The following is a 72089-nucleotide window of genomic DNA, read 5'->3' on the forward strand; positions in this document are numbered from 1 at the left end:
TGTGCGATTAATGAAAATGTACTACTGTAGGTTTACTCACTGAGATTAGAAAGCCTCTCACTAAGAATTTTTTTCTCAGTCTGTAGCTGGTCTCTCTCTTTAGTCAGGTTGTTGTAACGGGTCTGTAGTTGGTCTCTCTCTTTAGTCAGGGTGTTGTAACGGGTCTGTAGTTGGTCTCTCTCTTTAGTCAGGGTGTTGTAACTGGTCTGTAGCTGGTCTCTCTCTTTAGTCAGGTTGTTGTAACGGGTCTGTAGTTGGTCTCTCTCTTTAGTCAGGGTGTTGTAACTGTTCTGTAGCTGGTCTCTCTCTTTAGTCAGGGTGTTGTAACTGGTCTTTGGCTGGTCTCTCTCTTTAGTCAGGTTTTTGTAACGGGTCTGTAGTTGGTCTCTCTCTTTAGTCAGGGTGTTGTAACTGTTCTGTAGCTGGTCTCTCTTTTTAGTCAGAAGGCTGTTGCTGTCCTGTAGCTGGTCTATCTCTGTTGAGTCGTGATGATCAGTGACTCCATCTGTAAAAGGGAAAGTTCATCAAACATGTAACTAAAACACCATTAATGAGTAAGTATAATTTAGTAGGCTACTTAAGTCTCAGTAAAAACATACTAAACTTACAGTTGACAGACAGGCCTATGATCCCTGCCAGTAGGAAAACACACAGCAGCCCCAGACAAACTGCAGCAACTCCAGAGGGTCTCTCCCACCACTGAAAATGTACTGAATCACAAATGATTAAATATCTTTGGTAATGTGTATTACTGTTTCATCCAGGATTGAGACAAATAAAGCTATTGCACTACAGGGAAATCTCACCTGTTTAATGTGTGTTTTTTATGTGTTTTTTTTTTTTATGTGTTTGTAACTTATTTTGTACATAATGGTTCTGCAACCATATCTTACGGCAAAGAAGAGCTTCTCGATATCAGGACAGCGATTACACACCTCGGATTAGACAATGACTTTTTCTACAACAAAGATGACGCACAAGACATTCTCCAAACACCCCACAAGACCATCATCCTCGTTATTTGCAAGAGGAGGCAACGCAGGTACGGAGGGCAAAGAGCCGGATACCTGGTCAAGACCCGGCAAAGACGACTGGGAAAGCTGCCGTTACCGTCAATACTACTCGCCAACGTGCAATCATTGGACAATAAATTATACGAGGTACGATCACAAATATCCTACCAACGGGACATCAGAAACTGTTTCACAGAATCGTGGCTGAATGACGACATGGATATTCAGCTAACGGGATATACGCTGCACCGGCAAGATAGAACAGCACACACGGTAAGACGAGGGACGGGGGACGGTCTGTGCATGTTTGTAAACAACAGGCTGGTGTACGAAATCTTAGGAAGTCTCTAGATTTTGCTCGCCTGAAGTAGAGTATTTTGTGATAAATTGCAGGCCACACTACTTGCCTAGAGTGTTTTCAGCTATACTTTTCATGGCTGTTTATTTACCACCACAGACAGATGCTGACATTAAGACAGCACTTAGTCAGCTGTATTAAGGAAATAAGCAAACAGGAAACCACTCACCAAGAGGCGGCGCTCCTAGTGGCTGGAAACTTTAATGCAGGGAAACTTAAATCAGTTATACCAAATTTCTATCAACATGTTAAATGTGCAACCAGAGGGAAAAACATTCTAGATCACCTGTACTCCACACACAGAGATGCATACAAAGCTCTCCCTCGCCCTCCATTTGGTAAATCCGACACAACTCTATTCTCCTGATTCCTGCTTACAAGCAAAAATTAAAGGAGGAAGCACCAGTGACTCAGATGAAGCAGATGCTAAATTACAGGACTGTTTTGCTATCACAGACTGGAACATGTTCCGGGATTCTTCCGATAGCATTGAGAAGTACACCACATCAGTCACTGGCTTTATCAATAAGTGCATCGAGGACGTCGTCCCCACAGTGACTGTACGTACATACCCCAACCAGAAGCCATGGATGTGCTTCTGCTTTCAAGGTGCGGGACTCTAACCGGGAAGCTTTCAAGAAATCCTGCTATGCCCTGCAAAGAACCATCAAACAGGTAAAGCGCAAATGCAGGGCTAAGATTGAATCATACTACACCAGCTCCGACGCTCGTCTTATGTGGCAGGGCTTGCAAACTATTACAGACTACAAAGGGAAGCACAGCTGCGAGCTGCCCAGTGACACAAGCCTACCAGATGAGCTAAATCAGTTCTATGCTCGCTTCGAGGCAAACAACACTGAGGCATGCATGAGAGCATCAGCTGTTCCGGACGACTGTGTGATCATGTTGTGCTGACCAACTGGCAGGTGTCCTCACTGACATTTTCAACATGTCCCTGATTGAGTCTGTAATAACAACATGTTTCAAGCAGACCACCATAGTCCCTGTGCCCAAGAACACAAAGGCAACCTGCGTAAATGACTACAGTCCCGTAGCACTCACGTCCGTAGCCATGAAGTGCTTTGAAAGGTTGGTAATGGCTCACATCAACACCATTATCCCAGAAACCCTAGACCCACTCCAATTTGCATACCGCCCAAACAGATCCACAGATGATACAATCTCTATTGCACTCCACACTGCCCTTTCCCACCTGGACAAAATATACACTTATGTGAGAATGCTATTCATTGACTACAGCTCAGCATTCAACACCATAGTATACTAAAAGCTCATCACTAAGCTAAGGATCCTGGGACTAAACACCTCCCTCTTCAACTGGATCCTGGACTTCCTGACGGGCCGCCCCCAGGTGGTGATGGTAGGTAGCAACACATCTGCCACGCTGATCCTCAACACTGGAGCGCCACAGGTGTGCGTGCTCAGTCACCTCCTGTACTCCCTGTTCACCCACGACTGCATTGCAAAGCACGACTAAAACACCATCATTAAGTTTGCAGACGACACAACAGTGGTAGGCCTGATCACAGACAACAACGAGACAGCCTATAGAGAGGAGGTCAGAGACCTGGCCGTGTGGTGCCAGAATAACAACCTATCCATCAATGTTGCCGAGACTAAGGAGATGATTGTGGACTACAGGAAAAGGAGCACCGAGCACACCTCCATTCTCATCGACGTGGCTGTAGTGTAACAACAAACTAGAATGGTACAAACACACCAAAACAGTCGTGAAGAGGGCACGACAAAGCCTATTCCCCCTCAGGAAACTTAAAAGATTTGGCATGGGTCCTCAGATCCTCAAAAGGTTCTGCAGCTGCATCATCGAGAGCATCCTGACTGGTTGCATCACTGCCTGGTACAGCAATTACTCGGCCTCTGAGCGCAAGGCACTACAGAGGGTAGTGCGTACAGCGCTGTACATCACTGGAGCTAGCTACCTGCCATCCAGGACCTCTACCTGCCATCCAGGACCTCTACACCAGGCGGTGTCAGAGGAAGGCCCTAAAAATGGTCAAAGACCCCAGCCACCCCAGTCATAGACTGTTCTCTCTACTACCGCATGCAAGCAGTACCGGAGTGCCAAGTCTAGGACAAAAAGGCTTCTCAACAGTTTTTAGCCCCAAACCATAAGACTCCTGAACAGGTAATCATATGGCTACCCGGACTATTTGCTTTGTGTGCCCCCCCAACCCCCCCAAACCCTCTTTTTACGCTGCTGCTACACTCTGTTTATCATATATGCATAGTCACTTGAACTATACATTCATGTATACACTACCTCAATTGGGCCAACCAACCAGTGCCCACGCACATTGGCTAACCGGGCTATCTGCGTTGTGTCCCTCCACCCACCACATGCTAAACCCTCTTTTACGCTACTGCTACTCTCTGTTCATCATATATGCATAGTCAATTTAACCATATCTACATGTACATACTACCTCAACCAGCCTGACTATCCGGTGTCTGTATGTAGCCTCGCTACTTTTATAGCATTGCTACTGTATATAGCCTGTCTTTTTACTGTTGTTTTATTTCTTTACTTACCTATTGTTCACCTAACACCTTTTTTGCACTATTGGTTAGATCCTGTCTGTAAGCATTTCACTGTAAGGTCTACACGTGTTGTATTCGGCGCACGTGACAAATAAACTTTGATTTGATTTGTGTAAAGTATGTGTCTGTGTGTGTGTGTGTGTTCGTGCAATCTTACCAGATGCAACAACTCCATTTCTTGTACTGGACTTGAAGGCTCTTACGTTGGCATATAATTGGCCATCAATGTCTGTGTTCTTCATTGCATCAGGCTCATCGTCTTCAAATCCATCTGAGTTTTGATAGACTCCCTCTGACATTCTAACACACTGGTGATCAAGTACAGCAACTTCTACTTCTTACATCAGCTCTAATATGCATCTGTGGCTGTGTCTTCTCCATGCAATGTCCTGTCTCTGTGTGAACTATAGTAGTGAAACTCTTTATCAGTCAACATCAGTCAGCCACCACGTGACTCCCACCAGTCTTAGTTTGATAATATACTACATGATATGACTCCCACCAGCCTTAGTTTAATAATATAATGCGTGATATGACTCCCACCAGTCTTAGTTTGATAATACCATACATTATGACTCCAATCAGCCTTAGTTTGATAATATATTATATGATATGACTCCCACCAGTCTTAGTTTGATAATACAATACATTATGACTCCCATCAGCCTTAGTTTGATAATATACAACATGATATGACTCCCACCAGCCTTAGTTTGATAATATACAACATGACATGTCTCCGGCAAGTCTTAGTTTGATAATATACTACATGATATGACTCCACCAGCCTTAGTTTGATAATATAATACATGATATGACTCATGCAAGTCTTAGTTTGATAATACAATACATGATATGACTCCCATCAGCCTTAGTCTGATAATATACAACATGATATGACTCCCACCAGTCTTAGTTTGATAATATAACACATGTTATGACTCCCACAAACCTTAGTTTGATAATATATTACATGAAATGACTCCCACCAACCTTTCATTTGATAATATAATACATTATATGACTCCCACCAGTCTTAGTTTGATATTTTAATACATGATATGACTCCCACAAACCTTAGTTTGATAATATAATACATGATATGACTCGAACCAGTCTTAGTGGGAAAATACACCACATGACATGACTCCCACCAGTCTTAGTTTGATAATAAACTACACATGACTCCCACCAGCCTTAGTTTTATAATACAATACATGATATGACTCCCACCAGCCATAGTTTGATAATATAACACATGATATGACTCCCACCAGCCTTAGTTTGATAATATACTACATGATATGCCTCTCACCAATCTGTTTGTCTCTGTCTGTGTGACTGCTGTCGGTGTTAACTCTAGGGAATTATCAACAATATGACACGGGTAGTTGTGGCTATGCTAATACAAAAATAGAACAAGTTTGCATACTAGTGTGCGTACTTGTGTGCATACTTTTGTCCGTGCGTGTGTATGTGTGTGTGTGTGTGTGTGTGTGTGTGTGTGTATGTGTGTGTGTGTGAGAGATTGTTACAGTGGTTATTGTTAAACCATTTTCTGCAGAACAATATAAATCATTCCATGTCTCTACATGTTCATCTTGTCCAGAGTATATCTCAAATCAAATCAAATCAAATCAAATCAAATCAAATCAAATCAAATTTTATTTGTCACATACACATGGTTAGCAGATGTTAATGCGAGTGTAGCGAAATGCTTGTGCTTCTAGTTCCGACAATGCAGTAATAACAAGTAATCTAACTAACAATTCCAAAACTACTGTCTTGTACACAGTGTAAGGGGAAAAAGAATATGTACATAAGGATATATGAATGAGTGATGGTACAGAGCAGCATAGGCAAGATACAGTAGATGGTATCGGGTACAGTATGTACAAATGAGATGAGTATGTAAACAAAGTGGCATAGTATAGTATAAAGTGGCTAGTGATACATGTATTACATAAGGATACCGTCGATGATATAGAGTACAGTATATACGTATGCATATGAGATGAATAATGTAGGGTAAGTAACATTTATATAAGGTAGCATTGTTTAAAGTGGCTAGTGATATATTTACATCATTTCCCATCAATTCCCATTATTAAAGTGGCTGGAGTTGGATATCTGGCTGGAGCTGGATATCTCAACACATATCTCAACACAGTCCTCCTGCCCAGGGAATGGGACTTGTTATTTGTGATGATGGACAGGACACTATCATACCAGGAAGATATAGATCATAGAGGGGAAGTGGAGAACAAAGACTAGCTGTTAACATATATTAAATATCATATGTAACAGCCCCAAGATAATTCAGGGAGTTTCCAGAACTCCTCCTTCCTTTTACCTTTCTGCTGATTTGGACCCTCTGTTTACTCCCAAATATACATCAACATGTTCAGGAGGTCCAGAACTACAAACATGGGTCATTATAATGTCCAGACAATAGATTTTACACCACAAGATTGCACCATGCGGATATTGAGGGTGGGTATGCTTAACCAGTGAGTTTGAGTGATAGCTGGTTGAACCACTGAAAATATCCACTACACTTCCCTCTTTTGGGACCCATATAGGAGAACAACAGTCAAATATGAGCATTTGATATTGTGCTTATTTGTAACTTGACAACAAAGACTGACTGTTAAATATTATTAAGTAACATTCTTTGATATCTCTACTACACTCATTGATTGGTGATACAGTCAACTCCTCCTATACAGTGTATGTAATGGTGGTTTGGTACTGTTGAGAATGTCATCACCAGGCCTCAATTGGAGCATGTAAATATCTGTAGAATATATTTTAATTGGAAGTTATGTAAATGCACAAAGTCAAATGTACTGAATTCATGTTGAACCTGATGATGTGTGAAACATAACTACTGGTACACAGGAAGTTACAAACAGGAAATAAGTAGGACTTTTATTAATATGATACTACAAACAAATGCAACAATAGATGTGTTTGCATGCATGTGTGCACGCAGTGTGTGTGCATGTGTGTGTGAGGTTGTGTGTGTGGGTTTGAGACAGAGAGAGAATGTCTGTGAGAGAAAGTGAGAGAGAGAGAGACAGAGAGAGACAGAGAGAGAGACACACAGAGTTAGCGAGAGAATGAAGGAGGAAGTTTCGTGCACTGTGTGCTGCTGTATGTGTTACAGTATGTTGTCATGGTGATGTTAAACAGCTTTCTCACAAACCCAGTAGATTTTCCTGTCACATGACAAGTCATTCCATGCCTCCAGAGGACGCTGATCTGTACGTATCTCAACACAGTCCTCCTCACCATATCTGCCAGCACCATTATCAGACTGTGGTTTATGCCAGTACCTACAGGGTTAACAACAGTCAGATATCATGGTTAATACCAGTACCTACAGGGTTAACAACAGACAGATATCATGGTTAATACCAGTACCTACAGGGTTAATAACAGTCAGATATCATGGTTAATACCATTACCTACAGGGTTAACAACAGTCAGATATCATGGTTAATACCAGTACCTACAGGGTTAAAAACAGTCAGATATCATGGTTAATACCAGTACCTACATGGTTAATAACAGTCAGATAGCATGGTTAATACCAGTACCTACAGGGTTAACAACAGTCAGATATCATGATTAATACCAGTACCTACAGGGTTAAACACAGTCAGATATCATGGTTAATATCAGTACCTACAGGGTTAAAAACAGTCAGACATCATGGTTAATACCATTACCTACAGGGTTAACAACAGTCAGATATCATGGTTAATACCAGTACCTACAGGGTTAAAAACAGTCAGATAGCATGGTTAATACCAGTACCTACAGGGTTAAAAACAGTCAGATATCATGGTTAATACCAGTACCTACAGGGTTAAAAACAGTCAGATATCATGGTTAATACCAGTACCTACAGGGTTAACAACAGTCAGATATCATTGTTAATACCAGTACCTACAGGGTTAAAAACAGTCAGATATCATGGTTAATACCAGTACCTACATGGTTAATAACAGTCAGATAGCATGGTTAATACCAGTACCTACAGGGTTAACAACAGTCAGATATCATGATTAATACCAGTACCTACAGGATTAAAAACAGTCAGATATCATGGTTAATACCAGTATCTACAGGGTTAACAACAGTCAGATATCATGGTTAATACCAGTACCTACAGGGTTAACAACAGTCAGATATCATGGTTAATACCAGTACCTACAGGGTTAAAACAGTGAGATATCATGGTTAATACCAGTATCTACAGGGTTAAAAACAGTCAGACATCACAGTTAGAACATCACAATCCTAAATAATATACAGACATGTTTCACCTTAAATTCAACTTTGTTGACTGCTGCCATCAATGACAATATTCTGTATAAATAAAGGCTGAATAAACTGAAGATTGGAGCCTTATTGTCAGAGTAGTTATCATCTCTTAGTCTGTGGTCTGTGTTGGTCCATCAGTTGAGTGTGGAGGACATAGAGTATGAACAACACAGAGAAACAGTCCTTCTCCTTACACTGTGGTCAGTGTAGTCCTGCTCACTATACCTTATCCAACCTATTAGTTCTACCACCCACACATGCAATGACATCTCCTGGTTTCAATGATGTTTCTAGAGACAATATCTCTCTCTTCATCACTCAATACCTAGGTTTACCTCCACTGTATTCACATCCTACCTTACCTTTGTCTGTACATTATACCTTGATGCTATTTTATCGCCCCCAGAAACCTCCTTTTACTCTCTGTTCCAGACGTTCTAGACGACCAATTCTTATTGCTTTTAGTCGCACCCTTATTCTACTCCTCCTATGTTCCTCTGGCGATGTAGAGGTGAATCCAGGCCCTGCAGTGCCTAGCTCCACTCCTATTCCCCAGGCGCTCTCTTTTGACGACTTCTGTAACCGTAATAGCCTTGGTTTCATGCATGTTAACATTAGAAGCCTCCTCCCTAAGTTTGTTCTATTCACTGCTTTAGCACACTCTGCCAACCCGGATGTTCTAGCTGTGTCTGAATCCTGGCTTAGGAAGACCACCAAAAATTCAGACATTTTAATTCCAAACTACAACATTTTCAGACAAGATAGAACTGCCAAAGGGGGCGGTGTTGCAATTTACTGCAAAGATAGCCTGCAGAGTTCTGTCCTACTATCCAGGTCTGTACCCAAACAATTTGAACTTCTACTTTTAAAAATCCACCTTTCTAAAAACAAGTCTCTCACCGTTGCCGCCTGCTATAGACCACCCTCTGCCCCCAGCTGTGCTCTGGACACCATATGTGAACTGATTGCCCCCCATCTATCTTCAGAGCTCGTGCTGCTAGGCGACCTAAACTGGAACATGCTTAACACCCCAGCCATCCTACAATCTAAACTTGATGCCCTCAATCTCACACAAATTATCAATGAACCTACCAGGTACCTCCCCAAAGCCTTAAACACGGGCACCCTCATAGATATCATCCTAACCAACTTCCCCTCTAAATACACCTCTGCTGTCTTCAACCAAGATCTCAGCGATCACTGCCTCATTGCCTGCATCCGTAATGGGTCAGCGGTCAAACGACCTCCTCTCATCACTGTAAAACGCTCCCTGAAACACTTCAGCGAGCAGGCCTTTCTAATCGACCTGGCCGGGGTATCCTGGAAGGATATTGACCTCATCCCGTCAGTAGAGGATGCCTGGATATTTTTTAAAAATGCCTTCCTAACCATCTTAAATAAACATGCCCCATTCAAGAAATTTAGAACCAGGAACAGATATAGCCCTTGGTTCTCCCCAGACCTGACTGCCCTTAATCAACACAAAAACGTCCTATGGCGTTCTGCATTAGCATCGAACAGCCCCCGTGATATGCAGCTGTTCAGGGAAGCTAGAAACCATTATACACAGGCAGTTAGAAAAGCCAAGGCTAGCTTTTTCAAGCAGAAATTTGCTTCTTGCAACACTAACTCAAAAAAGTTCTGGGACACTGTAAAGTCCATGGAGAATAAGAACACCTCCTCCCAGCTGCCCACTGCACTGAAGATAGGAAACACTGTCACCACTGATAAATCCACCATAATTGAAAATTTCAATAAGCATTTTTCTACTGCTGGCCATGCTTTCCACCTGGCTACTCCTACCCCTGTCAACAGCACTGCACCCCCAACAGCAACTCGCCCAAGCCTTCCCCATTTCTCCTTCTCCCAAATCCATTCAGCTGATGTTCTGAAAGAGCTGCAAAATCTGGACCCCTACAAATCAGCCGGGCTAGACAATCTGGACCCTTTCTTTCTAAAATTATCTGCCGAAATTGTTGCCACCCCTATTACTAGCCTGTTCAACCTCTCTTTCGTGTCGTCTGAGATTCCCAAAGATTGGAAAGCAGCTGCGGTCATCCCCCTCTTCAAAGGGGGGGACACTCTTGACCCAAACTGCTACAGACCTATATCTATCCTACCATGCCTTTCTAAGGTCTTCGAAAGCCAAGTCAACAAACAGATTACCGACCATTTTGAATCTCACCATACCTTCTCTGCTATGCAATCTGGTTTCAGAGCTGGTCATGGGTGCACCTCAGCCACGCTCAAGGTCCTAAACGATATCTTAACCGCCATCGATAAGAAACATTACTGTGCAGCCGTATTCATTGATCTGGCCAAGGCTTTCGACTCTGTCAATCACCACATCCTCATCGGCAGACTCAACAGCCTTGGTTTCTCAAATGATTGCCTCGCCTGGTTCACCAACTACTTCTCTGATAGAGTTCAGTGTGTCAAATCTGAGGGTCTGTTGTCCGGACCTCTGGCAGTCTCTATGGGGGTGCCACAGGGTTCAATTCTTGGACCGACTCTCTTCTCTGTATACATCAATGAGGTCGCTCTTGCTGCTGGTGAGTCTCTGATCCACCTCTACGCAGACGACACCATTCTGTATACTTCCGGCCCTTCTTTGGACACTGTGTTAACAACCCTCCAGGCAAGCTTCAATGCCATACAACTCTCCTTCCGTGGCCTCCAACTGCTCTTAAACAAGTAAAACTAAATGCATGCTCTTCAACCGATCACTACCTGCACCTACCCGCCTGTCCAACATCACTACTCTGGACGGCTCTGACTTAGAATACGTGGACAACTACAAATACTTAGGTGTCTGGTTAGACTGTAAACTCTCCTTCCAGACCCATATCAAACATCTCCAATCCAAAGTTAAATCTAGAATTGGCTTCCTATTTCGCAACAAAGCATCCTTCACTCATGCTGCCAAACATACCCTTGTAAAACTGACCATCCTACCAATCCTCGACTTTGGCGATGTAATTTACAAAATAGCCTCCAATACCCTACTCAACAAACTGGATGCAGTCTATCACAGTGCAATCCGTTTTGTCACCAAAGCCCCATACACTACCCACCATTGCGACCTGTACGCTCTCGTTGGCTGGCCCTCGCTTCATACTCGTCGCCAAACCCACTGGCTCCATGTCATCTACAAGACCCTGCTAGGTAAAGTCCCCCCTTATCTCAGCTCGCTGGTCACCATAGCATCTCCCACCTGTAGCACACGCTCCAGCAGGTATATCTCTCTAGTCACCCCCAAAACCAATTCTTTCTTTGGCCGCCTCTCTTTCCAGTTCTCTGCTGCCAATGACTGGAACGAACTACAAAAATCTCTGAAACTGGAAACACTTATCTCCCTCACTAGCTTTAAGCACCAACTGTCAGAGCAGCTCACAGATTACTGCACCTGTACATAGCCCACATATAATTTAGCCCTATCAACTACCTCTTTCCCAACTGTATTTAATTTATTTATTTATTTTGCTCCTTTGCACCCCATTATTTTTATTTCTACTTTGCACATTCTTCCATTGCAAAACTACCATTCCAGTGTTTTACTTGCTATATTGTATTTACCTTGCCACCAAGGCCTTTTTTTGCCTTTACCTCCCTTCTCACCTCATTTGCTCACATTGTATATAGACTTGTTTATACTTTATTATTGACTGTATGTTTGTTTTACTCCATGTGTAACTCTGTGTTGTTGTATCTGTCGAACTGCTTTGCTTTATCTTGGCCAGGTCGCAATTGTAAATGAGAACTTGTTCTCAACTTGCCTACCTGGTTAAATAAAGGTAAAATAAATAAAATAAATAAAGTGTTATTACAGCAGTAGTATATTACCTTGGGGTGGTCAGTGTTATTACAGCAGTAGTATATTACCTTGGGGTGGTAAGTGTTATTATAACAGTAGTATATTACCTTGGGGTGGTCAGTGTTATTATAACAGTAATATATTACCTTGGGGTGGTCAGTGTTATTATAACAGTAGTATATTACCTTGGGGTGGTCAGTGTTATTATAACAGTAATATATTACCTTGGGGTGGTCAGTGTTATTATAGCAGTAGTATATTACCTTGGGGTGGTCAGTGTTATTATAACAGTAGTATATTACCTTGGGGTGGTCAGTGTTATTATAGCAGTAATATATTACCTTGGGGTGGTCAGTGTTATTATAACAGTAGTATATTACCTTGGGTTGGTCAGTGTTATTATAACAGTAATATATTACCTTGGGGTGGTCAGTGTTATTATAACAGTAGTGTATTACCTTGGGGTGGTCAGTGTTATTAGAGCAGTAATATATTACCTTGGGGTGGTCAGTGTTATTATAACAGTAATATATTACCTTGGGGTGGTCAGTGTTATTATAACAGTAGTGTATTACCTTGGGGTGGTCAGTGTTATTAGAGCAGTAATATATTACCTTGGGGTGGTCAGTGTTATTATAACAGTAATATATTACCTTGGGGTGGTCAGTGTTATTATAACAGTAGTATATTACCTTGGGGTGGTCAGTGTTATTATAACAGTAATATATTACCTTGGGGTGGTCAGTGTTATTATAGCAGTAATATATTACCTTGGGGTGGTCAGTGGGGTGCCGTCCACCCATATCAAGTTCCCCTCAGTAACAGAGTCAGTCAGACCAATCCAGACTCCCTTGTTGAGGTTGAAGAGAAACTCCTGTTGTTGAAAAAGATAAATAAATATTCTCTCTCTCTCTCTCTCTCTCTCTCTCTCTCTCTCTCTCTCTCTCTCTCTCTCTCTCTCTCTCTCTCTCACCTGTTCCATATCACTGTTTACGATCACCAGGTCTGCTCCTCTCTCCAGACAGTCCTCTCTGCTCTCCTTCCAGGTTTTAGTATCATCAGACAGGAAGTACCAACTGGATTCAAAATTCTGCCAGCATTTGACACAGGTTTGTTCTACAAGATGAAAACATGAATTTCTTTCAATTTACCACACAGGATACTTAAGTAAAAAAATTCAGCACACAATAAAGTGTGTGGGATTAATGAAAATGTACTATTGTATGTTTACTCACCGAGATTGGTAAGCCTCCCACTGAGAAAATCTCTCTCAGTCTGTAGCTGGTCTCTCTCTTTAATCAGAAGGCTATAACTGGCCTGTAGCTGGTCTCTCTCTTTAGTCAGGTTGTTGTAACTGGTCTGTAGCTGGTCTCCCTCTTTAGTCAGGTTGTTGTAACTGGACTGTAGCTGGTCTTTCTCTTCAGTCAGATTGCTGTAACTGGCCAGCAGCTGGTTTCTCTCTGAGTTGTGATGATCAATCACTCCATTTTTTAAAAGGGAAAAGTTTATCAAACATGTAACTAAAACACCATTGATGATTAAGTATAATTAAGTAGGCTCCTTAATTCTCAGTGACAACATACTAAACTTACAGTAGACAGACAGGTCTATGATCCCAGCCAGTAGGAGAACACACAGCAGCCCCAGACACACTGCAGCAACTCCAGAGGGTCTCTTCCACCACTGAACATGTACTGAATCACAAATGATTAAACATATTTGGTAATGTGTTTTACTGTATCATCCAGGATTGGGACAAATAAAGGTATGATACTACAGGTTACTCAAGACAACTTAATAAACATGTACATTTTTAAAAAGTAATTCAAAAATATATTTATATTGTACCACTGTAGATGTTGCAGGCAGTCAGAGATGAGTCCTATTGTAAAGTGTAGCCTAAAGGCCAAAATGGGCAAACTTCCATGTATTCAATGCTTAAGTACTATAAAACCAGATTTGCCCAACCCCTACAAATATATGAATGTATTATTATCCCTGCATTATCATTGTATAAAAGCCCATTAGATATTAATTTAGAATCCTCTAAATGTAATTAGATCTACTATTGTCATTTGTTGATCTGAATTGATCTGCAAGTATTTTCATTTTGAGTTTCCGGTAAACTCTTTGTTTCCTTTCATGTGTCCAACCAATTATTATTGGGTTATTCACCATGGCAACCAGTGAAATGTATTTCTGAGTTAGGTTGGCTTGTTTTCAGAATTCACAACGAAATGCCTCCAGCTGTCCATCACCACTGTAAATATAAAGAGTGGTTATAGAGGGTGAGCGTGTATGTGTGTGTTTGTGCGAGAGAGAATCGAAACACACACAGTAACGTGTGTAAATGAGTTCCGAGAGCAGATCTGTTATCCAACGATTAGTTTCATATTAAAAACGGTCAAATGCTTCTCAAATATGCTCTCTGGTGGTCAAACTAGCTCTAACGAGCGTTAATGGCAACAATGTCTGACACTTAAATAATAAATAATGTGCCATAGAATTCTGCGGCAGCCCGCAAGTTTTTAAGAAAGAACCACTGGAGGAGTTGGCAAGACAGCACTAAACAGACCTGGGACTCTAGCTAGTAGGAGTTGGCAAGACAGCACTAAACAGACCTGGGACTCTAGCTAGTAGGAGTTGACAAGACGGCACTAAACAGACCTGGGACTCTAGCTAGTAGGAGTTGGCAAGACAGCACTAAACAGACCTGGGACTCTAGCTAGTAGGAGTTGGCAAGACAGCACTAAACAGACTTGGGACTCTAGCTAGGGTTGGGTTAAGTTTAGGTAAGAAGAATTGTTTAGGGGTTGGAGTGAGGTTAGAAAACAAAATTCATGCCAGCAACCATTCAACACCAATTTATCACCTAGCAAGTGTATTTAACACGCACTGGGCACTGTAAGCTCTGCCCACTGACCATTGAGCTATAATTGAACCAATCACATTCATTATGTCCGTGAGACAGAGCTGCCCTCAGGGCAAGATTGAATACGGAAAACTGTCCCTAACCAATCTGTATTGTTGTTTGAGGTTTAGGCTAAATCTCTACCACCTGTTCACATTCTTTTAAACCAACCCTTTGTCCATCTGCTGGTGAATAAGAGAAAAAGCATTTAGCATTTAAATAAACCGATAACCAAACCAAAAACAACATGGACGCTATCAAAAAACTATGAAGATGAAGATGAAGGCACTTAAAATGCCTTTATTGTGGTCGTACATATAATGAAACAACATACAAAAAATGAATGTAAAAAGAAACAAGAATACAATGGAGCATATTATCTACAATATTGTATGTATACTGCATAACTTTGCTCTTCAATAAAAAATATTTGTTCATTGTTCAATATATTTTAAAATGTTATAGATTGGGTTGCCAGGTGGTGGTGTCATACATGACCGATGACATCACAATGGTCTTAAAGCCAATTTGAACAATGGGTTAATGTGGAAATGTATCAGTCTTCATTGGTTATCGACATGGCTTGTTTCTGCTGGTGCAAAAAGGTATGAAATCAGGTCATTTAATCAATTAACAACTACTATAATTCTGGAGTAGTATTTTTCTCTTAAACCTAGTGGGAAGAATAAAAGTAGAATTACATTCTGATTGACAAATACGTAAAAAGTGTACATGAAATGTACATGAAGTTCGGCTATTGCAAATGTCACTCAATGTAACCTGTCTATACTGTGTTATTTGAGGTTTAGGATAGATACCTATGATTCTCCATTTAGGCCTACCTCTTCCTACTCTTATGACCCCCCTCTTCCATTGGCTGGGGATCTGGGAAAAAAGTATTTAGCACTATCACATTTTCTTGTCAACAGAAAAAACGTCAGAAAGCAAATTCAGTTGATGTGGAGCAGAAGACAAGAAAGAAGAAGGAGAGGGGCACTTCATCCCCCTCTCCAATTCCATCTGACCGTTCTGAACGGAATGGCTCCGCTACCTCTGACCCCTCACCCTCTGACCAACTCTCCTCCCTCCATCCACCTCCCTCTCCTGTTAAATGTTCCTCTCAGCCTTGCTCTCCTGCTAAACAACCCTCTGTACCCCGGTCACCTGCCAAAAACCCTTCCCCAGTGAAATCCTCTCCAGTGGTGTCCCAGCCTAGTTCTCCCTCTCCTACCAACCCTCTGGACCGTCATGGAGACACCAGTCAGGAGGGCACAACAGTCAGGTAATCCAAACATAAAGTACAGTGCCATCCTAGAGTCTCTTTGGAGAGTTGGGTTTAGTGCTACCAGACCAGGGCCAGTGTTAATCAACAGTATGAGTGCTAATCTAGGATCAGGTCCTCTCTGTCCATAATAATCTGATTCATTGATCTATGATCTAAAATGCAAAACTGGTCCTAGATCAGACTCCTACTCTGAGACACTTGATAAACACAGTCCCAGAAAGTTATTTTCCTGAAACTGTAGTTTTAGCCTCTTCTGTCAACATCTAGTGGATAAAGAGAGTACTAACCTATTGGCCTGGTCTACTTGGTACACTGCATTTATATGGACAGCAGTACATGCATAACTACTCAGACTGTGTTTATAGTACAATAAAGTATTTAATAGAGAGACTGTGTAGAGTGATAATATCTCTGTGTTGGAGGCATTAGACCTGTTTCTCTCCTTCCTCCAGACCTCTGTCTCTTCAGGAACACTCTAGTCCAATGCCCCAGAGACCAGTCTCAGCCACCAGAAGCATGACTCTTCCCAGGGCCAGCTCAGCCACCAGAAGCATGACTCTTCCCAGGGCCAGCTCAGCCACCAGAGGGTCAGAAGAGACCCAGGGGGCCAGAGGAGAACGGGGGGAACTGGTCAACATGGAACTTCTTGGGTAAACCACAACACACTGCAAATGCATTGAATATAAGTTATTTATTGTTTAGAGATCAGTGTCTGATATACTATGGGGATAAGGCTTACTATCTAGCATGTCCTTTTATTAGATATTTATAAACCCATGAATTATGTCAATCTTGGTCTAAAGGACATCCACTTCTTTGTGTTAAATATAATGTGTGAAGGTTATGATTAATCTCTATGTGTGTACTGATGGCTGCTTCTTCTTCACAGGTTGCCTAACATTGGCAACACTTGCTTCCTTAACGCCACCCTGCAGTGCCTCCTGGTCCTGCCTTCCTTCTCAAAGGAAATCCTGCACCAGGAACAACTCTGGAGCTCCTCCCCCTTCTCCAACCTGCTCAGGTAAGGGAAGGCTCAAAAGCAGACACTCACCCCACACACCCATTAATTGTGGTCATAAATTAAAGAAGGGACACTCTTTTCACGCCACAGAAAGGGATTGAAAGGGATTGGGATTGAAAGGGATTGTCGTAGCAGGTTAGGAGAGCACTTTCACTAATCCTAACCCTTTTCCTAACCTTAACCACTTCATATTTTGCTGTGTATTGTATTTATGGTTTATTTTCCAGTTTTTTTTTGTTTTTGGAATCTTCATAACCAAGAGGAACAACAATGACACACTGATTATGATGTAGGCATTTTGTAGGCCAATTTGGAAAGTGTAGAATGACTACATGACCCATAATGCTCATTGACTGAACATTCCACCTTACCGTGGGAAATTTGGTAGTTTTTTTAAATGCTCTGGAATTGAGAGCAGTATCCAAACCAAATATCTTAGGAGAATAAACAATACATTTTTGTTGTTTGGCTTCATTGTCCGTCTTCAAAGGTGAAATTGCATCAAATCGAATGAAACATTTCTAATGATGGGGTGCCACTAGATAAAACATATTTGTATTTACTCACCTGCCTCTTCAGGCGTAAGCCAGTAGGTTGACACCATCCAGTCGGCTGCTAACTTACTCTCTGTCTCCCCTACAGGTGTCTGTCTGATGTGCACCGTTCGGGTCTACCTGACAGTGTGGCAAACCAGGCCTCAAAAGCAGACCTCATGTGGAAGGTCAAGTACTCCTTGTCGGGATACGATTTGAAGTATCTGGGGGACACGCAACAGGTAACTGAGGCACTACTCTCTTGTGTACGAGTGCTCTTCTTGCAAGGGTTCATTTTCTCTTTTTAATTTGCTTTTAATCTTGGTGTGTTTCTTTCTCTTCCTCATCATAGGACGCACACGAGTTACTTGTCAATATGCTGTGCCAGCTGAAGGAGGAGGGCATGATTCTGAAGACATTCGGGATGAACTATACCTGCCCTGTTTCCCAGCTGGAGTTCCAGCTTGTGTCGGTGCGCAAATGTACCAGGTAAGAGATCCCATTGGTTGTAGTGTATGTACTGAGAACATGATCTTTCTATATATATATATATATATATATATATATATATATACAGTATATATTAATATTACAAAACACATGGCATAACAGAAACATTGTAGAGACCTGAAACAGAAACAGACTTGATGCATTTTTCTTCTCTTTGTCCTGCTTCTGAAGCTGTGGGCGCGAGTCGTCCACCAGAGAGGACTACAACCACCTCTCATTGGACATCAGCCCTGAGCGCACCTTGCTGAACAGCCTAGCACTCACTTTCAAAGTCAGCACTTAGGGCTCAGCCCTGCATGTAGAGACTAACACCCAGGGCAAGCTGCCCACTGCCTCAGAATACGCTATCTTATTATTGTAGTGGTATCATTCATTATGTAATGCTTTTGTTTCTAACCAGAGTGAACAGGTTGAATTCACATGTGAGGGCTGTAAAGGCCTCCACGCCTCAAAGGTGGAGCAGTTCCACACACTGCCTCTGTGAGTTGTCCCTTTATAACCTCTCATAGTACTAGCAGTGTTTAATGTCCTGAGCCTTTAGGAGTAGTTACTTTCCTGAGCAGGTTGTAGGGACTTAGAGGTGAGCACCACCAAACAAATTTCACTCATCTGTTATTTTGTTGACTGGTTTCATTGTCTGTCTGTTCATCTCTCTTCCTCTCTGTTTCTGGGCAGTGTGCTGGTTCTGCATCTGAAGAGGTTTGGAGGACCTGGGGGGTTGGAGAAGCTGGAGGCTCCTCTTTTGTTTCCTTCGGAGCTGAGGCTCTCCACCCTCTGTGGGGACATGGTGCCACACCTGCACAGTGCCAGCCCACAGGCCCTCACCAACCAGGCCCCCAGCATCCAGGGGTCCATCCCCCAGACCCTCGCCAGCCAAGTCTCCAGCCCACCTGGAGAGGCCAAAGACAGCGCCCTCTGCTGTTCAGGTAGGTCATGGCACCATAACAATATTCTTGCTCCAACACCACACAAACCACCCACTCCCAAAACGGTCCTGCTGACAGAGAATCTGGAAGCTGCAATTTAAAATGCTTCTCAGACGTCTTTAGTGATGTATGGGAGCTGTTTTAGTCCAGAGCATTTCAGACAAGTGACCACGTTTTCACAGCTCCTTATATGTGTATTTGACCCCTCAGATTCAAATGAGCAGGAACCAGGGAAAGTGCTGCTGACAGCCTCAGTGGTGAGAAGAGAGAGAGAGATAGAGAGAGAGAGAGAGAGAGAGAGAGAGAGGGAGAGATAGAGAGAGTGAAACCAGTGAAAAATAAGTTATGACAGGACACTGAGATAGTTATGAGGAGTACACGATGTAGTAGACCTGTAGTAGACTAGTACTGTAGTAGACTGTAGACAGTGTGGTGGACTGTAGAGGAAATGAGAATCCTATGATCACATGTGTTTTCTTACAGAAGCAGAAGCCAGTACAGTCAGTGAATGGTTACTACCAGCTGACTGGCGTAGTCTCTCATTTGGGAGGCTCCGCAAACTCCGGTAAGTAAATACCATCAAACACACACATGCAGATGCACAATACATATGACATCAGCTGAATTCCAAATCACTCCCTTCTCCTTGGATCTCAATTTGCATGTTCACGTGTGCCTCTGCTGTATACACAAGCATCCCAAAGCTGAGGGAGTGAAAATTATCGAGGGTGAGGGCCAGGGATCATCAACTAGATTCAGCCTCGGGTCCATTTTTTTTCTTAGCCAGATGGGAAGGGGTGTGGAACAAAATTACTAAAATTTGTAGACTGCAAATATACCGTAGGAAGGCCAAACAGATATAATATTTGACTGATTTCAAACCTTGCTTACATTTGTGTACAACCACATATATCTCTTTATTATACGTGGGAATACTTTGAAACAGATTTCCAAAATGAAAATCACTTGGAGCTGATTTGCTGGTGTTTTTACAGTCTTTTAACAATTACGTTTTATTTGGACAGAAAACATAGGGGGCCAAATAAAATCACCCTTGGGCCAAATTTGTCCCGCGGGCCGCCATTTGGGGAACCCTGGTGTAGGGGATAATTAGACCCTCCAACAGCCATTTCGGCCAAGCTAGCAAGGCTGCAGGCTTCAGAGTGAAGTGTCATCCCAACAAGCACTGCAATATGTTTAGAGTTTGCTCAATTTAATTCAAAAGAATGGAGAGGCATGCCTAATTATATGCCACGTGTATCTGTTTATCTCTGATTTCAAAACTTGACACATGTAACAGATAAAATTACCTCCCAAATGAACTGTTTAACTGTTACAAAACACTATTACCCACAATAGCCTGACCATTGACCTCTAGTCTGTCTTCCTTGTTTCACAGGGCACTACATTAGTGACATATTGCATGCCAGTGGAAATTGGTTCTGCTGTAATGACAGCCAGGTGTCAATGTCCAATGTAGCCACTGTGCTGAGGACCAGAGCCCGGAGTGCCTACATGCTCTTCTATATGTTCAGGTAATGTTTACTCTCGCCATCTATATTCTTGTGTTGCTATTTATGTGTACGGTTCCTTTCACCCTACAGGGCAATAGAGCGGGAGGCCCCAGCACACAGGGCCTAACAGGGCCACCAGCATCAGCCCCAGCCTAAACAGGGGCAGCACCTGGACCAGCCTCCAAACACTCAGACCTGTCTCAACAGGGGTAGTACCAGGCCCAGTCTCAAAACCCCCAGCCCAGCCTCAACACTCACACACCTGCCTCGAAAGGGGTAGCACTTGGCCCAACATCAACAACCCCGAGCCCAGCCACATCAGGGGCAGCACTGGGCCCAACATCAACACACCCAGCCCAGCCTCAACATGGGAAGAACCAGGCCCAGTCTCAACATGGGCAGAACAAGACCCAGCCCCAACACCCTCAGACCTGCCTCAACAGGTGCAGCATTCGGCCCAACTTCAATCATGCTGCTCTTCAACACTAGCATGAACATTCTTTCAGTAGCTTATGTCATAAATACCTGCCCTTGATTTGACTACTTCACCTAATGTATAAACGTATAAAGTATACACACTAAATGTAGTACACATGTAGATGTGGTGGATAGAGAGTGTGATTATTTAGAGGATATAACATCCCTTCTATTTGGTTTGGTTTGAAATCCTCCTGTTGTGAAATACACTGTGGTGTCTAACCTCTTATTCAGCATGGTCACACCGGAAGACCTGCAATATTAATAAAGAACAGCAAATGTAAGAAAATCCCATTTAAGATGATTCTGTTGACCGTTGTAACTCTTTAACTCAGGAAGATTTATGGTCTGGGATTCAGGCCGGTCCTAACAGGAAACGTGACAAAGGGAAGCAGCTGTAATGGAGCCTTCTAACACCCAATCAGGTCTGGAGGAGGAATGTCACATAAAGATTCAGAGATGCTATGAGTATCTTTTGAAGTTACTCTCCAGTTGTATCCATTTGAATAAATACAGACATGAAAATGCTGGGCTACGGATGTGACCTTGGTTCTGTGAGTAGAGTAACGGGTCACCAAACAAGCTATGGGAACTCCTTCCCTTTATCGTGATGTGATTGAGATGCTTAATTAAACGATGTTTACAATGACGCCACACCCTTACTGTACCATTGTGACCTGTCACTATTAAAGGCTGTGTGACGTGACATACTGTCTTTTCTTATCTCACGTACACTCCCTTACGTATTTATTTGGACAGTGAAGCTACAACTTTTCATTTGGCTCTATACGCCAGCGTTTTGGATTGGAGATCAAATGTTTCATATGTGGTGACTGTACAATAATAGTGGAGGTTAGCATTTTATATCATACCCCTAAGACATGCTAACCTCTCACCATTACCAATAATAGTGGAGGCTAGCATTTTATATCATACCCCCAAGACATGCTAACCTCTCACCATTACCAATAATAGGGGAGGTTAGCATTTTATATCATACCCCTAAGACATGCTAACCTCTCACCATTAGCAATAATAGTGGAGGTTAGCATTTTATATCATACCCCTAAGACATGCTAACCTCTCACCATTACCAATAATAGTGGAGGTTAGCATTTTATATCATACCCCCAAGACATGCTAACCTCTCACCATTACCAATAATAGTGGAGGTTAGCATTTTATATCATACCCCCAAGACATGATAACCTCTCACCATTACCAATAATAGTGGAGGTTAGCATTTTATATCATACCCCCAAGACATGCTAGCCTCTCACCATTACTAATAATAGGGGAGGTTAGCATTTTATATCATACCCCCAAGACATGCTAACCTCTCACCATTACCAATAATAGTGGAGGTTAGCATTTTATATCATACCCCCAAGACATGCTAACCTCTCACCATTACCAATAATAGGGGAGGTTAGCATTTGGGGGGGTATAATATTTATACCTCTGTAAATTTCTCACTCATCATTATTCACAATTCATTCATGATTATCTTTAATCATGGAATTCTATTCGTATTTACAATAAAAATGACTCCAAAGTTACACAATACATTATTTACTATTACGCTTACATTTTAGTAATTTAGCAGACACAATTAGAGCATTCATGTTTAACATACAGTGCCTTGACACCCCTAGACCTCTTACACATGTTGTTGTGTTACAGACTGAATTTAAAATGCAGTAAATATATTTTTTCTCTCACTCAACTACACAAAGTACTCCATAACGACAAAGTTAAAACATGTTTTTAGAAATGTTTGCAAATGTATTTAAAATTAAATATACTATAGATTTTACATAAGTATTCACATCCCTAAGTCAATACTTTGTAGAAGCACATTTGGCAGCGATAACAGCTGTGAGTATTTCCTGGTAAATCTCTAGGAGCTTTCCACACCTGGATTGTGGAACGTGACCATTATTCTTTTCAAAATTCTTTAAGTTTGTCAAATTGGTTTTTGATCATTGCTAGACAACAGTTTTCAGGTCTTGCCATAGATTTTCAAGTAGATTTAAGTCAAAACTGTAACTTGGCCACTCAGGAACATTGACTGTCTTCTTGGAAAGCAACTCCAGTGTATATTTGGTCTTCTGTTTTAGGTTATTGTCCTGTTGAAAGGTTTATTAAACTCCCAGAGTCTGGTGGAAAGCAGACTGAACCAGGTTTTCCTGTTTTGCTCCACTCAGGTTTTCCTGTTTAGCTCCACTCAGTTTATTTTTCTTCTGAAAAACTCTCCAGTCCTTAACGATTATAAACACACCTTGGCATACTGTATGATAGTGAAACTCTTTATCAGTCAACCACAGTGGATTAGAAACACTGGCCACCACGTGACTCCCACCAGCCTTAGTTAGATAATATACTACATGGTATGACTCCCACCAGCCTTAGTTAGATAATATAATACATGGTATGACTCCCACCAGCCTAAGTTTGAATATTTACTACATGATATGACTCACACCAGTCTTAGTTTAATAATATACTACATGATAATACTCCCACCAGCCTAAGTCTGTTAAAATAATACATGACATGACTCATACCAGTCTTAGTTTAATAATATACTACATGATATGACTCCCACCAGCCTTAGTTTGATAATTTAATACATTATATGACTCTATATCATATTACATACATACATACCTACATGAACTATTATACAACTCTACAGCTCTACTCTATTCCACAGGAGGAGAGAAAGCATCACACAAATCATTAGATACAGGGACAGAGTCAAAGGTGGCCCTCTGGTGGACGTAGTACTAACTACAGGTACAACTGTAGTGTTGGTGACAGAGACCAGGGTGGATGTAGTACTAACTACAGGTACAGCTGTAGTGTTGGTGACAGAGACCTGGGTGGATGTAGTACTAACTACAGGTACAGCTGTAGTGTTGGTGACAGAGACCTGGGTGGATGTAGTACTAACTACAGGTACAGCTGTAGTTTTGGTGACAGAAACCTGGGTGGATGTAGTACTAACTACAGTTACAGCTGTAGTGTTGGTGACAGTGACCTGGGCCCGGTTACCCAAAATAATATTAAGGGTAAATTCATCTGAGAACAATAGGATCCTATTGTTGAAACGATGGACTTAGACAAAAAATGCTTTTGAGAAACCAAGGCCTTGGGCTGTAGAGCTCACAACCACCCCCACAGAGTCCTTCACTGAGCCCAGACACACACCCACGTTGCCTGCCCTGTCCACTACCAACAGCTCTACCTTCTTTGAACAGCAGGTGAAGCTGTAGTCCAACTTGGTCACATTCTTGGACCTGGGGCCCACTGCCCTAGAAGTGTTGAGGGTCCCATTGCCCTGGTATAGGCTGATGCAGATGATTCCTGTTCCTTTGACACAGTCGGGGAGGTTGGCAGAGAGCTGCCAGTTTTAGGAGCTGCATGTTTTTTTATTTTTTTATTTATTTAAATTTTTAGCCCTTTTTCTTTTTTCTCCCCAATTTTTTTCGTGGTATCCAATTGTTGTAGTAGCTACTATCTTGTCTCATCGCTACAACTCCCGTACGGGCTCGGGAGAGACGAAGGTTGAATGTCATGCGTCCTCCGATACACAACCCAACCAGCCGCACTGCTTCTTAACACAGCGCGCATCCAACCCGGAAGCCAGCCGCACCAATGTGTCGGAGGCTACACCATGCACCTGGCAACCTTGGTTAGCGTGCACTGCATCCGGTTTACACAGCCCAACATCACATGCTCACTAGCGCTCAGTGGGTACAGGGAGCAGCACGAGGCTCTCCAGAGGGTGGTACGGTCTGCCCAACATCACATGCTCACTAGCACTCAGTGGGTACAGGGAGCAGAGCGAGGCTCTCCAGAGGGTGGCACGGTCTGCCCAACATCACATGCTCACTAGCACTCAGTGGGTACAGGGAGCAGAGCGAGGCTCTCCAGAGGGTGGTACGGTCTGCCCAACATCACATGCTCACTAGCACTCAGTGGGTACAGGGAGCAGAGCGAGGCTCTCCAGAGGGTTGTACGGTCTGCCCAACATCACATGCTCACTAGCACTCAGTGGGTACAGGGAGCAGCACGAGGCTCTCCAGAGGGTGGTACGGTCTGCCCAACGCATTTATCGGGGGAGCACTGCACAGCATTTGACATCTGGTGAATATGTGTATGTGACCAATACAATTTGATTTGATTTGAGCAGCAACGAGATCATTACGTCATCCAAAAACATGGCAGTCATTGAGTGACTATAAAAAGTACAAAAATCGGCCTCAGCGACAACTATTTGAGATTACAATATTGTTTTGTGCACAAAGGTTCTGACTAAAGTGTCTTATTAGGAATTTTCTAATCTGACTTTCCTATGTGGCTGTGTACGGAAAATCTATTTCTGGGTCGAGTATCTGATAAACTGCAGTACCGAAACCAAACTGTTGGAGCATTCAAAACCGTGCTTCTAGACCAGAATCCTGGCCCTTTGGAGGAGACGCCTGGTAGCCCGCACTGGAGAGTGGTAAAATCTGTCACCTGGAGGGAGGAAGGAAGTTAAGAAGGGGAGGAAGAGAGAGAGGGTATAGACAATGCGAGAGAGCAAGAGAGCTTAGTCAGATAACTGATGCAGCTGATAACAACTGGTAGCTAACAGCAACCAATTCCTTTTCAAATCAGTGGCTGTGAGGGAGAGAGGATATGAAAAAAGGAGGGCATTTTAGTGTTTTGAAACAAGACCCTTACTTTGCTGACAACGGACAGGGTTACAGTACATCCGTTCCTGACGGGGTGCTGGCGGGCGCCGTGAGGCTCACCGTACTGTTGGCTGCACCGCCCTCAGTCACCATGGAGATGTTGGCAGGGAAGGAAGAAGTGAATCTGGAATTGTTGGTGGCTCGGGCGGTAAAGGTTCCTCCGGTTCTGTTGGCCGTTTCTGCAGTGAAGCGTACTGAAATGGTGGAAAACTATGGACAAAACAGGGTGTACACAAATGAGGGGTTAGGTAATAGTAGTATTGATAAATGAGGCCTCAAAGCTCTGTTGGTACAGTCCGATCTGCTGTCTCTCCAGTTTTTAGTCTTGGTCGAGATGTAGAACCAACCTTCAAAATCATCTCTCTTCCTCTGTAGCTGGTCTCTCTCTATAGTTAAGTTGTTGTAACTTGTCTGTAGCTGGTCTCTCTCTTTAGTCAGGGTGTTGTAACTGATCTGTAGCTTGTCTCTCTTCTCAGTTAGGTTGTTGTAACTGGTCTGTAGCCGGTCTCTCTCTTCAGTCAGGTTGTCTTAGATTGTCTGTAGTTGGTCTCATTCCTCAGTAAGGGTGTTGTAACTGTCACATAGCTGACAGATGTGTCATAGTGCTGATCTCACCGTTCCCCCCAGGGCCTCTGCACTGATGTAGATATCCACAATCCTTTTCTCCATATCACCTCTGTCAAACCACATTGGTCAAAATCTGGCTTGGTATAGATGGCCTCAGAAATGTTCAACAATGTTGCCTTAACTATAGGGAAGTATCAAAATGATGAAATGGTAGTTGTGGCTATGCTAATACATAAAATAGAACAAGTTTACTTACTTGTTTGCATGTGTGCGTGTGAGAGATTGTTACAGTGGTATTTGTTAAACCATTTTCTGCAGAACAATATAAATCATTCCATGTCTCTACATGGTCATCTTGTCCAGAGTATATCTCAACACAGTCCTCCTGCCCAGGGAATGGGACTTGCTATTTGTGATGATGGACAGGACACTATCATACCAGGAAGATATAGATCATAGAGGGGAAGTGGAGAACAAAGACTAGCTGGTAACATATATTAAATATCATATGTAACAGTCCCAAGATAATTCAGGGAGTTTCCAGAACTCCTCCTTCCTTTCACCTTTCTGCTGATTTGGACCCTCTGTTTACTCCCAAATATACATCAACATGTTCAGGAGGTCCAGAACTACAAACATGGGTCATTATAATGTCCATACAATAGATTTTACACCACAAGATTACACCAAGTGGTTATTGAGGGTGGGTATGCTTAACCAGTGAGGATCAACCTGATTGGTTGAGGAGTTTTTTAGTGACAGCTGGTTGAACCACTGAAAATATTAACTTCCCTTCCCTCTTTTGGGACCCATATAAGGTAACAACAGTCAAATATGAGCATTTGATATTGTGCTTATTTGTAACTTGACAACAAAGACTGACTGTTAAATATTATTTAGTAACATTCTTTGATATCTCTACTACACTCATTGGTTGGTGATACAGTCACCTCCTTCCTATACAGTGTATGTAATGGTGGTTTGGTACTGTAGAGAATGTCATCACCAGGCCTAAAGTGGAGCATGTAAATATCTGTAGAATATATTTTAATGGGAAGTTATGTGAATGCACAAAGTCAAATGTACTGAATTCATGTTGAACTACAAACACATACAACAATATGTGTATGCATGTGTGTATGTGCATGTGTGAGTGTGTGTGAGAGAAAGACAGAGAGAGAGAATGAAGGAGGAAGTTGTGTACATTGAAGGCTGCTGTATGTGTTTGCCATCACCATTATCAGGCTGATGTGGAGACCAGTACCTACAGGGTTAAAAACAGTCAGATATCATGGTTAATACCAGTACCTACAGGGTTAAAAACAGTCAGATATCATGGTTAATACCAGTACCTACAGGGTTAAAAACAGTCAGGTATCATGGTTAATACCAGAACCTACAGGGTTAATAACAGTCAGATATCATGGTTAATACCAGTACCTACAGGGTTAAACACAGTCAGATATCATGGTTAATACCAGTACCTACGGGGTTAAAACCAGTCAGAAATCATGGTTAATACCAGTACCTACAGGGTTAAAAACAGTCAGGTATCATGGTTAATACCAGAACCTACAGGGTTAATAACAGTCAGATATCATGGTTAATACCAGTACCTACAGGGTTAAAAACAGTCAGATATCATGGTTAATACCAGTACCTACAGGGTTAAAAACAGTCAGATATCATGGTTAATATCAGTACCTACAGGGTTAAAAACAATCAGATATCATGGTTAATACCAGTACCTACGGGGTTAAAAACAGTCAGATATCATGGTTAATACCAGTACCTACAGGGTTAAAAACAGTCAGATATCATGGTTAATACCAGTACCTACAGGGTAAACAACAGTCAGATATCATGGTTAATACCAGTACCTACAGGGTTAAAAACAATCAGATATCATGGTTAATACCGGCACCTACAGGGTTAACAACAGTCAGATATCATGGTTAATACCAGTACCTACAGAGTTAAAACAGTCAGATATCATGGTTAATACCAGTACCTACAGAGTTAAAACAGTCAGATATCATAGTTAATACCAGTACCTACAGGGTTAAAACAGTCAGATATCATGGTTAATACCAGTACCTACAGAGTTAAAACAGTCAGATATCATAGTTAATACTAGTACCTACAGGGTTAAAACAGTCAGATATCATGGTTAATACCAGCACCTACAGGGTTAAAAACTATAAGACATCACAGTTACAACATCACAATCCTAAATAATATACAGACATGTTTAATCTTACAGTAACTTTGTTGATTGCTGCCATCAGTGACAATAGCCTGTATAGAACATTTTGAATGGAGCCTTATTGACAGATTAGTTATCATCTCTCACCTTGTGGTCAGTGGGGTGCCGTCCACCCATCTCCAGGTCCCCTCAATTACAGAGTCAGTCAGACCAATCCAGACCCTCTTCTTGAGGTTGAAGAGAAATGTCTGTTGTTGAGAAAGATAAATATATACAGTAAATACATTTATCCACAGTATATGCATGATCATATCTCTCTCTCTCTCTCTCTCTCTCTCTCTCTCTATCTAATCACCAGGTCTGCTCTCCTTCCAGGTTTTATTCTCAGTAGACAGAAAGTACCAACTGGATTTTAATTTCTGCCAGCCTTCAGGACAGGTTTGTTCTGCAAGATGAAAACATGAATTTCCTTCAACTTATCACGCTGGATACTTACTTAGTTAAAAATACAGACACACGATAAAGTGTGTGGGATTTATGAAAATGTATGACTGTAGGTTTACTCACTGAGATTGGTAAGCCTCCCACTAAGAAAATCTCTCTGTCTGTAGCTGGTCTCTCTCTTTAGTCAGAAGGCTGTTGCTGTCCTGTAGCTGGTCTCTCTCTTTAGTCAGGATGTTGTAACTGGACTGTAGCTGGTCTATCTGTGTTGACTTGTGATGATCAATGGCTCCATCTGTAAAAGGGAAAAGTTTATCAAACATGTAACTAAAACACCATTAATGAGTAAGTATGATTAAGTAGGCTACTTAAGTCTCAGTGACAACATACTAAACTTACAGTAGACAGACAGGCCTATGATCCCAGCCAGTAGGAGAACACACAGCAGCCCCAGACACACTGCAGCAACTCCAGAGGGTCTCTTCCACCACTGAACATGTACTGAATCACAAATGATTAAAGATCTTTGGTAATGTGTTTTACTGTATCATCCAGGATTGGGACAAATAAAGGTATGATACTACAGGTTACTCTCACCTATTTAATGTGTGTGTGCGTGTGTGAGTGTGGTCAAATACAGTAACTTATTCTTCTAACCTCAACTCTAATATACATCTTGTAGCTGTGTCTTCTCCATGGACTGTCCTGCGTCTGTGTGACTTACAGTGGTTCCTCAATTAAACGTTTTGAGATTATGCCGCAGGATTTAGAGGTCATTTGTGGTTTAGTATGTTACCTTGAGTCACTGCTTCATTGCTCCAGACCACCACAAGGGGGAGGCAGAGGACTGATTATGCTTTTGGGTCCCAATGCTTAATGTGTCTCTACTTGAATTAATGCTGTCAATGAATGAGCAGTATAAACCAAATATGAACTGATAATTGTGCATTCAAAATTGGATTTCAATGAACTGAATGATGAGGATGAAGAAGGTGATTGAATGTAAAACAATAGTGTCGGAATTGCTATTTCTCTGTCCTGCATGCACTTCTGAAAAAGACCCCTATTTTTTTGTTTCCACTTGGTCAGACGAAGCTGTAACTGGACAGTAGCAGTAACTGAAACTGTAGTTAGATTAGGTTTTTATTCTAAGACAAATGAAAATGTTAAATTATATTCTTAACATATATATGTGTAGGCATACCGTGGAATACAATCGATACTTTACTAAAAACATGAATGTGTTTTTGCAGAGCATACGACCATGCAGACAACCATCCGTGGAGATCGGTGGACAAAGGGCTGGACAACACACCGATAAAACACATGGTTCCCATGAAAGCGGTTGGTTTTGCTACATTCTTAAAATGTGTTTCTGTTCGCAGAATTCGTGTGTTGGAGTCACTTTTCATTCTTAATTGATCTACCATTTTTATCATAGGACACCACCATCAATGGGGACGCAGAGCAGTACCATTCTGCTCATCTGATGAAGGTGCACGTGAATTAGTATCACCCATTATTTGCAGAGACAGATACTTGTATATTTTATTTAACTCGGCAAGTCATTTAAGAACAAATTCTTATTTACAATGATGTCCTAGGAACAGTGGGTTAACTGCCTTGTTCAGGGGCAGAACAACAGATTTTTACCTTGTCAGCTCAGGGATTTCATTCAACAACCTTCCGGTTACTGGCCCAACGCTCTAACCACTAGACTACATGCCACCCCAACTGGGATGGATCTCGAGGCAAATGTGGCTGACCAGTGAACCTCCAGGTGTTCATCCTTAATACTGTGACCAAGACTGATGCATCCCGAAAAAACATTAAAGACAGAGTTATTGAGTACGTGAGGTCACTGAGAAAGTCTTGACATGGCCTGCTCTCCCTTATGTAAGGAATGAAGCATCTTTGCCATGTTTACTATGTACTGTGTGCTATGTTTACTATGTACTGTGGGCTATGTTTACTATGTACTGTGTGCTATGTTTACTATGTACTGTGGGCTATGTTTACTATGTACTGTGTGCTATGTTTACTATGTACTGTGGGCTATGTTTACTATGTACTGTGTGCTATGTTTACTATGTACTGTGGGCTATGTTTACTATGTACTGTGGGCTATGTTTACTTTGTACTGTGGGCTATGTTTACTATGTACTGTGGGCTATGTTTAATATGTACTGTGGGCCATGTTTACTATGTACTGTGGGCCATGTTTACTATGTACTGTGGGCTATGTTTACTATGTACTGTGGGCTATGTTTACTATGTACTGTGGGCTATGTTTACTATGTACTGTGGGCTATGTTTACTATGTACTGTGGGCTATGTTTAATATGTACTGTGGGCTATGTTTACTATGTACTGTGGGCTATGTTTACTATGTACTGTGGGCTATGTTTACTATGTACTGTGGGCTATGTTTACTATGTACTGTGGGCTATGTTTACTATGTACTGTGGGCTATGTTTACTATGTACTGTGGGCTATGTTTACTATGTACTGTGGGCTATGTTTACTATGTACTGTGGGCTATGTTTACTATGTACTGTGGGCTATGTTTACTATGTACTGTGGGCTATGTTTAATATGTACTGTGGGCCATGTTTACTATGTACTGTGGGCCATGTTTACTATGTACTGTGGGCTATGTTTACTATGTACTGTGGGCTATGTTTACTATGTACTGTGGGCTATGTTTACTATGTACTGTGGGCTATGTTTACTATGTACTGTGGGCTATGTTTACTATGTACTGTGGGCTATGTTTACTATGTACTGTGGGCCATGTTTACTATGTACTGTGGGCTATGTTTACTATGTACTGTGGGCTATGTTTACTATGTACTGTGGGCTATGTTTACTATGTACTGTGGGCTATGTTTACTATGTACTGTGGGCTATGTTTACTATGTACTGTGGGCTATGTTTACTATGTACTGTGGGCTATGTTTACTATGTACTGTGGGCTATGTTTACTATGTACTGTGGGCTATGTTTACTATGTACTGTGGGCTATGTTTACTATGTACTGTGGGCTATGTTTACTATGTACTGTGGGCTATGTTTACTATGTACTGTGGGCTATGTTTACTATGTACTGTGGGCTATGTTTACTATGTACTGTGGGCCATGTTTACTATGTACTGTGGGCTATGTTTACTATGTACTGTGGGCTATGTTTACTATGTACTGTGGGCTATGTTTACTATGTACTGTGGGCTATGTTTACTATGTACTGTGGGCTATGTTTACTTGTCAGACTGCACAGTAGATTATTAAACGTGTGCATTTTGAAATAGTAAAAAATAAAAGAATAATCAATAACATGTTTCTACCACGGTGTGTTTCTGGTTGATGGCCAATATTAAGTACAGTCAAATGCATTTGTGAATTAAATCACTTTATTGTTTAATTAATTAAGGCTCCTTTCTCTTTTATGTGCTGGAGTTATTTTAAGAATAAAGTAGGCTAATGAAGGCAACAAATTGTTGCTTACTGAAACTCCCAATGTCATCCAATTGTTACAATAGGATTTGAAGCAAAAGCCTACCTGCGTATGGTCAACTATTTCAGCACTGTTTTGTCCTGCTCTGAGCAAAGCAAGACAACTTAATAAACATGTACATTTTTAAAAAGTAATTCAAAAATATATTTATATTGTACCACTGTAGATGTTGCAGGCAGTCAGAGATGAGTCCTATTGTAAAGTGTAGCCTAAAGGCCAAAATGGGAAAACTTCAATGTATTCAGTGCTTAAGTACTATAAAACCAGATTTGCCCAACCCCTACAAATATATGAATGTATTATTATCCCTGCATTATCATTGTATAAAAGCCCATTAGATATTAATTTAGAATCCTCTAAATGTAATTAGATCTACTATTGTAATTTGTTGATCTGAATTGATCTGCAAGTATTTTCATTTTGAGTTTCCGGTAAACTCTTTGTTTCCTTTCATGTGTCCAACCAATTATTATTGGGTTATTCACCATGGCAACCAGTGAAATGTATTTCTGAGTTAGGTTGGCTTGTTTTCAGAATTCACAACGAAATGCCTCCAGCTGTCCATCACCACTGTAAATATAAAGAGTGGTTATAGAGGGTGAGCGTGTATGTGTGTGTTTGTGCGAGAGAGAGAGAATCGAAACACACACAGTAACGTGTGTAAATGAGTTCCCGAGAGCAGATCTGTTATCCAACGATTAGTTTCATATTAAAAACGGTCAAATGTTTCTCAAAGATGCTCTCTGGTGGTCAAACTAGCTCTAACGAGCTTTAATGGCAACAATGTCTAACACTTAAATAATAAATAATGTGACATAGAATTCTGCGGCAGCCCGCAAGTTGTGCTGTAGTATGATGCAACTTTTTAAGAAAGAACCACTGGAGGAGTTGACAAGACAGCACTAAACAGACCTGGGACTCTAGCTAGTAGGAGTTGGCAAGACAGCACTAAACAGACCTGGGACTCTAGCTAGTAGGAGTTGACAAGACAGCACTAAACAGACCTGGGACTCTAGCTAGTAGGAGTTGGCAAGACAGCACGAAACAGACCTGGGACTCTAGCTAGGGTTGGGTTAAGTTTAGGTAAGAAGAATTGTTTAGGGGTTGGAGTGAGGTTAGAAAACAAAATTCATGCCAGCAACCTTGTGTTACGCCTTCCATTCAACACCAACTTATCACCTAGCAAGTGTATTTAACACGCACTGGGCACTGTAAGCTCTGCCCACTGACCATTGAGCTATAATTGAACCAATCACATTCATTATGTCCTTGAGACAGAGCTGCCCTCAGGGCAAGAGTGAATACGGAAAACTGTCCCTAACCAATCTGTATTGTTGTTTGAGGTTTAGGCTAAATCTCTACCACCTGTTCACATTCTTTTAAACCAACCCTTTGTCCATCTGCTGGTGAATAAGAGAAAAAGCATTTAGCATTTAAATAAACCAATAACCAAACCAAAAACAACATGGACGCTATCAAAAAACTATGAAGATGAAGGCACTTAAAATGCCTTTATTGTGGTCCTACGTTTAATGAAACAACATACAAAAAATGAATGTTAAAAGAAACAAGAATACAATGGAGCATATTATCTACAATATTGTATGTATACTGCATAACTTTGCTCTTCAATAAAACAGATTTGTTCATTGAACAATATATTTTAAAATGTTATAGATTGGGTTGCCAGGTGGTGGTGTCATACATGACCGATGACATCACAATGGTCTTAAAGCCAATTTGAACAATGGGTTAATGTGGAAATGTATCAGTCTTCATTGGTTATCGACATGGCTTGTTTCTGCTGGTGCAAAAAGGTATGAAATCAGGTCATTTAATCAATGAACAACTACTATAATTCTGGAGTAGTATGTTTCTCTTTAACCTAGTGGGAAGAATAAAAGTAAAATTACATTCTGATTGACGAATACGTAAAAAGTGTACATGAAATGTACATGAAGTTCTGCTATTGCAAATGTCACTCAATGTAACCTGTCTATACTGTGTTATTTGAGGTTTAGGATAGATCCCTATGATTCTCCATTTAGGCCAACCTCTTCCTACTCTTATGACCCCCTCTTCCATTGGCTGGGGATCTGGGGGGAAAGTATTTAGCACTATCACATTTTCTTGTCAACAGAAAAAACGTCAGAAAGCAAATTCAGTTGATGTGGAGCAGAAGACAAGAAAGAAGAAGGAGAGGGGCACTTCATCCCCCTCTCCAATTCCATCTGACCGTTCTGAACGGAATGGCTCCGCTACCTCTGACCCCTCACCCTCTGACCAACTCTCCTCCCTCCATCCACCTCCCTCTCCTGTTAAATGTTCCTCTCAGCCTTGCTCTCCTGCTAAACAACTCTTTGTACCCCGGTCACCTGCCAAAAACCCTTCCCCAGTGAATTCCTCTCCAGTGGTGTCCCACCCTAGTTCTCCCTCTCCTACCAACCCTCTGGACCGTCATGGAGACACCAGTCAGGAGGGCACAACAGTCAGGTAATCCAAACATAAAGTACAGTGCCATCCTAGAGTCTCTTTGGAGAGTTGGGTTTAGTGCTACCAGACCAGGGCCAGTGTTAATCAACAGTATGAGTGCTAATCTAGGATCAGGTCCTCTCTGTCCATAATAATCTGATTCATTGATCCATGATCTAAAATGCAAAACTGGTCCTAGATCAGACTCCTACTCTGAGACACTTGATAAACACAGTCCCAGAAAGTTATTTTCCTGAAACTTTTAGCCTCTTCTGTCTACATCTAGTGGATAAAGAGAGTACTAACCTATTGGCCTGGTCTACTTGGTACACTGCATTTATATGGACAGCTGTACTAAGCTGTGTTTATAGTACAGTACAGTATTTAATAGAGAGACTGTGTAGAGTGATAATATCTCTGTGTTGGAGGCGTTAGACCTGTTTCTCTCCTTCCTCCAGACCTCTGTCTCTTCAGGAACACTCTAGTCCAATGCCCCAGAGACCAGTCTCAGCCACCAGAAGCATGACTCTTCCCAGGGCCAGCTCAGCCACCAGAAGCATGACTCTTCCCAGGGCCAGCTCAGCCACCAGAGGGTCAGAAGAGACCCAGGGGGCCAGAGGAGAACGGGGGGAACTGGTCAACATGGAACTTCTTGGGTAAACCACAACACACTGCAAATGCATTGAATATACGTTCTTTATTGTTTAGAGATCAGTGTCTGATATACTATTGGGATAAGGCTTACTATCGAGCATGTCCGTTTTATTAGATATTTATAAACCCATGAATTATGTCAATCTTGGTCTAAAGGACATCCACTTCTTTGTGTTAAATATAATGTATCCCTTATCCCCTGCCATTATCATCACTTTATAGAGATGTGAAGGTTATGATTAATCTCTATGTGTGTACTGATGGCTGCTTCTTCTTCACAGGTTGCCTAACATTGGCAACACTTGCTTCCTTAACGCCACCCTGCAGTGCCTCCTGGTCCTGCCTTCCTTCTCAAAGGAAATCCTGCACCAGGAACAACTCTGGAGCTCCTCCCCCTTCTCCAATCTGCTCAGGTAAGGGAAGGCTCAAAAGCAGACACTCACCCCACACACCCATTAATTGTGGTCATAAATTAAAGAAGGGACACTCTTTTCACGCCACTTCTACAGAAAGGGATTGTCGTAGCAGGTTAGGAGAGCACTTTCACTAATCCTAACCCTTTTCCTAACCTTAACCACTTCATATTTTGCTGTGTATTGTATTTATGGTTTATTTTCCAGTTTCTTTTTGTTTTTGGAATCTTCATAACCAAGAGGAACAACAATGACACACTGATTATGATGTAGGCATTTTGTAGGCCAATTTGGAAAGTGTAGAATGACTACATGACCCATAATGCTCATTGACTGAACATTCCACCTTACCGTGGGAAATTTGGTAGATTTTTAAAATGCTCTGGAATTGAGAGCAGTATCCAAACCAAATATCTTAGGAGAATAAACAACACATTTTTGTTGTTTGGCTTCATTGTCTGTCCTCAAAGATGAAATTGCATCGAATCGAATGAAAAATGTCTAATGATGGGGTGCCACTAGATACAACATATTTGTATATACTCATCTGCCTCTTCAGGCGTAAGCCAGTAGGTTGACACCATCCAGTCAGCTGCTAACTTACTCTCTGTCTCCCCTACAGGTGTCTGTCTGATGTGCACCGTTCGGGTTTACCTGACAGTGTGGCAAACCAGGCCTCAAAAGCAGACCTCATGTGGAAGGTCAAGTACTCCTTGTCGGGATACGATTTGAAGTATCTGGGGGACACGCAACAGGTAACTGAGGCACTACTCTCTTGTGTACGAGTGCTCTTCTTGCAAGGGTTCATTTTCTCTTTTTAATTTGCTTTTATCTTGGTGTGTTTCTTTCTCTTCCTCATCATAGGACGCACACGAGTTACTTGTCAATATGCTGTGCCAGCTGAAGGAGGAGGGCATGATTCTGAAGACACTCGGGATGAACTATACCTGCCCTGTTTCCCAGCTGGAGTTCCAGCTTGTGTCGGTGCGCACATGTACCAGGTAAGAGATCCCATTGGTTGTAATGTATCTTCTGAGAACAGGATCTTTCTATATATATATATATATATACAGTATATATTAATATTACAAAACACATGGCATAACAGAAACATTGTAGAGACCTGAAACAGAAACAGACTTGATGCATTTTTCTTCTCTTTGTCCTGCTTCTGAAGCTGTGGGCGCGAGTCGTCCACCAGAGAGGACTACAACCACCTCTCATTGGACATCAGCCCTGAGCGCACCTTGCTGAACAGCCTAGCACTCACTTTCAAAGTCAGCACTTAGGGCTCAGCCCTGCATGTAGAGACTAACACCCAGGGCAAGCTGCCCACTGCCTCAGAATACGCTATCTTATTATTGTAGTGGTATCATTCATTATGTAATGCTTTTGTTTCTAACCAGAGTGAACAGGTTGAATTCACATGTGAGGGCTGTAAAGGCCTCCACGCCTCAAAGGTGGAGCAGTTCCACACACTGCCTCTGTGAGTTGTCCCTTTATAACCTCTCATAGTACTAGCAGTGTTTAATGTCCTGAGCCTTTAGGAGTAGTTACCTTCCTGAGCATGTTGTAGGACTTAGAGGTGAGCACCACCAAACAAATTTCACTCATCTGTTATTTTGTTGACTGGTTTCATTGTCTGTCTGTTCATCTCTTTTCCTCTCTGTTTCTGGGCAGTGTGCTGGTTCTGCATCTGAAGAGGTTTGGAGGACCTGGGGGGTTGGAGAAGCTGGAGGCTCCTTTTTTGTTTCCTTCGGAGCTGAGGCTCTCCACCCTCTGTGGGGACATGGTGCCACACCTGCACAGTGCCAGCCCACAGGCCCTCACCAACCAGGCCCCCAGCATCCAGGGGTCCATCCCCCAGACCCTCGCCAGCCAAGTCTCCAGAACACCTGGAGCGGCAAAAGACAGCGCCCTCTGCTGTTCAGGTAGGTCATGGCACCATAACACTATTCTTGCTCCAACACCACACAAACCACCCACTCCCAAAACGGTCCTGCTGACAGAGAATCTGGAAGCTGCAATTTAAAATGCTTCTCAGGCATCTTTAGTGATGTATGGGAGCTGTTTTAGTCCAGAGCAATTCAGACAAGTGACCACGTTTTCACAGCTCTTGATATGTTTATTTGACCCCTCAGATTCAAATGAGCAGGAACCAGGGAAAGTGCTGCTGACAGCCTCAGTGGTGAGAAGAGAGAGAGAGATAGAGAGAGTGAAACCAGTGAAAAATAAGTTATGACAGGACACTGAGATAGTTATGAGGAGTACACGATGTAGTAGACCTGTAGTAGACTAGTACTGTAGTAGACTGTAGACAGTGTGGTGGACTGTAGAGGAAATGAGAATCCTATGATCACATGTGTTTTCTTACAGAAGCAGAAGCCAGTACAGTCAGTGAATGGTTACTACCAGCTGACTGGCGTAGTCTCTCATTTGGGAGGCTCCGCAAACTCCGGTAAGTAAATACCATCAAACACACACATGCAGATGCACAATACATATGACATCAGCTGAATTCCAAATCACTCCCTTCTCCTTGGATCTCAATTTGCATGTTCACGTGTGCCTCTGCCGTATACACAAGCATCCCGAAGCTGAGGGAGTGAAAATTATCGAGGGTGAAGGCCAGGGATCATCAACTAGATTCAGCCTCGGGTCCATTTTTTTTCTTAGCCAGATGGGAAGGGGTGTGGAACAAAATTACAAATAATTTGTAGACTGCAAATATGCCGTAGGAAGGCCAAACAGATATAATATTTGACTAATTTCAAACCTTGCTTACATTTGTGTACATCCACATATATCTCTTTATTATACGTTATATACGATCCAAGATCGCATAGCAGTTCAGACGTCTTTTGTCCTCGTCTTGTCGTGTCCTGTATATATATATATTTACAACTTTTTTCACATACATTTTATTTTTATTTTCCATCAACTCATCTTCTAAACACTCTCCTGCAACCAGCCTCACCAATTTATATTTATAAAAAAGTATTATTTACCTCAGATCTGCAATCCTTCAGGAAGCTAGCCAGAAACTCCAGGAGGCTGGCCAGAAACTAGCCAGAAGCTAGCCAGGAGCTAGCCCAGAAGCTAATCAGAAGCTAACCACGGTTTGTGGTCATCGGCTGTCCTTTAGTTCGAAAATCTATCGAAAATCTATCGCCAGTTTTGTACGGCGCAGCGCGGCTCGGAACGGAACATACCGGACCAATTTTTCTCTCCATGTCCCTGGATTTCAACTGCTCTCTGGACATTCATACCCGGATCTCACAGCTAGCTAGCTGCTATCCGTGTGACAGTCGGCTTTCGTTGATTCCGGAGCAAACATCGATTGTTCCGGTGCTAGCCAGCTCCGTCAATCACGCCTGAGTTCCATCATTCACTCCTGGGCTGCAGTCACCTATCCGGACCCGTTTCACTGCCTACGCGGAGCCCCACCGGGCCTTCACAACCGGACTGCCGACGTTATCTACCTGAAGGAGATCCGGCTGGCTCCTCTGTCGCGACGTTACCGGAACGCCCATCTGCGGCCCGCTAACCGTTAGCTGTCTTTCCGGCTGCTATTCTGAATAGACAATCGGACAATTTATTTATTTGAATTATTATGTTTTCTTCTCGGGCCTCTATAACTATATCTATTGTTCTTATTTTTGTTGTTGTGTGATTTTGATTAATCCCCTCTACCACACGGAACCCCACTAATCTACTGACCGAACGCAAGAGGTGGCTAACAACAGACTCCATCCTATGCTAGCTTGCTACCGGTTGGCTTGGCTAGCTGTCTAAATCGCCGTGACCCTAAACCAACCTCTCCACTCACTGGACCCTTTTGATCACTCGACTAAGCATGCCTCTCCTTAATGTCAATATGTCTTGTCCATTGCTGTTCTGGTTAGTGTTTATTGGCTTATTTCACTGTAGAGCCTCTAGTCCTGCTCACTATACCTTATCCAACCTATTAGTTCCACCACCCACACATGCAATGACATCTCCTGGTTTCAATGATGTTTCTAGAGACAATATCTCTCTCTTCATCACTCAATACCTAGGTTTACCTCCACTGTATTCACATCCTACCTTACCTTTGTCTGTACATTATACCTTGATGCTATTTTATCGCCCCCAGAAACCTCCTTTTACTCTCTGTTCCAGACGTTCTAGACGACCAATTCTTATTGCTTTTAGTCGCACCCTTATTCTACTCCTCCTATGTTCCTCTGGCGATGTAGAGGTGAATCCAGGCCCTGCAGTGCCTAGCTCCACTCCTATTCCCCAGGCGCTCTCTTTTGACGACTTCTGTAACCGTAATAGCCTTGGTTTCATGCATGTTAACATTAGAAGCCTCCTCCCTAAGTTTGTTCTATTCACTGCTTTAGCACACTCTGCCAACCCGGATGTTCTAGCTGTGTCTGAATCCTGGCTTAGGAAGACCACCAAAAATTCAGACATTTTAATTCCAAACTACAACATTTTCAGACAAGATAGAACTGCCAAAGGGGGCGGTGTTGCAATTTACTGCAAAGATAGCCTGCAGAGTTCTGTCCTACTATCCAGGTCTGTACCCAAACAATTTGAACTTCTACTTTTAAAAATCCACCTTTCTAAAAACAAGTCTCTCACCGTTGCCGCCTGCTATAGACCACCCTCTGCCCCCAGCTGTGCTCTGGACACCATATGTGAACTGATTGCCCCCCATCTATCTTCAGAGCTCGTGCTGCTAGGCGACCTAAACTGGAACATGCTTAACACCCCAGCCATCCTACAATCTAAACTTGATGCCCTCAATCTCACACAAATTATCAATGAACCTACCAGGTACCTCCCCAAAGCCTTAAACACGGGCACCCTCATAGATATCATCCTAACCAACTTCCCCTCTAAATACACCTCTGCTGTCTTCAACCAAGATCTCAGCGATCACTGCCTCATTGCCTGCATCCGTAATGGGTCAGCGGTCAAACGACCTCCTCTCATCACTGTAAAACGCTCCCTGAAACACTTCAGCGAGCAGGCCTTTCTAATCGACCTGGCCGGGGTATCCTGGAAGGATATTGACCTCATCCCGTCAGTAGAGGATGCCTGGATATTTTTTAAAAATGCCTTCCTAACCATCTTAAATAAACATGCCCCATTCAAGAAATTTAGAACCAGGAACAGATATAGCCCTTGGTTCTCCCCAGACCTGACTGCCCTTAATCAACACAAAAACGTCCTATGGCGTTCTGCATTAGCATCGAACAGCCCCCGTGATATGCAGCTGTTCAGGGAAGCTAGAAACCATTATACACAGGCAGTTAGAAAAGCCAAGGCTAGCTTTTTCAAGCAGAAATTTGCTTCTTGCAACACTAACTCAAAAAAGTTCTGGGACACTGTAAAGTCCATGGAGAATAAGAACACCTCCTCCCAGCTGCCCACTGCACTGAAGATAGGAAACACTGTCACCACTGATAAATCCACCATAATTGAAAATTTCAATAAGCATTTTTCTACTGCTGGCCATGCTTTCCACCTGGCTACTCCTACCCCTGTCAACAGCACTGCACCCCCAACAGCAACTCGCCCAAGCCTTCCCCATTTCTCCTTCTCCCAAATCCATTCAGCTGATGTTCTGAAAGAGCTGCAAAATCTGGACCCCTACAAATCAGCCGGGCTAGACAATCTGGACCCTTTCTTTCTAAAATTATCTGCCGAAATTGTTGCCACCCCTATTACTAGCCTGTTCAACCTCTCTTTCGTGTCGTCTGAGATTCCCAAAGATTGGAAAGCAGCTGCGGTCATCCCCCTCTTCAAAGGGGGGGACACTCTTGACCCAAACTGCTACAGACCTATATCTATCCTACCATGCCTTTCTAAGGTCTTCGAAAGCCAAGTCAACAAACAGATTACCGACCATTTTGAATCTCACCATACCTTCTCTGCTATGCAATCTGGTTTCAGAGCTGGTCATGGGTGCACCTCAGCCACGCTCAAGGTCCTAAACGATATCTTAACCGCCATCGATAAGAAACATTACTGTGCAGCCGTATTCATTGATCTGGCCAAGGCTTTCGACTCTGTCAATCACCACATCCTCATCGGCAGACTCAACAGCCTTGGTTTCTCAAATGATTGCCTCGCCTGGTTCACCAACTACTTCTCTGATAGAGTTCAGTGTGTCAAATCTGAGGGTCTGTTGTCCGGACCTCTGGCAGTCTCTATGGGGGTGCCACAGGGTTCAATTCTTGGACCGACTCTCTTCTCTGTATACATCAATGAGGTCGCTCTTGCTGCTGGTGAGTCTCTGATCCACCTCTACGCAGACGACACCATTCTGTATACTTCCGGCCCTTCTTTGGACACTGTGTTAACAACCCTCCAGGCAAGCTTCAATGCCATACAACTCTCCTTCCGTGGCCTCCAACTGCTCTTAAATACAAGTAAAACTAAATGCATGCTCTTCAACCGATCACTACCTGCACCTACCCGCCTGTCCAACATCACTACTCTGGACGGCTCTGACTTAGAATACGTGGACAACTACAAATACTTAGGTGTCTGGTTAGACTGTAAACTCTCCTTCCAGACCCATATCAAACATCTCCAATCCAAAGTTAAATCTAGAATTGGCTTCCTATTTCGCAACAAAGCATCCTTCACTCATGCTGCCAAACATACCCTTGTAAAACTGACCATCCTACCAATCCTCGACTTTGGCGATGTAATTTACAAAATAGCCTCCAATACCCTACTCAACAAACTGGATGCAGTCTATCACAGTGCAATCCGTTTTGTCACCAAAGCCCCATACACTACCCACCATTGCGACCTGTACGCTCTCGTTGGCTGGCCCTCGCTTCATACTCGTCGCCAAACCCACTGGCTCCATGTCATCTACAAGACCCTGCTAGGTAAAGTCCCCCCTTATCTCAGCTCGCTGGTCACCATAGCATCTCCCACCTGTAGCACACGCTTCAGCAGGTATATCTCTCTAGTCACCCCCAAAACCAATTCTTTCTTTGGCCGCCTCTCTTTCCAGTTCTCTGCTGCCAATGACTGGAACGAACTACAAAAATCTCTGAAACTGGAAACACTTATCTCCCTCACTAGCTTTAAGCACCAACTGTCAGAGCAGCTCACAGATTACTGCACCTGTACATAGCCCACATATAATTTAGCCCTATCAACTACCTCTTTCCCAACTGTATTTAATTAATTTATTTATTTTGCTCCTTTGCACCCCATTATTTTTATTTCTACTTTGCACATTCTTCCATTGCAAAACTACCATTCCAGTGTTTTACTTGCTATATTGTATTTACCTTGCCACCAAGGCCTTTTTTTGCCTTTACCTCCCTTCTCACCTCATTTGCTCACATTGTATATAGACTTGTTTATACTTTATTATTGACTGTATGTTTGTTTTACTCCATGTGTAACTCTGTATTGTTGTATCTGTCGAACTGCTTTGCTTTATCTTGGCCAGGTCGCAATTGTAAATGAGAACTTGTTCTCAACTTGCCTACCTGGTTAAATAAAGGTAAAATAAATAAATAAATAAATAAATACGTGGGAATACTTTGAAACAGATTTCCAAAATGAAAATCACTTGGAGCTGATTTGCTGGTGTTTTTACAGTCTTTTAACAATTACGTTTTATTTGGTCAGAAAACATAGGGGCCAAATAAAATCACCCTTGGGCCAAATTTGTCCTGCGGGGTGCCATTTGGGGAACATGTTTAGAGTTTGCTCAATTTTATTGAAAATAATGGAGAGGCATGCCTAATTATATGCCATGTGTATTTGTTTATCTCTGATTTCAAAACTTGTAACAGAACATGTAAAAACATGTAAAAACACAAAACATGTAACAGATAAAATACCTCCAAAATGAACTGTTTAACTGTTACAAAACACTCTATTACCCACAATAGCCTGACCATTGACCTCTAGTCTGTCTTCCTTGTTCCACAGGGCACTACATTAGTGACATATTGCATGCCAGTGGAAACTGGTTCTGCTGTAATGACAGCCAGGTGTCAATGTCCAATGAAGCCACTGTGCTGAGGACCAGAGCCCGGAGTGCCTACATGCTCTTCTATATGTTCAGGTACTGTTTACTCTCCCCATCTATATTCTTGTGTTGCTATTTATGTGTACGGTTCCTTTCACCCTACAGGGCAATAGAGCGGGAGGCCCCAGCACACAGGGCCTAACAGGGCCACCAGCATCAGCCCCAGCCTAAACAGGGGCAGCACCTGGACCAGCCTCCAAACACTCACACACCTGCCTCAAAAGGGGTAGCACTTGGCCCAACATCAACAACCCCGAGCCCAGCCACAACAGGGGCAGCACTGGGCCCAACATCAACACACCCAGCCCAGCCTCAACATGGGAAGAACCAGGCCCAGTCTCAACATGGGCAGAACAAGACCCAGCCCCAACACCCTCAGACTTGCCTCAATGATGTGATTGAGATGCTTAATATCAACGATGTTTACAATGACGCCACACCCTTACTGTACCATTGTGACCTGTCACTATTAAAGGCTGTGTGACGTGACATACTGTCTTTTCTTATCTCACGTACACTCCCTTACGTATTTATTTGGACAGTGAAGCTACAACTTTTCATTTGGCTCTATACGCCAGCGTTTTGGATTGGGGATCAAATGTTTCATATGTGGTGACTGTACAGAATGTCACCTTTAATTTAATGAATGGTAAATAATGTTGAGTGAGAAAGTTACAGAGGATCATACCCCCAAGACATGCTAACCTCTCACCATTACCAATAATAGGGGAGGTTAGCATTTTATATCATACCCCCAAGACATGATAACCTCTCACCATTACCAATAATAGGGGAGGTTAGCATTTTATATCATACCCCAAGATATGCTAACCTCTCACCATTACCAATAATAGGGATGTTAGCATTTTATATCATACCCCCAAGACATGCTAACCTCTCACCATTACCAATAATAGGGGAGGTTAGCATTTTATATCATACCCCCAAAACATGATAACCTCTCACCATTACCAATAATAGGGGAGGTTAGCATTTTATATCATACCCCCAAGACATGCTAACCTCTCACCATTACCAATAATAGTGGAGGTTAGCATTTTTGGGGGGGGGTATGATATTTATACCTCTGTAACTTCCTCACTCATTTATTCACAATTCATTCATGATTGTCTTTAATCATGGTATTCTATTCTTATTTACAATAATAAATGACTCCAAAGTTACACAATACATTATTTACCATTAATTACTATTACATTTCCATTTTAGTATTTTAGTAGACTTACAATTAGAGCATTCATGTTTAACATACAGTGCCTTGCCACCCCTAGACTTCTTACACATGTTGTTGTGTTACAAACTAAATTTAAAATGCAGTAAATTTATTTTTTTCTCTCACTCAACTACACAAAATACCCCATAACGACAAAGTTAAAACATATTTTTAGAAATGTTTGCAAATTTATTGAAAATTAAATATAATATAGAATTTACATAAGTATTCACGTCCTAAGTCAATACTTTGTAAAAATTTTCAATACTCTATATATTGATGGACCCTGGTCAAAAGTAGTGCACTATACAGGGAATATGGTGAGAATTGAGACGTATCCTTAATGTCATTATTCACATTCTATGTAGGTCTTATGTACTGCATCTGTCCTGAAATCACAGGCCACTTTTCATCCATGGATATAAGGTTGGGTTAGGGTTAAGGTAATGGTCAGTTTTGGGTTTGGTCTATCATCTGGTTGTAGTTGGATGCTGGTCAGAAAAGTCCCTCTTGTTGGGTGTAATACCTACTTTTATAAGTGTGTGTCTCCCCCTACTGGCTGTTTTCTACAAGCTCTGTTTCTTCCTTCTATTACTGTGACCTTGACCCATAGAGATAGATAGAGCACTCATCTTTATTTGTTCCATTATAGCTCAATTCCATAGTGAAACCAAACCAGTTGACAAACTTGACTACTTTGAAATGGTGGAAGGATGGTGGAAACCCAGATTTTCTTCTCAGAGGACAGGAAGTAGAAACTGCAGTCAACGTATCTCCATTCCTCTTGACAATGCTGCTCTGTTGAAGAGCAAAGGTGAACATATTGAGAAAGTTAGCAAGTATCATTATACTCAAACCCATATATATACACGCTATTGCTGTTGATTTTACTTCTAATTAACCACAGTTTATATCTCACCTATATCACAAAAAGCTTTGCCTGTGATGGCCTCTCAAGTCAGGTTGTTGTAACTGGTCTGTCTCTTTAGTCAGGTTGTTGTAACTGGTCTGTCTCTTTAGTCAGGTTGTTGTAACTGGTCTGTATTTTTAGTCAGGGTGTGGTAACTGGTCTGTCTCTGTAGTCAGGTTGTTGTAACTGGTCTGTCTCTGTAGTCAGGTTGTTGTAACTGGTCTGTATTTTTAGTCAGGGTGTGGTAACTGGTCTGTCTCTGTAGTCAGGTTGTTGTAACTGGTCTGTCTCTTTAGTCAGGTTGTTGTAACTGGTCTGTCTCTTTAGTCAGGTTGTTGTAACTGGTCTCTCTCTTTAGTCAGGGTGTTGTAACTGGTCTCTCTCTTTAGTCAGGTTGTTGTAACTGATCTGTCTCTGTAGTCAGGTTGTTGTAACTGGTCTGTCTCTTTAGTCAGGGTGTTGTAACTGGTCTGTCTCTTTAGTCAGGTTGTTGTAACTGGTCTGTCTCTGTAGTCAGGTTGTTGTAACTGGTCTGTCTCTGTAGTCAGGTTGTTGTAACTGGTCTGTCTCTTTAGTCAGGGTGTTGTAACTGGTCTCTCTCTGTAGTCAGGGTGTTATAACTGGTCTGTCTCTTTAGTCAGGAGTCATACTGGTTATATAAGAGAAAAATGCTTCCTTGATGGATCAGCTACTTGTTAAAACTCAGTTTCTTATTGCTACTGTAAGTGAGAGGCCTTTAAAAACAGACTGTGCAGTAGACAGCAATGTTCCCTCTAAACCGCGCATATGAGTGGCCGCTCACTTCCTCCAGGAGTGCTGCACAGAAGAAACGCCATGCTACACAGAGGTGGTAGAGATTGAACTTCACAGAGTTCAACCCCATTAGTTTGCACTATAAAGATCAATGTTTTTTTCTGTGATCGAATCTATATCCTATCAGCCCCTTTTCAATGCAACAAACCAAAACAAATATAACTTTGCAAGATTGAGTCTGTGATTTTGTTTAGGGCAGACCCAGAGCACAACGGAGTAGAATTTTATTGGCAGGGGTTGCCCACCAGTGGTCGTTCAATCACACCAGAGTGAATGCGCATTTCACATCAGTTCAGATCAGAGCACAGAATCGCTCAAGTGCACATTTCTTGATATTCTTTGCTAGTTGATGAGTTATTAGCCTGCTTCCAACTCACACCCTCAAACACATAGATCCCCTGAATGCAGCTCACTTTCCAGCCCATTTTCCAACTCACACTGTCAAACACTTAGATCCCCTGAATGCAGCTCACTTTCCAGACCCCTTTCCAGCTCACACTGTCAAACACTTACATCCCCTGAATGCAGTTCACTCTCCAGATCCCAATCACCTAAATTCTAATCACTGTTCACTCACCTGTATGTCATTATCACACACTATTCAGTTCAGTTCTTTGCATCCTATCACTGTGAGGTATTATTTGTTTTGTCAGTTCCACAATAAATGTTTGATTTGTTCGATAAAGTCCATTTATGTCCAAATACTTCCTTTTTGTTTAGTACACAATCCAAACTCACGAGGCGCGGGCAAGTCCAGGCGAAAGTTCAGATGAAAAGTCATATTACAGTTCGTAGAAACATGTCAAACGATGTATAGAATCAATCTTTAGGATGTTTTTAACATAAATCGTCAATAATGTTCCAACCGGAGAATTGCTTTGTAGAAATCCGATGTAAACGCAGGTCGCTCTCACGTCAGCGCACGTGATCAGCGTGTGTGATCAGCTCATGGCACTCTCGCAGAGCCCTCTATCCAAATCTATTTATATGTATTTGGACATAAATGGACATCGTTTGACATGTTTTGGATAGATTTGGATATATGTGCATATATTAGGAACTGGGCCTGAGTAGCAGGTAGTTTACTCTGGGCACCTTATCCATCCAAGCTACTCAATACTGCCCCCCAGTCCCAAAGAAGTTAATATTTCACTACTCATTGATGATGAGCCCTCGAGGACAGAAAAATTGCGACCAAGGTGATGGTGAGAGCTTCGAAAGAGATATATTTTATCAGGTGCTTGACAGTCTCACAGCTAAGCTGCAGAGGTGTTTTTCAAAGAAGAATTGCGAGATCATGCAAGGGGTCCTGTTTGCCTTTGACCTTTGAGTCAGATTTAGAGGACATCAATCATGAGTTTCATCAAACCAAGCGGCTTCTTGATAGGAGAGAAAAAAGTGGAAGGGACAGACCGTCTACTTTCCTTGACTTTGTTGTGTTTCTAGAACCTTCTAAAGATGTCTTCCATGAGCTATTTCGATGCTGTAAGATTTCTGTTGTTACACCAGTCAGCAGTGCTTCCTGCGAGAGAAGCTTCTCAGCTTTACTGATTAAAACCCACCTCAGGACAACAATGGTTGAGGTTAAGTCACCTCGGAATTCTCAGTGTTGAGTCAAGGAGGGCAGGCTCCCCCAACACGGATGAGTTTGTGATACATTTTGCCAGTTCTCATCCGAAAAAAATCTGTGTCTTTGTTATTCTTATTATTAAAGTGATAATCATCGGTTAATAATTGGACTCACTTGTTTTTTAATAAGCATAAGCCCATGGCAAATCACATGACATGTTTCTAATAAAAAAGAATGAAAATAATGAGTTCAGTATGTCTACATTCTCTCCTCTTAATCTAAACACAACAATTATTTGTCTTATTTTTTCTCTCTTCCTCATTCTCTTAATTTTCTTCTTCCTCCTCTGTCTCTCTCTGACACTAAGGCTCTATCTCAATTCGTCTTTCCTAGATTCCTCTCCTCCTTTCTCTTCTCCTCCTTCTCAACCCTATTAGAGGAGAAGGTCCAAGGTCCCTCCCCTAGGATTGTATTGTCCAATGTGTTTTGAGACAGAGGGGAGGAGAGAAGATGTGAGGAGGAATCAAGTAAGGGTGCATTAAAAAAGAACCCGTAGGCAAGTCTGTAATACAACTATTTAATCTCTTTGGTATGTTCATCTCTCACTTTAACCAATAGGTGGAATCATCACTTAACCATTCAACACTGTATCCAACCATCAAGATAATAACTGAGAGAGAGAGAGAGTTATTGTTACACCACTTTCTCACAGATCCAGTTATGATTTGTGCCACATTTGTCATCATTCCATGTCTGTACAGAGTCATCTTGTCCATAGTAAATCTCAACACAGTCCTCCTGCCAAGAGAACAGACCACCATCATCAGGCTGTCCTGACCCCCAGTACCTAAACAACACAGGGAACCAGACAGTCAGACACTGTGGTACAAACATCCTCCACAATTATAGACACGGTCCTATGATTTTAGGGTTTTAAAGAAACACTCTGTAAGATGTAATCAAGAATGGAACATTAACAATTACATGTATTTTTTATATAATGACATTTTAATCTAAAAATATGACTTGATTTCTAAGATACATCTCTAGTTCTCATTGAATGACATTCATAAGTAGAAACATACATTTTGATGAATATGACTGGAAGCAATATATCACTGTTGTTTTGTATCTCCATTTCACAAGGTAAAATGGTCAAATCTCTCACCCTGTGGTCAGTGGGGTGCCATCCACCCACTTCCAGATCCCCTCAGTAACAGAGTCAGTCAGACCAATCCAGACTCTCAGGTGGAGGTTGAAGACAAATGTCTATTGTTGAGAAAGATAAAGATAACGTCACCCTTAATATATTTATAAAATACTGCAAACATATTAGTGTACTGATGAAAAGTATACCTACTCCGCCTCTCTCTCTCTCTCTCTCTCTCTCTCACTCTCTCTCTCATTCTCTCTCTCTGCAGTTTATGATCACGAGGTCTGCTCCTCTCTTCTTACAGTCCTGTCTGTTCTCTCTCTCACCTGTTCCTCTCTACTGTTTATGATCACAAGGTCTGCTCCTCTCCCCTTACAGTCCTGTCTGTTCTCTCTCTCACCTGTTCCTCTCTACTGTTTATGATCACGAGGTCTGCTCCTCTCCCCTTACAGTCCTGTCTGTTCTCTCTCTCACCTGTTCCTCTCTACTGTTTATGATCACGAGGTCTGCTCCTCTCCCCTTACAGTCCTGTCTGCTCTCTCTCTCACCTGTTCCTCTCTACTGTTTATGATCACGAGGTCTGCTCCTCTCCCCTTACAGTCCTGTCTGTTCTCTCACTCACCTGTTCCTCTCTACTGTTTATGATCACGAGGTCTGCTCCTCTCCCCTTACAGTCCTGTCTGCTCTCCTCCCAGGTTTTCTTCTCAGTGGAGAGGAAGTACAAACTGGAGTCAAAGTATTTCCATCCCTCCTGACAATGCTGCTCTGTTGAAGAGCAAAGGTGAACACATTGAGAAACTTAGTCAGTATCTCTATACTCAAAAACCCATTGATATATAATTATTATAATTTATCACAGTTTATATCTCACCTATCACAAAAAGCGTTGCCTGAATATGGCCTTTCTCTTTAGTCAGGTTGTTGTATCTGGTCTGTAACTGGTCTCTCTCTTTATTCAGGTTGTTGTATCTGGTCTGTAACTGGTCTCTCTCTTCAGCCAGGTTGTTGTATCTGGTCTGTATCTGGTCTCTCTCTTTAGTCAGGTTGTTGTATCTGGTCTGTAGCTGGTCTCTCTCTTCAGCCAGGTTGTTGTATCTGGTCTGTAGCTGGTCTCTCTCTTCAGCCAGGTTGTTGTAACTGGTCTGTAGCTGGTCTCTCTCTTCAGCCAGGTTGTTGTATCTGGTCTGTAGCTGGTCTCTCTCTTCAGTTGCGTTGATTTTAAAAAGGGAGAAACTCTGGAACAGGTTATTCCTTTTATCCTCAAAATCTTTGATGACTCTGTTATCTACAAAGTATAAACACATAGTTACTAAGTAAAACACCTGGTAAATAGGCCTAATAACCAGCACTTCTTACAACTAGGTGATAATCAATGAACTTGGACACAAACTCACAGTAGACAGACAGGCCTATGATCCCAGCCAGTAGGAGAACACACAGCAGCGCCAGAAACACTACAGCAACTAGGAAGGGTCTCTTCCCTGAGCTATCAGGCTCTGTGGAAACAAACAAGAGACTTTTACGTTGTTATTTGGTGAGTGTGTGTGTGTGTGTGTGTGTGTGTGTGTGTGTGTGTGTGTGTGTGTGTGTGTGTGTGTGTGTGTGTGTGTGTGTGTGTGTGTGTGTGTGTGTGTGTATGCGTGCGTGCGTGTGTGTGTGTGTGTGTGTGTGTTACCTGAGTGCTGGTCTCCTGGTCCATTATTAGGAGCAGTGTCTGCTGTCTCTTCTCTCTTGGTGCTGGTCTCACCGTCTCTCAGGGTGTCTGCACTGACGTAGATATCCACAATCCTCTCCTCCATCTCACCTCTGTCAAACTTGACCTTCTTGTTCCTATCTGGTTCAGCATAGATGACCTTTGACATCTTTAACAAGGCCTAGGTCTTTCTTTCTATGTAGGTCTACTATACATGAAGTCTCTGCTTCTAGAATTAATGTGGTGGTCTTCCAACATGGTCACCAGGAGGCGTCGTACGTCAACTGTAAGACCTCTATACGTTAAGTCTCTGCTTCTAGTGATATCTCTGTCTCTGAGTCATCTGTGTTTCTGTGTCTGTGTGACTACTGTAGGTGTTAACTCTAGGGAAGTATCAACAAAATGACACTGGTAGTTGTGGCTATGCTAATACAACAAAATAGAACAAGTTTGCACACTGTGTTTGTGCGTGTGAGAGATTGTTACAGTGATTATTGGTAAACCATTTTCTGCAGAACAATATAAATCATTCCATGTCTCTACATGGTCATCTTGTCCAGAGTATATCTCAACACAGTCCTCCTGCCCAGGGAATGGGACTTGCTATTTGTGATGATGGACAGGACACTATCATACCAGGAAGATATAGATCATAGAGGGGAAGTGGAGAACAAAGACTAGCTGTTAACATATATTAAATATCATATGTAACAGCCCCAAGATAATTCAGGGAGTTTCCAGGACTCCTCCTTCCTTTCACCTTTCTGCTGATTTGGACCCTCTGTTTACTCCCAAATATACGTCAACATGTTCAGGAGGTCCAGAACTACAAACATGGGTCATTATAATGTCCAGACAATAGATTTGACACTACAAACTGCTACAAGTGGATATTGAGGGTGGGTAGTTTTAACCAGTGAGGATCAACCTGATTGGTTGAGGAGTTTTTGAGTGACAGCTGGTTGAACCACTGAACATTTCCACTTCCCTTCCCTCTTTTGGGACCATATAGGGGAGCAGTCAAATAGAGCATTTGTTATTGTGCTTATATGTAAATTGACAACAAAGACAGACTGTTAAATATGATTAAGTAACATCCTTTGATACCCTTTGATATCTCTACTACACTCATTGATTGGTGATACAGTCCCCTCCTATACAGTGTATGTAATGGTGGTTTGGTACTGTAGAGAATGTCATCACCAGGCCTAAATTGGAGCATGTAAATATCTGTAGAATATATGTTAATGGGAAGTTATGTGAATGCACAAAGTCAAATGTACTGAATTCATGTTGAACCTGATGAAGTTACAAACAGGAAATAAGTAGGACTTTTATCAACATGATACTACAAACAAATACAACAATAGGTGTGTGTGTGTGTGTGTGTGTGTGTGTGTGTGTGTGCGTGTGCGTGTGCGAGTGCGAGGGTGCTCAAATACAGTAACTTCTACTTCTAACCTATACGTCTGTACCTGTGTCTTCTCCCTGCACTGATTATTCTTTTGGGTCCCAACCCCTAATGTGTCTCTACCTGAATTAATGCTGTCATTGAATGGGCGGTATAAACCAAATATAAACTCATAATTGTGCATTCAAAATTGTATTTCAATGAACTGAATGATGAGGATGAAGATGTCACACCCTGATCTTTTTCACCTGTTCTTGTGATTGTCTCCACTCCCTCCAGGTGTCGCATATTTTCCCATGTGGATTAATCCCTGTGTTTCCTGTTTCTCTGTGCCAGTGTATTTACACCTGTGTTTCCTGTTTCTCTGTGCCAGTGTATTTATCCCTGTGTTTCCTGTTTCTCTGTGCCAGTGTATTTATCCCTGTGTTTCCTGTTTCTCTGTGCCAGTGTATTTACACCTGTGTTTCCTGTTTCTCTGTGCCAGTGTATTTATCCCTGTGTTTCCTGTTTCTCTGTGCCAGTGTATTTATCCCTGTGTTTCCTGTTTCTCTGTGCCAGTGTATTTACACCTGTGTTTCCTGTTTCTCTGTGCCAGTGTATTTATCCCTGTGTTTCCTGTTTCTCTGTGCCAGTGTATGTATCCCTGTGTTTCCTGTTTCTCTGTGCCAGTGTATTTATCCCTGTGTTTCCTGTTTCTCTGTGCCAGTGTATTTATCCCTGTGTTTCCTGTCTCTCGGTGCCAGTACGTCTTGTATGTTAAAGTCAAACAGCGTGTTTTTTCCCCTGCTCCTACTTTTCTATTCTCTTCTACTAGTCCTCCCAGTTTTGACCTTTGCCTGTTTTCTGGACTCCATTCCCACCTGCCTGGCCATTCTGTCTGCCCTGACCTCAAGCCTGCCTGCCATTCTGTACATCTGGATCTCTGAACTGGTTTTGACCTTTTGCTTGTCCATGACTATTATCTTGCCTTCCCTTTGGATTGTTAATAAATATCTTGGGCTCTAACCATCTGCCTCCTATGTCTGCATCTGGTTCTCCTTGTGCCCCTATTGAAGAAGGTGATTGAATTTAGAACAATAGTGTAGGAATTGCTATTTCTCTTTCCTACACGCACACCCCAAAAATACACCGAATTCTCACAGATCAGATTTGCCCTAACAGAAAATGTTGTTTAGATATTAATTTAGAATCTTCCAGTCCTCTAAATGTAATTATTGGCGGAGTGTCACGTCATTGGCGGAGAGTCAGGCGGCATTGGTCGGAGATTCATGCAGAGAGTCATGGGGTGGCAGGTATCCTAGAGGTTAGAGCGTTGGACTAGTAACCGAAAGGTTGCAAGATCAAATCCCTGAGCTGACAAGGTAAAATTCTGTTGATCTGCCCCTGAACAAGGCAGTTAACCCACTGTTCCTAGGCTGTCATTGAAAATAAGAATTTGTTCTTAACTGACTTGCCAAGTTCAATATAATAAAAATGATGCATTGACGAGGAATGAGATTGAGTCACAATCCATGCCAGGCACACCTGTGAGGAACTCCATCTCCTGTACTTGATGAAAATACCTGTCTATTTGTGGAAGAATCACCCTGATTAACTATTTAGTCATATCACAGTTTACCTACTTTATGGTTTTGCCTACACCTAGCGACCTGTAAATTATATGAGAAAAAATATTCAATTTGATTTGGAATGGGAAGCCAGACAAAATGAAAAGGGCCTATTGTCTAACCTCATGTTCAAGAATGGCCTTTTCCCCTTTAATCAAATTAAAACCGCACATTTTCAGTTATTTGAAAACAAAATCATCTCCAAAATATCAATATTTTTTAAACATGAACATGAAAATGAAATTGTGAACTCACCTTTGAGAATGAGAATGATAAATTACAGTAATTAATACATTCATTCAATACATTGGAATAGAAAAGAAGCCATCCACACATGATGAAATATTAGCAGGAGAATAGACTCTTCATAGCCCGGCTAATGTAGGCTGAAAATTCCCCCAACTTGCCTGACTTTACAATTGATCCCTAGTTTTGGTCTCAAGTAAGCATGGTGTGTGAAGAGCGTTTAAATAAAATAAGCATTGTTTGTGAAAAAAACCACCAGGAAGGAATATATAGACCGAGACCTATGAACACTTAAAAAACGAGAGTCAGGGTTAGTACTTTGTATAAATAATTGGTTATCCTGACCTGGATGACATGACAAAAATCCTAAAGTCTACCAGTATTTTTGAAATGTCTCCAGTAGATTGTCTGTTCCCCCTGAAAGCCCCAATCTGCTCACTTAAATGAATAGAGATCCTGGTCATGGTGCTACAGTATGTTCTTACAGCATAATCAAAGTGAGGACATTCGGCGATCTGCTGTATACTTATGGCCTATAGTAACCTGAAAGTCACACCTTTCCAGTACTCTTCTACCTGCCCCAAACTCCACCCATTCTATGGTGCTATATGTTCCAGGGTTAGGACTGTACCCACAAGAGGACTTGAGAAAATGAGCCAGAGCTGATAGGATCACCAAAACTAAAGTTTTTTTCATTTCAATGCATTTACTTTTTTTAAATAGTCTGTCCATGTGTAGACATACTGTGTAATACAATCGATACTTGTGTACTAAAAACATGAATGTGTTTTTGCAGAGCAAACAACCATGCAGACAACCATCCATGGAGATCGGTGGACAAAGGGCTGGACAACGGGCCACACCCATAAAACACATGGTTCCCATGAAAGCGGTTGGTTTTGCTACATTCTTAAAACACATTTCATTATGCAGAATGTGTGTGTTGGAGTCACTTTTCATTCTTAATTGATCTACCATTTCTATTACAGGACACCACAATCGATGGGGATGCAGAGCAGTACCATTCTGCTCATCTGATGAAGGTGCACGTGAATCAGTATCACCCATTATTTGTAGAGACAGATACTTGTATATTTTATTTAACTCGGCAAGTCATTTAAGAACAAATTCTTATTTACAATGATGTCCTAGGAACAGTGGGTTAACTGCCTTGTTCAGGGGCAGAACAACAGATTTTTACCCTGTCAGCTCAGGGATATCATTCAACAACCTTCCGGTTACTGGCTCAATGCTCTAACCACTAGACTACATGCCGCCCCAACTGGGATGGATCCCGAGGCAAATGTGGCTGACCAGTGAACCTCCAGGTGTTCATCATTAATACTGTGACCAAGACTGATGCATCCCGAAAAAACATTCAAGACAGAGTTAATTAGTACTTGAGGTCACTGAGAAAGTCTTGACATGGCCTGCTCTCCCTTATGTAAGGAATTAAGCATCTTTGCCATGTTTACTATGTACTGTGTGCTATGTTTACTATGTACTGTGGGCTATGTTTACTATGTACTGTGGGCTATGTTTACTATGTACTGTGGGCTATGTTTACTATGTACTGTGGGCCATGTTTACTATGTACTGTGGGCCATGTTTACTATGTACTGTGGGCCATGTTTACTATGTACTGTGGGCTATGTTTACTATGTACTGTGGGCTATGTTCACTATGTACTGTGGGCTATGTTTACTATGTACTGTGGGCTATGTTTACTATGTACTGTGGGCTATGTTTACTATGTACTGTGGGCTATGTTTACTATGTACTGTGGGCCATGTTTACTATGTACTGTGGGCTATGTTTACTATGTACTGTGGGCTATGTTCACTATGTACTGTGGGCTATGTTTACTATGTACTGTGGGCTATGTTTACTATGTACTGTGGGCTATGTTTACTATGTACTGTGGGCTATGTTTACTATGTACTGTGGGCTATGTTTACTATGTACTGTGGGCTATGTTTACTATGTACTGTGGGCTATGTTTACTATGTACTGTGGGCTATGTTTACTATGTACTGTGGGCTATGTTTACTATGTACTGTGGGCTATGTTTACTATGTACTGTGGGCTATGTTCACTATGTACTGTGGGCTATGTTTACTATGTACTGTGGGCTATGTTCACTATGTACTGTGGGCTATGTTTACTATGTACTGTGGGCTATGTTTACTATGTACTGTGGGCTATGTTTACTATGTACTGTGGGCTATGTTTACTATGTACTGTGGGCTATGTTTACTATGTACTGTGGGCTATGTTTACTATGTACTGTGGGCTATGTTTACTATGTACTGTGGGCTATGTTTACTATGTACTGTGGGCTATGTTTACTATGTACTGTGGGCTATGTTTACTATGTACTGTGGGCTATGTTTACTATGTACTGTGGGCTATGTTTACTATGTACTGTGGGCTATGTTTACTATGTACTGTGGGCTATGTTTACTATGTACTGTGGGCTATGTTTACTATGTACTGTGGGCTATGTTTACTATGTACTGTGGGCTATGTTTACTATGTACTGTGGGCTATGTTTACTATGTACTGTGGGCTATGTTTACTATGTACTGTGGGCTATGTTTACTATGTACTGTGGGCTATGTTTACTATGTACTGTGGGCTATGTTTACTATGTACTGTGGGCTATGTTTACTATGTACTGTGGGCTATGTTTACTATGTACTGTGGGCTATGTTTACTATGTACTGTGGGCTATGTTTACTATGTACTGTGGGCTATGTTTACTATGTACTGTGGGCTATGTTTACTATGTACTGTGGGCTATGTTTACTATGTACTGTGGGCTATGTTTACTATGTACTGTGGGCTATGTTTACTATGTACTGTGGGCTATGTTTACTATGTACTGTGGGCTATGTTTACTATGTACTGTGGGCTATGTTTACTATGTACTGTGGGCTATGTTCACTATGTACTGTGGGCTATGTTTACTATGTACTGTGGGCTATGTTTACTATGTACTGTGGGCTATGTTTACTATGTACTGTGGGCTATGTTTACTATGTACTGTGGGCTATGTTTACTATGTACTGTGGGCTATGTTTACTATGTACTGTGGGCTATGTTTACTATGTACTGTGGGCTATGTTTACTATGTACTGTGGGCTATGTTTACTATGTACTGTGGGCTATGTTTACTATGTACTGTGGGCTATGTTTACTATGTACTGTGGGCTATGTTTACTATGTACTGTGGGCTATGTTTACTATGTACTGTGGGCTATGTTTACTATGTACTGTGGGCTATGTTTACTATGTACTGTGGGCTATGTTTACTATGTACTGTGGGCTATGTTTACTATGTACTGTGGGCTATGTTTACTATGTACTGTGGGCTATGTTTACTATGTACTGTGGGCTATGTTTACTATGTACTGTGGGCTATGTTTACTATGTACTGTGGGCTATGTTTACTATGTACTGTGGGCTATGTTTACTATGTACTGTGGGCTACGTTTACTTGTCAGACTGCACAGTAGCTTATTAAACGTGTACATTTTGAAATAGTAAAAAATAAAAGAATAATCAATAACATGTTTCTATCATGGTGTGTTTCTGGTTGATGGCCAATATTAAGTACAGTCAAATGCATTTGTGAATTAAATCACTTTATTGTTTAATTAATTAAGGCTCCTTTCTCTTTTATGTGCTGGAGTTATTTTAAGAATAAAGTAGGCTAATGAAGGCAACAAATTGTTGCTTACTGAAACTCCCAATGTCATCCAATTGTTACAATAGGATTTGAAGCAAAAGCCTACCTGCGTATGGTCAACTATTTCAGCACCGTTTTGTGCTGCTCTGAGAAAAGCAAGACAACTTAATAAACATATACATTTTTAAAAAGTCATTCAAAAATATATTTATATTGTACCACTGTAGATGTTGCAGGCAGTCAGAGATGAGTCCTATTGTAAAGTGTAGCCTAAAGGCCTAAATGGGCAAACTTCCATGTATTCAATGCTTAAGTACTATAAAACCAGATTTGCCCAACCCCTACAAATATATGAATTTATTATTATCCCTGCATTATCATTATATAAAAGTCCATTAGATATTAATTTAGAATCCTCTAAATGTAATTAGATCTACTATTGTAATTTGTTGATCTGAATTGATCTGCAAGTATTTTCATTTTGAGTTTCCGGTAAACTCTGTTTCCTTTCATGTGTCCAACCAATTATTATTGGGTTATTCACCATGGCAACCAGTGAAATGTATTTCTGAGTTAGGTTGGCTTGTTTTCAGAATTCACAACGAAATGCCTCCAGCACTGTAAATATAAAGAGTGGTTATAGAGGGTGAGCGTGTATGTGTGTGTTTGTGCGAGAGAGAGAGAATCGAAACACACACAGTAACGTGTGTAAATGAGTTCCGAGAGCAGATCTGTTATCCAACGATTAGTTTCATATTAAAAACGGTCAAATGTTTCTCAAATATGCTCTCTGGTGGTCAAACTAGCTCTAACGAGCGTTAATGGCAACAATGTCTGACACTTAAATAATAAATAATGTGCCATAGAATTCTGCGGCAGCCCGCAAGTTTTTAAGAAAGAACCACTGGAGGAGTTGGCAAGACAGCACTAAACAGACCTGGGACTCTAGCTAGTAGGAGTTGGCAAGACAGCACTAAACAGACCTGGGACTCTAGCTAGGAGGAGTTGACAAGACAGCACTAAACAGACCTGGGACTCTAGCTAGTAGGAGTTGACAAGACAGCACTAAACAGACCTGGGACTCTAGCTAGTAGGAGTTGACAAGACAGCACTAAACAGACCTGGGACTCTAGCTAGTAGGAGTTGACAAGACAGCACTAAACAGACCTGGGACTCTAGCTAGTAGGAGTTGGCAAGACAGCACTAAACAGACCTGGGACTCTAGCTAGGGTTGGGTTAAGTTTAGGTAAGAAGAATTGTTTAGGGGTTAGAAAACAAAATTCATGCCAGCAACCTTGTGTTACGCCTTCCATTCAACACCAATTTATCACCTAGCAAGTGTATTTAACACGCACTGGGCACTGTAAGCTCTGACCACTGACCATTGAGCTTTAATTGAACCAATCACATTCATAATGTCCTTGAGACAGAGCTGCCCTCAGGGCAAGATTGAATACGGAAAACTGTCCCTAACCAATCTGGATTGTTGTTTGAGGTTTATGCTAAATCTCTATCACCTGTTCACATTCTTTTAAACCAACCCTTTGTCCATCTGCTGGTGAATAAGAGAAAAAGCATTTAGCATTTAAATAAACCTATAACCAAACCAAAAACAACGTGGAAGCTATCAAAAAACTATGAAGATGAAGATGAAGGCACTTAAAATGCCTTCATTGTGGTCGTACATATAATGAAACAACATACAAAAAATGAATGTAAAAAGAAACAAGAATACAATGGAGCATATTATCTACAATATTGTATGTATACTGCATAACTTTGCTCTTCAATAAAACAGATTTGTTCATTGAACAATATATTTTAAAATGTTATAGATTGGGTTGCCAGGTGGTGGTGTCATACATGACCGATGACATCACAATGGTCTTAAAGCCAATTTGAACAATGGGTTAATGTGGAAATGTATCAGTCTTCATTGGTTATCGACATGGCTTGTTTCTGCTGGTGCAAAAAGGTATGAAATCAGGTCATTTAATCAATGAACAACTACTATAATTCTGGAGTAGTATGTTTCTCTTTAACCTAGTGGGAAGAATAAAAGTAAAATTACATTCTGATTGACGAATACGTAAAAAGTGTACATGAAATGTACATGAAGTTCTGCTATTGCAAATGTCACTCAATGTAACCTGTCTATACTGTGTTATTTGAGGTTTAGGATAGATCCCTATGATTCTCCATTTAGGCCAACCTCTTCCTACTCTTATGACCCCCCTCTTCCATTGGCTGGGGATCTGGGAAAAAAGTATTTAGCACTATCACATTTTCTTGTCAACAGAAAAAACGTCAGAAAGCAAATTCAGTTGATGTGGAGCAGAAGACAAGAAAGAAGGAGAGGGGCACTTCATCCCCCTCTCCAATTCCATCTGACCGTTCTGAACGGAATGGCTCCGCTACCTCTGACCCCTCACCCTCTGATCAACTCTCCTCCCTCCATCCACCTCCCTCTCCTGTTAAATGTTCCTCTCAGCCTTGCTCTCCTGCTAAACAACCCTCTGTACCCCGGTCACCTGCCAAAAACCCTTCCCCAGTGAAATCCTCTCCAGTGGTGTCCCAGCCTAGTTCTCCCTCTCCTACCAACCCTCTGGACCGTCATGGAGACACCAGCCAGGAGGGCACAACAGTCAGGTAATCCAAACATAAAGTACAGTGCCATCCTAGAGTCTCTTTGGAGAGTTGGGTTTAGTGCTACCAGACCAGGGCCAGTGTTAATCAACAGTATGAGTGCTAATCTAGGATCAGGTCCTCTCTGTCCATAATAATCTGATTCATTGATCTATGATCTAAAATGCAAAACTGGTCCTAGATCAGACTCCTACTCTGAGACACTTGGTAAACACAGTCCCAGAAAGTTATTTTCCTGAAACTGTAGTTTTAGCCTCTTCTGTCTACATCTAGTGGATAAAGAGAGTACTAACCTATTGGCCTGGTCTACTTGGTACACTGCATTTATATGGACAGCAGTACTAAGCTGTGTTTATAGTACAGTACAGTATTTAATAGAGAGACTGTGTAGAGTGATAATATCTCTGTGTTGGAGGCATTAGACCTGTTTCTCTCCTTCCTCCAGACCTCTGTCTCTTCAGGAACACTCTAGTCCAATGCCCCAGAGACCAGTCTCAGCCACCAGAAGCATGACTCTTCCCAGGGCCAGCTCAGCCACCAGAAGCATGACTCTTCCCAGGACCAGCTCAGCCACCAGAGGGTCAGAAGAGACCCAGGGGGCCAGAGGAGAACGGGGGGAACTGGTCAACATGGAACTTCTTGGGTAAACCACAACACACTGCAAATGCATTGAATATAAGTTCTTTATTGTTTAGAGATCAGTGTCTGATATACTATGGGGATAAGGCTTACTATCTAGCATGTCCTTTTTATTAGATATTTATAAACCCATGAATTATGTCAATCTTGGTCTAAAGGACATCCACTTCTTTGTGTTAAATATAATGTATCCCTTATCCCCTGCCATTATCATCACTTTATAGAGATGTGAAGGTTATGATTAATCTCTATGTGTGTACTGATGGCTTCTTCTTCTTCACAGGTTGCCTAACATTGGCAACACTTGCTTCCTTAACGCCACCCTGCAGTGCCTCCTGGTCCTGCCTTCCTTCTCAAAGGAAATCCTGCACCAGGAACATCTCTGGAGCTCCTCCCCCTTCTCCAACCTGCTCAGGTAAGGGAAGGCTCAAAAGCAGACACTCACCCCACACAGCCATTAATTGTGGTCATAAATTAAAGAAGGGACACTCTTTTCACGCCACTTCTACAGAAAGGGATTGTCGTAGCAGGTTAGGAGAACACTTTCACTAATCCTAACCCTTTTCCTAACCTTAACCACTTCATATTTTGCTGTGTATTGTATTTATGGTTTATTTTCCAGTTTCTTTTTGTTTTTGGAATCTTCATAACCAAGAGGAACAACAATGACACACTGATTATGATGTTGGCATTTTGTAGGCCAATTTGGAAAGTGTAGAATGACTACATGACCCATAATGCTCATTGACTGAACATTCCACCTTACCGTGGGAAATTTGGTAGTTTTTTTAAATGCTCTGGAATTGAGAGCAGTATCCAAACCAAATATCTTAGGAGAATAAACAATACATTTTTGTTGTTTGGCTTCATTGTCCGTCCTCAAAGGTGAAATTGCATCAAATCGAATGAAACATTTCTAATGATGGGGTGCCACTAGATAAAACATATTTGTATATACTCATCTGCCTCTTCAGGCATAAGCCAGTAGGTTGACAACATCCAGTAGGCTGCTAACTTACTCTCTGTCTCCCCTACAGGTGTCTGTCTGATGTGCACCGTTCGGGTCTACCTGACAGTGTGGCAAACCAGGCCTCAAAAGCAGACCTCATGTGGAAGGTCAAGTACTCCTTGTCGGGATACGATTTGAAGTATCTGGGGGACACGCAACAGGTAACTGAGGCACTACTCTCTTGTGTACGAGTGCTCTTCTTGCAAGGGTTAATTTTCTTTTTTAATTTGCTTTTATCTTGGTGTGTTTCTTTCTCTTCCTCATCATAGGACGCACACGAGTTACTTGTCAATATGCTGTGCCAGCTGAAGGAGGAGGGCATGATTCTGAAGACACTCGGGATGAACTATACCTGCCCTGTTTCCCAGCTGGAGTTCCAGCTTGTGTCGGTGCGCACATGTACCAGGTAAGAGATCCCATTGGTTGTAATGTATCTACTGAGAACAGGATCTTTCTCTATATATATATATATATACATATATACAGTATATATTAATATTACAAAACACATGGCATAACAGAAACATTGTAGAGACCTGAAACAGAAACAGACTTGATGCATTTTTCTTCTCTTTGTCCTGCTTCTGAAGCTGTGGGCGCGAGTCGTCTACCAGAGAGGACTACAACCACCTCTCATTGGACATCAGCCCTGAGCGCACCTTGCTGAACAGCCTAGCACTCACTTTCAAAGTCAGCACTTAGGGCTCAGCCCTGCATGTAGAGACTAACACCCAGGGCAAGCTGCCCACTGCCTCAGAATACGCTATCTTATTATTGTAGTGGTATCATTCATTATGTAATGCTTTTGTTTCTAATCAGAGTGAACAGGTTGAATTCACATGTGAGGGCTGTAAAGGCCTCCACGCCTCAAAGGTGGAGCAGTTCCACACACTGCCTCTGTGAGTTGTCCCTTTATAACCTCTCATAGTACTAGCAGTGTTTAATGTCCTTAGCCTTTAGGAGTAGTTACCTTCCTGAGCAGGTTGTAGGACTTAGAGGTGAGCACCGCCAAACAAATTTCACTCATCTGTTATTTTGTTGACTGGTTTCATTGTCTGTCTGTTCATCTCTCTTCCTCTCTCTTTCTGGCAGTGTGCTGGTTCTACATCTGAAGAGGTTTGGAGGACCTGGGGGGTTGGAGAAGCTGGAGGCTCCTCTTTTGTTTCCTTCGGAGCTGAGGCTCTCCACCCTCTGTGGGGACATGGTGCCACACCTGCACAGTGCCAGCCCACAGGCCCTCACCAACCAGGCCCCCAGCATCCAGGGGTCCATCCCCCAGACCCTCGCCAGCCAAGTCTCCAGCTCACCTGGAGCGGCAAAAGACAGCGCCCTCTGCTGTTCAGGTAGGTCATGGCACCATAACACTATTCTTGCTCCAACACAACACAAACCACCCACTCCCAAAACGGTCCTGCTGACAGAGAATCTGGAAGCTGCAATTTAAAATGCTTCTCAGACATCTTTAGTGATGTATGGGAGCTGTTTTAGTCCAGAGCAATTCAGACAAGTGACCACGTTTTCACAGCTCTTGATATGTTTATTTGACCCCTCAGATTCAAATGAGCAGGAACCAGGGAAAGTGTTGCTGACAGCCTCAGTGGTGAGGAGAGAGAGAGAGAGAGAGAGAGAGAGAGAGAGAGAGAGAGAGAGAGAGAGAGAGAGAGAGAGTGAAACCTGTGAAAAATAAGTTATGACAGGACACTGAGATAGTTATGAGGAGTACACGATGTAGTAGACCTGTAGTAGACTAGTACTGTAGTAGACTGTAGACAGTGTGGTGGACTGTAGAGGAAATGAGAATCCTATGATCACATGTGTTTTCTTACAGAAGCAGAAGCCAGAACTGTCAGTGAATGGTTACTACCAGCTGACTGGCGTAGTCTCTCATTTGGGAGGCTCCGCAAACTCCGGTAAGTAAATACCATCAAACACACACATGCAGATGCACAATACATATGACATCAGCTGAATTCCAAATCACTCCCTTCTCCTTGGATCTCAATTTGCATGTTCACGTGTGCCTCTGCCGTATACACAAGCATCCCAAAGCTGAGGGAGTGAAAATTATCGAGGATGAAGGCCAGGAATCATCAACTAGTTTCAGCCTCGGGTCCATTTTTTTTCTTAGCCAGATGGGAAGGGGTGTGGAACAAAATTACAAATAATTTGTAGACTGCAAATATACCGTAGGAACGCCAAACAGATATAATATTTGACTCATTTCAAACCTTGCTTACATTTGTGTACAACCACATGTATCTCTTTATTATACGTGGGAACACTTTGAAACAGATTTCCAAAATGAAAATCACTTGGAGCTGATTTGCTGGTGTTTTTACAGTCTTTTAACAATTACGTTTTATTTGGACAGAAAACATAGGGGCCAAATAAAATCACCCTTGGGCCAAATTTGTCCCGCGGGGTGCCATTTGGGGAACCCTGGGGTAGGGGATAATTAGACCCTCCAACAGCCATTTCGGCCAAGCTAGCAAGGCTGCAGGCTTCAGAGTGAAGTGTCATCCCAACAAGCACTGCAATATGTTTAGAGTTTGCTCAATTTAATTCAAAAGAATGGAGAGGCATGCCTAATTTAATGTCATGTGTATTTGTTTATCTCTGATTTCAAAACTTGACACATGTAACAGATAAAATACCTCCCAAATGAACTGTTTAACTGTTACAAAACACTCTATTACCCACAATAGCCTGACCCTTGACCTCTAGTCTGTCTTCCTTGTTCCACAGGGCACTACATTAGTGACATATTGCATGCCAGTGGAAACTGGTTCTGCTGTAACGACAGCCAGGTGTCAATGTCCAATGAAGCCACTGTGCTGAGAACCAGAGCCCGGAGTGCCTACATGCTCTTCTATATGTTCAGGTAATGTTTACTCTCGCCATCTTTATTCTTGTGTTACTATTTATGTGTACGGTTTCTTTCACCCTACAGGGCAATAGAGCGGGAGGCCCCAGCACACAGGGCCTAAGAGGGCCACCAGCATCAGCCCCAGCCTAAACAGGGGCAGCACCTGGACCAGCCTCCAAACACTCAGACCTGTCTCTACAGGGGTGGTACCAGGCCCAGCCTCAAAACCCCCAGCCAAGCCTCAACCCTCACACACCTGCCTCGAAAGGGGTAGCACTTGGCCCAACATCAACAACCCCGAGCCCAGCCACAACAGGGGCAGCACTGGGCCCAACATCAACACACCCAGCCCAGCTTCAACATGGGAAGAACCAGGCCCAGTCTCAACATGGGCAGAACAAGACCCAGCCCCAACACCCTCAGACCTGCCTCAACAGGTGCAGCATTGGGCCCAACTTCAATCATGCTGCTCTTCAACACTAGCATGAACATTCTTTCAGTAGCTTATGTCATAAATACCTGCCCTTGATTTGACTACTTCACCTAATGTATAAACGTATAAAGTATACACACTAAATGTAGTACACATGTAGATGTGGTGGATAGAGAGTGTGATTATTTAGAGGGTACAACATCCCTTCTATTTGGTTTGGTTTGAAATCCTCCTGTTGTGAAATACACTGTGGTGTCTAACCTCTTATTCAGCATGGTCACACCGGAAGACCTGCAATATTAATAAAGACAAGCAAATGTAAGAAAATCCCATTTAAGATGATTCTGTTGACCGTTGTAACTCTTTAACTCAGGAAGATTTATGGTCTGGGTTTCAGGCCGGTCCTAACAGGAAACGTGACAAAGGGAAGCAGCTGTAATGGAGCCTTCTAACACCCAATCAGGTCTGGAGGAGGAATGTCACATAAAGAATCAGAGATACTATGAGTATATTTTGAAGTTACTCTCCAGTTGTATCCATTTGAATAAATACAGACATGAAAATGCTGGGCTACGGATGTGACCTTGGTTCTGTGAGTAGAGTAACGGGTCACCAAACAACCTATGGGAACTCCTTCCCTTTATCGTGATGTGATTGAGATTGCTTAATATCAACAATGTTTACAATGACGCCACACCCTTACTGTACCATTGTGACCTGTCACTATTAAAGGCGGTGTGACGTGACATACTGTCTTTTCTTATCTCACGTACACTCCCTTACGTATTTATTTGGACAGTGAAGCTATAACTTTTCATTTGGCTCTATACGCCAGCGTTTTGGATTGGAGATCAAATGTTTCATATGTGGTGATTGTACAGAATGTCACCTTTAATTTAATGAATGGTAAATAATGTTGAGTGAGAAAGTTACAGAGGATCATACCCCTAAGACATGCTAACCTCTCACCATTACCAATAATAGTGGAGGTTAGCATTTTATATCATACCCCCAAGACATGCTAACCTCTCACCATTACCAATAATAGTGGAGGTTAGCATTTTATATCATACCCCTAAGACATGCTAACCTTTCACCATTACCAATAATAGGGGAGGTTAGCATTTGGGGGGTATGATATTTATACCTCTGTAACTTCCTCACTCATCATTATTCACAATTAATTCATGATTGTCTTTAATCATGGAATTCTATTCTTATTTACAATAAAAGTGACTCCAAAGTTACACAATACATTATTTACCATTAATTTCTATTACATTTCCATTTTAGTCATTTAGCAGACTTACAATTAGAGCGTTCATGTTTAACATACAGTGCCTTCAGAAAGTGGGACCAGGTTGGACTACAGCAGAAATGTTGTTGTGTTACAGACTAAATTTAAAATACAGTAAATATATTTTTATATTTATACAAAATACCCCATATTTTTAGAAATGTTTGCAAATGTATTGAAAATGAAATATAATATAGATTTTACATAAGTATTCACACCCCTAAGTCAATACTTTGTAGAAGCACATTTGGCAGCGATAACAGCTGTGAGTATTTCCTGGTAAATCTCTAGGAGCTTTCCACACCTGGATTGTGCAACGTGACCATTATTCTTTTCAAAATTCTTTAAGTTTGTCAAATTGGTTGTTGATCATTGCTAGACAACCATTTTCAGGTCTTGCCATAGATTTTCAAGTAGATTTAAGTCAAAACTGTAACTTGGCCACTCAGGAACATTCACTGCCTACTTGGTAAGACACTCCAGTGTATATTTGGCCTTGTGCTTTAGGTTATTGTCCTGCTGAAAGGTGAATTAATCTCCCAGTGTCTGGTGGAAAGCAGACTGAACCAGGTTTTCCTCAAGGATTTTTCCTGTTTTTAGCTCAAATCAGTTTGTTTTTTTCTTCTGAAAAACACCCCAGTCCTTAACGATTACTAACATACCTTGACATACTGTGTGATAATAAAACTCTTTATCAGTCAACCATAATGGATTAGAAACACTGGCAACCACGTGTCTCCCACCAGCCTTAGTTTGATAATATACTACTTGATATGATTCCCACCAGCCTTAGTTTGAATATATACTACGTGATATGACTCCCACCAGTCTTAGTGTGATAATATAATACATTATATGACTCCCACCAGTCTTAGTGTGAAAATATAATACATGATATGACTCCCACCAGTCTTAGTGTGAAAATATAATACATGATATGACTCCCACCAGTTTTAGAGTGATAATATAATACATGATATGACTCCCACCAGCCTTAGTTTGATAATATAATACATGATATGACTCCCACCAGTCTTAGTGTGATAATATACTACATGATATGACTCCCACCAGCCTTAGTTTGATAATATAATACATTATATGACTCCCACCAGTCTTAGTGTGATAATATAATACATGATATGACTCCCACCAGTCTTAGTTTGATAATATAATACATGATATGACTCCCACCAGCCTTAGTGTGATAATATACTACATGATATGACTCCCACCAGTCTTAGTTTGATAATATAATACATGATATGACTCCCACCAGCCTTAGTTTGATAATATAATACATGATATGACTCCCACCAGCCTTAGTGTGATAATATACTACATGATATGACTCCCACCAGTCTTAGTGTGATAATATAATACATGATATGACTCCCACCAGCCTTAGTTTGATAATATAATACATGATATGACTCCCACCAGCCTTAGTTTGATAATATAATACATGATATGACTCCACCAGCCTTAGTTAGATAATATAATACATGATATGACTCCCACCAGCCTTAGTTTGATAATATAATACATGATATGACTCCACCAGCCTTAGTGTGATAATATAATACATGATATGACTCCCACCAGCCTTGATAATATAATACATGATATGACTATGGCTAGGAAAAACTCCCTAGAAAGGCCAAAACCTAGTTTGATAATATAATATATTATATGACTCCCACCATTCTTAGTGTGATAATATAATACATGATATGACTCCCACCAGCCTTAGTGTGATAATATAATACATGATATGACTCCCACCAGTCTTAGTGTGATAATATAATACATGATATGACTCCCACCAGCCTTAGTGTGATAATATAATACATGATATGACTCCCACCAGTCTTAGTGTGATAATATAATACATGATATGACTCTATATCATGCTATATGATGTATGTGTGAATTCACAGGTTAACAATTTGGGATGTGTTAAAATAAATGTGTATCCTGTTAATTGACACATACACTACATATATCCTGACTGAGTTTACAGCACCCCCAGCCTTCAAATGGAGAGCACATTATGGCTCTCACTCTGTGACTGGTGGTGTGGGGGGAAGTTGTCCCTAGACGCTGATCTTAGGTCGGTTTTGCATTTCTACCACAAATGGTTAAGGTCAGGATTTGGGGAGAAAGACCTGATCCTAGGTCTGTACCTAAGGGAAACATCCCCCCGGAGTGTGACCGGCCACCAATGCCCATACAGGGATCTTTCTACCTGTGCTCTCTGTGAAGAGTTACTCAGAATGAAAAGCAGAAGTTCTGAAAATATCTACATATTTTCAGTTTGACAGATAAAAGAGAAAATTCACGTTTTATGATAAAAAGTTCATATTTCCACCCTGTCTTTTAGTACAACATCACATATACATACCAGTTACATCTAATGACACAACTCTCTCTGCACTGATTCCACTGTTCCACATGACATCTACCTACATGAACTATTATACAAATCTATAGCTCTACTCTATTCCACAGGAGGAGAGAAAGCATCACACAGATCCGTATATACAGGGACAGAGTCAAAGGTGGCCCTCTGGTGGACGGAGTACTAACTACAGGTACAACTGTAGTGTTGGTGACAGAGACCTGGGTGGATGTAGCACTAACTACAGGTACAGCTGTAGTGTTGGTGACAGAGACCTGGGTGGATGTAGTACTAACTACAGGTACAGCTGTAGTGTTGGTCACTGAGACCTGGGTGGATGTAGTACTAACTACAGGTACAGCTGTAGTGTTGGTGACTGAGACCTGGGTGGATGTAGTACTAACTACAGGTACAGCTGTAGTGTTGGTGACTGAGACCTGGGTGGATGTAGTACTAACTACAGGTACAGCTGTAGTGTTGGTGACTGAGACCTGGGTGGATGTAGTACTAACTACAGGTACAGCTGTAGTGTTAGTGACAGAGACCTGGGTAGATGTAGTATGAACTACAGGTACAGCTGTAGTGTTGGTGACAGATACCTGGGTGGATGTAGTACTAACTACAGGTACAGCTGTAGTGTTGGTGACAGAGACCTGGGTGGATGTAGTACTAACTACAGGTACAGCTGTAGTGTTTATGACAGAGACATGGGTGGATGTAGTACTAACTACAGGTACAACTGTAGTGTTGGTGACAGAGACCTGGGTGGATGTAGTACTAACTACAGGTACAGCTGTAGTGTTGGTGACAGAGACCTGGGTGGATGTAGTACTAACTACAGGTACAGCTGTAGTGTTGGTGACAGAGACCTGCGTGGATGTAGTACTAACTACAGGTACAGCTGTAGTGTTGGTGACTGAGACCTGGGTGGATGTAGCACTAACTACAGGTACAGCTGTAGTGTTGGTGACAGAGACCTGGGTGGATGTAGTACTAACTACAGGTACATCTGTAGTGTTGGTGACAGAGACCTGGGTGGATGTAGCACTAACTACACGTACAGCTGTAGTGTTGGTGACAGAGACCTGGGTGGATGTAGTACTAACTACAGGTACAGCTGTAGTGTTGGTGACAGAGACCTGGGTGGATGTAGTACTAACTGCATGTACAGCTGTAGTGTTGGTGATAGAGACCTGGGCCCGGTTTCCCAATAGCATTTTAAGGCTAAATTCATCTGAGAAAAGTAGGATCCAATGGTTGAAACGATGGACTTAGACTTAAGATGCTTTTGGGAAACCAGGCCCTGGGCTGTAGCGCTCACAACCACCCCACAGAGTCCTTCACTGCCGTATATATCCCCCCCCCAAGCAGACACATCGATGGCTCTGAACGAACTTTATTTAACTCTCTGCAAACTGGAAACGATTTATCCGGAGGCTGCATTCATTGTAGCTGGGGATTTTAACAAGGCTAATCTGAAAACAAGACTCCCTAAATTTTATCAGCATATCGATTGCGCAACCAGGGGTGGAAAGACCTTGGATCATTGTTACTCTAACTTCCGCGACGCATATAAGGCCCTGCCCCGCCCCCCTTTCGGAAAAGCTGACCACGACTCCATTTTGTTGATCCCTGCCTACAGACAGAAACTAAAACAAGAGGCTCCCACGCTGAGGTCTGTCCAACGCTGGTCCGACCAAGCTGACTCCACACTCCAAGACTGCTTCCATCACGTGGACTGGGAGATGTTTCGTATTGCATCAGATAACAACATTGACGAATACGCTGATTCGGTGTGCGAGTTCATTAGAACGTGCGTTGAAGATGTCGTTCCCATAGCAACGATTAAAACATTCCCTAACCAGAAACCGTGGATTGATGGCAGCATTCGTGTGAAACTGAAAGCGCGAACCACTGCTTTTAATCAGGGCAAGGTGTCTGGTAACATGACCGAATACAAACAGTGCAGCTATTCCCTCCGCAAGGCTATCAAACAAGCTAAGCGCCAGTACAGAGACAAAGTAGAATCTCAATTCAACGGCTCAGACACAAGAGGCATGTGGCAGGGTCTACAGTCAATCACGGACTACAGGAAGAAATCCAGCCCAGTCACGGACCAGGATGTCTT

General features: G+C 42.0%; 3 protein-coding genes across 5 annotated transcripts; all 3 read left to right on the top strand.

Moving 5' to 3' along the window:
• Window positions 1-14204: 14204 nt before the first annotated feature.
• On the top strand, window positions 14205-21890 carry LOC118941423 (ubiquitin carboxyl-terminal hydrolase 37-like). Of its 2 annotated transcripts, XR_005037637.1 has the most exons (12): window positions 14205-14385; window positions 15938-16290; window positions 16746-16943; window positions 17183-17314; window positions 17957-18089; window positions 18200-18336; window positions 18529-18628; window positions 18758-18837; window positions 19033-19283; window positions 19767-19848; window positions 20683-20818; window positions 20888-21008. XR_005037637.1 is itself a non-coding variant. In XM_036954002.1 (11 exons), exons 3-11 carry the CDS (start codon window positions 16777-16779, stop codon window positions 20922-20924), a joined length of 1119 nt encoding a protein of 372 aa, XP_036809897.1. In that variant the 5' UTR covers window positions 14205-14385; window positions 15938-16290; window positions 16746-16776; the 3' UTR covers window positions 20925-21890. The 2 variants fall into 2 exon arrangements, 1 of the variants encoding a protein (XP_036809897.1); XM_036954002.1 differs by lacking the exon at window positions 20683-20818 and having other exon boundaries at window positions 20888-21890.
• Window positions 21891-33078: 11188 nt separating this feature from the next.
• LOC118941424 (ubiquitin carboxyl-terminal hydrolase 37-like) lies at window positions 33079-44831 on the top strand. 2 transcript variants are annotated; one of them, XR_005037638.1, is made up of 12 exons: window positions 33079-33342; window positions 34885-35237; window positions 35675-35872; window positions 36152-36283; window positions 36906-37038; window positions 37148-37284; window positions 37461-37560; window positions 37690-37769; window positions 37964-38214; window positions 38660-38741; window positions 44243-44378; window positions 44448-44831. XR_005037638.1 is itself a non-coding variant. In XM_036954003.1 (11 exons), exons 3-11 carry the CDS (start codon window positions 35706-35708, stop codon window positions 44482-44484), a joined length of 1119 nt encoding a protein of 372 aa, XP_036809898.1. In that variant the 5' UTR covers window positions 33079-33342; window positions 34885-35237; window positions 35675-35705; the 3' UTR covers window positions 44485-44831. The 2 variants fall into 2 exon arrangements, 1 of the variants encoding a protein (XP_036809898.1); XM_036954003.1 differs by lacking the exon at window positions 44243-44378.
• A 16143-nt stretch (window positions 44832-60974) lies between these two features.
• On the top strand, window positions 60975-63907 carry LOC118941353 (ubiquitin carboxyl-terminal hydrolase 37-like). Its single transcript, XM_036953809.1, has 7 exons — window positions 60975-61319; window positions 61762-61959; window positions 62239-62370; window positions 62993-63125; window positions 63234-63370; window positions 63555-63654; window positions 63784-63907. Exons 2-7 carry the CDS (start codon window positions 61793-61795, stop codon window positions 63865-63867), a joined length of 753 nt encoding a protein of 250 aa, XP_036809704.1. The 5' UTR covers window positions 60975-61319; window positions 61762-61792; the 3' UTR covers window positions 63868-63907.
• The last annotated feature ends 8182 nt before the right edge of the window (window positions 63908-72089 follow it).

This window comes from Oncorhynchus mykiss, chromosome 19, assembly GCF_013265735.2.
Source record: "Oncorhynchus mykiss isolate Arlee chromosome 19, USDA_OmykA_1.1, whole genome shotgun sequence".
NCBI lineage: Eukaryota > Metazoa > Chordata > Actinopteri > Salmoniformes > Salmonidae > Oncorhynchus > Oncorhynchus mykiss.

Excerpts from the sequence above, each read along its gene's own strand:
- LOC118941423 (XM_036954002.1), top strand. The coding sequence starts at position 16,777 with ATGCCCCAGAGACCAGTCTCAGCCACCAGAAGCATGACTCTTCCCAGG. Across the intron at positions 16,944-17,182 it reads GTCAACATGGAACTTCTTGG|GTTGCCTAACATTGGCAACA; the intron begins GTAAACCACAAC and ends TCTTCTTCACAG. Across the intron at positions 18,838-19,032 it reads CAGTTCCACACACTGCCTCT|TGTGCTGGTTCTGCATCTGA; the intron begins GTGAGTTGTCCC and ends GTTTCTGGGCAG.
- LOC118941424 (XM_036954003.1), top strand. The coding sequence starts at position 35,706 with ATGCCCCAGAGACCAGTCTCAGCCACCAGAAGCATGACTCTTCCCAGG. Across the intron at positions 37,561-37,689 it reads GCCTAGCACTCACTTTCAAA|AGTGAACAGGTTGAATTCAC; the intron begins GTCAGCACTTAG and ends GTTTCTAACCAG. Across the intron at positions 38,215-38,659 it reads CAGCGCCCTCTGCTGTTCAG|AAGCAGAAGCCAGTACAGTC; the intron begins GTAGGTCATGGC and ends GTTTTCTTACAG.
- LOC118941353 (XM_036953809.1), top strand. The coding sequence starts at position 61,793 with ATGCCCCAGAGACCAGTCTCAGCCACCAGAAGCATGACTCTTCCCAGG. Across the intron at positions 63,371-63,554 it reads TCGGTGCGCACATGTACCAG|CTGTGGGCGCGAGTCGTCTA; the intron begins GTAAGAGATCCC and ends CTGCTTCTGAAG. Across the intron at positions 63,655-63,783 it reads GCCTAGCACTCACTTTCAAA|AGTGAACAGGTTGAATTCAC; the intron begins GTCAGCACTTAG and ends GTTTCTAATCAG.